The 72,089-nt window shown below is 34.6% G+C and overlaps 7 protein-coding genes and 1 pseudogene across 9 annotated transcripts in view; 2 read left to right on the top strand and 6 right to left on the bottom strand.

The window, feature by feature from the left end:
• LOC147408207 (uncharacterized) overlaps window positions 1-536 on the top strand; it is a 1,281-nt gene extending 745 nt beyond the window's left edge. The window contains exon 1 of the mRNA XM_086437093.1: window positions 1-536. This exon is cut by the window's left edge and continues 745 nt beyond it. Coding sequence (XP_086293219.1) covers window positions 1-315 — 315 coding nt within the window. The 3' untranslated portion in view covers window positions 316-536.
• A 17,643-nt stretch (window positions 537-18,179) lies between these two features.
• On the bottom strand, window positions 18,180-21,893 carry LOC147408206 (putative purine permease 11 pseudogene; annotated as a pseudogene). Its single transcript, XR_015175726.1, has 2 exons — window positions 21,692-21,893; window positions 18,180-19,341 (listed from the first exon to the last, which is right to left on the bottom strand). The product of XR_015175726.1 is annotated as a putative purine permease 11 pseudogene (transcript).
• A 2,440-nt stretch (window positions 21,894-24,333) lies between these two features.
• On the bottom strand, window positions 24,334-31,145 carry LOC147408205 (ras-related protein RABH1b-like). Of its 2 annotated transcripts, none has more exons than XM_086437092.1 (6): window positions 30,789-31,145; window positions 29,105-29,175; window positions 26,958-27,046; window positions 26,521-26,632; window positions 25,396-25,486; window positions 24,334-24,800 (listed from the first exon to the last, which is right to left on the bottom strand). In XM_086437092.1, exons 1-6 carry the CDS (start codon window positions 30,903-30,905, stop codon window positions 24,735-24,737), a joined length of 546 nt encoding a protein of 181 aa, XP_086293218.1. In that variant the 5' UTR covers window positions 30,906-31,145; the 3' UTR covers window positions 24,334-24,734. The 2 variants fall into 2 exon arrangements, with proteins under 2 accessions (XP_086293218.1, XP_086293217.1); XM_086437091.1 differs by having other exon boundaries at window positions 24,334-24,811; window positions 30,789-31,141.
• A 2,821-nt stretch (window positions 31,146-33,966) lies between these two features.
• Window positions 33,967-45,886, bottom strand: LOC147408204 (SH2 domain-containing protein B-like). The gene is made up of 12 exons (XM_086437090.1): window positions 45,462-45,886; window positions 42,845-43,036; window positions 41,992-42,198; window positions 41,802-41,891; window positions 39,072-39,149; window positions 38,817-38,981; window positions 37,584-37,979; window positions 37,205-37,467; window positions 36,146-36,308; window positions 35,290-35,633; window positions 34,327-34,398; window positions 33,967-34,204 (listed from the first exon to the last, which is right to left on the bottom strand). Exons 1-12 carry the CDS (start codon window positions 45,612-45,614, stop codon window positions 34,162-34,164), a joined length of 2,166 nt encoding a protein of 721 aa, XP_086293216.1. The 5' UTR covers window positions 45,615-45,886; the 3' UTR covers window positions 33,967-34,161.
• Window positions 45,887-52,366: 6,480 nt separating this feature from the next.
• MTACP-1 (mitochondrial acyl carrier protein 1) lies at window positions 52,367-56,163 on the top strand. The gene is made up of 2 exons (XM_086437088.1): window positions 52,367-52,618; window positions 55,721-56,163. Exons 1-2 carry the CDS (start codon window positions 52,415-52,417, stop codon window positions 55,895-55,897), a joined length of 381 nt encoding a protein of 126 aa, XP_086293214.1. The 5' UTR covers window positions 52,367-52,414; the 3' UTR covers window positions 55,898-56,163.
• Window positions 56,164-57,650: 1,487 nt separating this feature from the next.
• On the bottom strand, window positions 57,651-58,482 carry LOC147408202 (uncharacterized). Its single transcript, XM_086437087.1, has one exon. It carries the CDS (start codon window positions 58,463-58,465, stop codon window positions 57,782-57,784), a length of 684 nt encoding a protein of 227 aa, XP_086293213.1. The 5' UTR covers window positions 58,466-58,482; the 3' UTR covers window positions 57,651-57,781.
• A 4,226-nt stretch (window positions 58,483-62,708) lies between these two features.
• LOC147408201 (agmatine hydroxycinnamoyltransferase 1-like) lies at window positions 62,709-63,406 on the bottom strand. Its single transcript, XM_086432673.1, has 2 exons — window positions 63,352-63,406; window positions 62,709-63,205 (listed from the first exon to the last, which is right to left on the bottom strand). Exons 1-2 carry the CDS (start codon window positions 63,404-63,406, stop codon window positions 62,709-62,711), a joined length of 552 nt encoding a protein of 183 aa, XP_086288799.1.
• A 4,375-nt stretch (window positions 63,407-67,781) lies between these two features.
• Window positions 67,782-72,089, bottom strand: part of LOC147408200 (GroES-like family protein) — a 5,394-nt gene continuing 1,086 nt past the window's right edge. Inside the window, exons 4-7 of the mRNA XM_086437086.1 lie at window positions 69,213-69,278; window positions 69,047-69,094; window positions 68,865-68,894; window positions 67,782-68,030 (exon numbers count right to left, since the gene is read on the bottom strand). Of these exons, the coding sequence (XP_086293212.1) occupies window positions 67,962-68,030; window positions 68,865-68,894; window positions 69,047-69,094; window positions 69,213-69,278 (213 nt within the window). The 3' untranslated portion in view covers window positions 67,782-67,961. The remainder of the gene's footprint in view (window positions 68,031-68,864; window positions 68,895-69,046; window positions 69,095-69,212; window positions 69,279-72,089) is intronic.

The raw sequence follows: 72,089 nt of genomic DNA, 5'->3' as shown, positions 1-72,089 counted from the left end.
GACAGATCGACACCGGTGACTGGATATATGTCGGAATCTTCTCCGGGATGGAAGAAATCCGGCACAACACCTCGCCGGAGAGGATCGCAGCACAGCCGGAATCCTTCGGGATTGACGTTTTGTTTGAGTCCGTTGGTGAGAGCGAGTCCTAACAGACAGTGGAATCAGAAGGAGACGACGCCACCGACGATGGTGTTTCCCGGTGAGATTGGGAGGTGTTCGAAGAAGCCGCACTTGTCGACAGCGGCCTCATTCTGTGCGAATAGATCGAGAAAGCTTGCGGATTTCGGGAGGTACAATAGCTTCAACACTTGATGATGATGATGAAGATGAAGATGATGAAGACGATGGGTGATATTTTTTTATGACGGTTTTACCCTTGTATTTTTTCATGAAATTACTAGATTGGGTCTTTGTACAGATAAGCTGGTGAACAGATGAATTGAATGAAAGAACAAGTTGGTTGGGGAGAGAAATAATTCAAATATTTTAAAGTCATTAAATTTAATAACAAATACATTTTTTTTTGGAGTTTATATTTAATGAAAATTATATTTGAAATGACTAAACTGCCCTTTCTCTGTTTTCCTCAATTATTCCTTGTATTGTGTGAAAAATGAAGAGTCAGTGCTGGAGTTTCCTCAAGCTGGAACCTCATAGAGCACTTGTCGATAGCCATGATAGATGCTTTTTAACTTGTATCTCGATGAAAGGAATTGCGGGTTCCCCATGCACTTGAAGAATCACTGAGAAAGATACTCTCCCTAAATTTGTTTGAAAACGAGATGACTCGGGCATTTTGGTATTGCTTGTGAACGAGATGAGATGCTATTGATGTCTGATTTACGGATCAAAGAAGAAAAATTGCAATCTCAATGGTAGTCATGGGGGGCATTTAGGAAAAATTGCAATCTCATCTGATGACATAATTGAGATGGCTCATTGAGTCATCTCAGTATTGTTCATGAACGAAACGAGCCGATTCAACGAATGAGTAATGATCATCGTGATTTGGGCCTCCCTCCAAGAATGTCTCCTTGGTGGGACCATGCCGACAAGCAATATATTATTAACAGGAGCGGTTTAGTGTAGCTTTCTGGAGCTACCGTACAGGAGAGTTTGATGCGAACATCTCTCTTCTCTTCTCGCTGGAAGTACCAAATTCCAAATTAAACTATAGATAAAAAAAATATGTTTGATGTTACTGAATAAAATATCACTTTTGACTGTTAAATTAATTTAATAGATTTAATTATTTTACATGGTTGGTACTTGGTTCTTAGACAATGCTTCACTCATTTATATATATATATATATATATATATATATATATCAATCTAATAGAATGGACAACTGGACAAGTGCTCTGCTGCCATGGGAAAGATTCCTAAAATCGTGTGTGCTCGTGCAGATTGTGTTAATTGATGACAGAATTTAAAAAAAAATAAAATTATTGATTTATTTTGTTGATAAAATATTTCAAATTCCTTGATGAAAAAAACATAAAATTATTATTTTATTTTATAAATTAAATATATAAAATTCATTAATAAATCTAAAAATGTAAAGTAAAACATCCTACCTGAATAGGATAAGTAGTGGACAAGTCTCGATTTATAGAGACATATTATTGCAATAAATGATAAATGAAGAATAACATTACATTCTTGTTTTGTCAATTTATTTGTATTAATTCAAGTGTTTTTTTTTCCCATTATAATATATAAAATTGAGTACCTCGAAAAGATTTATCCAGAGTCGTTGAAAATTTTCAATCATCAAGAATTAGTTTTGCATCGTCAAGACCAACTTTTAAAGAGTTGATTTCGACTATTCAAAGTCTTCGGCTTAATATAAGAAAGATATTCTTGAAATGTCCAAAATGCATATGTTATAATGGTGAAATAATTACATTTGCCTTCACGCATATTAGGACGATTTTAACCTCGTATTTTTAAGGGGAAATTACTATATTAGATAGTGAATGGATAAGGATGAATTGAATAAAGAATTAGGTTGATTGATAAAGACAAATAATTCAATATTTAGAATCATTAAATTTAATAAATAAACGGAAAAATGCCTAATAATTCAATTCCCCCCTCTTATTTCCTCGATTCTTACTAACAACCTATTTATTTTTGTAATCAAGACATCTAATGTGTTGAACAAGAGTAATAGATTTGATAGAGATCCTCATCCTCATAGGATCACTCCTCTCATTAACATACTTGATATGAAAATCTTACAAGATCACCCTCAATAGATTTGATATGGAAATCTTCCATAAGTTATTTGATACAACTATCATTAGCATGTTGTATATTCTAGGAATCTTTGCTAACAAATTGTATATTCCTTAAAATCAAATCCATTGATTTCGTTGTTGCGTTTATTTATATAAAACAGAGACAAATGTATTCCCAGTAAAAATCTTCTTCAATGATCTATCTTCTTATATTATTTCATGTTAGAGAATAAGATGTACCATATTATGATATACGACAAACATTGAATCATTATCAATGTATCTCATCATAAAAGGAAGGTTGTGATGGAGAATAATATATTTAGGAGTATCAATTAGGATTTTATGGGTCATGTTCAGCACCCTATACTTTACCCTATGTGTGTTTGTCCTACACGGGTTATAAGTTTTGGAATGGGCTGATTTTTGGTGAGGATGATCTCTTTGAAAAGATCATCCTCACTAAAAATCAGCCCATTCCAAAACTTCTAACCCCATCAAAATTGATTTACAAAAAATGGATGGTCCACGATTTTTAAACTTGTAAACATGGGGTTAGAAATTTCGGAATATGTTGATTTTTGGTGAGGAGGATCTTCTAACCGTAGAGATCATCCTCACCAAAAATCAACCCATTCCAAAACTTCTAACTCATGTAAGACAAAACACGTAGGGTAAAGTGTAGGGTACCAAACATTTCCCGGATTTTATATTTTAAGAATTATAGATATTTAATATCTTTATGTTAGGATACTTTCTATATCTTGGTTGATGTAATAGTTATAAATACCCTATTAGGATTTCACGTGATAATCATCTAAGCATTCACCAATAACATTTATTCTTCTAAATGGTAACAGAACTGTCATCGTTGAATCTAATTTTTTTTTCTCTCTTCTTTATAATTAGTTTAGTTTTTTTCAATAAAGATCACACATTGTTTTTTATATCCATACAAATCTCCTTATTTCACACATTATGCTTTATGATCTTCATTTTCATTCATTTAAAATATATTTAATGAGAGAGTAATTTTCAAACTGCATAATCATAATACATATGCTTTTGGAAAAGAATTATGACGGACTTAATCCAGTGAACCATCAATTCCAATAGACTTAGTAATATAATAAGCAGGAGATGTGACAATAATAGATTTCCCAGAAGTAAAGATAAGATTTTTTTTACTTTTTAAAAATAATTTTCTAAAATAAATCTAACCAAATCTTTTGATTTTTTATCTTTCAAAAATAAAGTGTAATGATTTTCTAATTCCCCCTCCCCGTCCGACACATGGCCCCATCATAGAATCATACATCATTTTCTCGAGATATGTATAATTATATATATATTTTTTATATATCCTGAGACAAATGATCTACGATTCTATCATGGGGTCGTAGAGAGGAGTGTGTGAGATTGAAATGTCATATTATCACGACTCAAAAGTAAAATCCAAAAGAGCTCTGGGTATAAACGATTCTGTAGGTTATGATAAGTGTAAAGAGTAATTTTGATTTTTTAACGATTTTATGCAAAGTGCAAACACCGACCCCACTCTTGTAGTATTTTTTTTTTATGTACGGTTCTGATCTTTCAAGGGCTTGATCTTTGACCTCAAGAATGTCTTCTTTGTGGGACCCATAGAGCGGTGTTTCCCAATCCTATATTGAAAAGCAATACAACTAACAAACAAACAAGTGAAGTTCAATGGAACTACCGTACAGGAGAGTTTGATGCGAACATCTCGTGTGAAGCGCCCAATGCGAACATTGTATTTTAATATATTTTTTATTTTTCGAATCTAATGTAATATAAGGAACAACTGGACATTTATGCTGCCATGGAAAAGATTCCTAAAAAGTCCCTGTTGCCGTTTAGGTCTTTTTTTATAGAATATTTTAAAGTATAAGAATTATTATTTTATCTAAAATTACAAAGAATTACTTTAGAACAAAAAGTAAATCTTAAATAAAGAGTTTTATTTTTATTTTTTAATTTTAATTGAATTCTACTTCTGATCATAGAAGAATTAGTATACTCTATAATCTAAACCAAATGTAATATTGAGTCTAGAATTAATAATTGACTAAAATGGAATTTTAGTTGAAGGCAAACCCTCATAAATAAAGATTTTCATGACATTAAGTATTCATACTAAACTTTGAGGGGGTGGATCAATGGTAATTTTAGATCCAATAATTTCGATGTCCAATATGAGTACTGTGAGGACGCACTCTCACTCACCCAGTATGAGGGTTGTATGTGCCTAGGGAAGGACCCATATGTCTTGGCTTCGGCCCCCCTAGTTGGACATAAGTTAAGATACCCTTATCATTAAAAAAAAATTCATGCTAAATTCAAGTTTTTATAATAAAAAACAATTTGCTTTTATACTACATTGGATAGTAGGAAGGGGAAATAAAAATAGAAAAATAGCTTTCTATTGTTGTCAAAATTATTGAATCAATAATTTTTTTAATATGTAATAAAATAGAAAAGAGTCATATACCCTATTTCATAATTTTCTATATAACCATTTTTGTAATAAAATCATTTATATGATGATTTTTTTAATAAATATAAAAATAACATGATTAGTTTAATGATTTTTACAAAATGGTATAACAAAGCCCTATAGAACTATAGACGATCATTTTCGTGAAAAAATTAAAAGAAAAATTCAATAGAAACAAGGCCGTTTTGGTAAAGCTCCCTGATGTAGATTTGGGTGATTGATATGAAACTACATTCCCAAAAGGTTCGCCACTGCATGGAACAGTCAACTCTATAGGTGATGAGCCCTCATGATTGATCCTTATTGGTAATGGTGATTGAATGGACGGCACACTTTATTAAAGATCAAATTAATGGTCCATCGTAAGTGATTAGTACTACTTAATATTCAACTGGTCCCACCAAAAAGATCTTCCAAGTCAACAATGAGAATGAACGGTTGAAAAGACTACAACCATAAAGGTATATATTCATACTTTATGAAATAAAATATCCTTTTTCGGTGGGACCCATCAAATGATAGGCCACTATGAGTAGTATGCGTGTCACTTTGCTTGTAGATTGTCGTTTCGATCTATAATTATTGGGAAGATTATAAGTCAGGTTTGTGAAATGGATTATGCAAGTTTTGTATACCTAACCTCCAATCAAACATTTCTAGTTGATTGATAACAACAAAGAAGATCATTGAAAGGCTGGGCCACCTCCCGTGTCAAGGAAAGAAAAACAAAAAATTAGTATGGCCCATGGTGGCCAACCATCATTATCATATCATGTGGGTGTGGGTGTGGGTGTGGGGGTGAGGGTTTCAAATCCTTGAGATATGTATTGAAAAGTTCGAGAACTTGCCTATCTCCTCTAATTGTCTCAGAAACATTGGAAAGATGCATGCAAATAACACTCCCAAGATAATTTTCTTTTCTTTAAAGAATATTGATTTGGGATTAGAGAATTGCGTATTTGCAATTTTTACCATTCTCCGTTATATATATATATGTTGAGATGAGCGAATATTCAACTTTCATTGTCGTTCCTACTACTATTTCTAACTACCTATCATTTGTCCCTTCAAATCCTGTCTCTATCGACGGTGCCTTCACATGGGGTGTTGTAGTAATTTTTCTTTGCTCCTATATAGGGGTGTCGAGTTCTCCCTAACCCAAATCTCTCTCGTGGGAGTTGGTGTTACTCAAAGTTTAGGGAGTTCTCCAGATAATTAAGATGCTCTAGTGTCACTATGTTTCTCAACATGTTGACAAGTTAGAGATGCCACACTTATGATAAAGATTTTTTATGCTTTTATAATTGTTTTTATGGATATAATTTCCTTCTCACCTCCCAAGCACTAGATTCGAGGTCCTTCTCACCTCCCAAACACCAAATCCTCTACCTAGTGTTTCTTCCTCAATCTCCTATCTTATGAATATTGTGATTACACTCCAACAATCAAGTTTTATTTTAATTTTGAAAAAACTAAGGGGTTTAACAGAGAAAATTGTATATATTTGTCTATATAATTATAAAATAGTATTTGTTCCTACTTCTATCATGTTTTGTCATGCTAAAATAAAACTTCTATTTGGAATCATGTCATTAGATCTCTTCTCACAAAATTTAACCATATTAAGGCATTCTGATGCAAACCTTAATACACAACAACATACATCAATGGCATCTCTCGCTTGTCAGACTTCTCAAGCATGCATTGGCATCTTACTTCCTAAGTGGTAGGGTTTGGTGTTGGGAATCTCCAACTAACATTTTGAGGAAAGACCAAGAGTTATTCTATCTAAATGATATAACAGTAGTATCCTGGGAGAATCCTATGGTACGACTTCTTAACAAAATGATCATGATCGTAGAATCTGATCGAATTGATAGAATTTATAAGAATTTGAGCAAAAATCAGTCTATATGAAAAAGATGGAGTGTCTTTTGAGGGTAAGACTCTTAATTATACAGGCAGAGTGACATTTTTTTATAATTTCAATAATGGGAGGTATTTCAATGATCTTAAAATATTTAAAATTCACCGTTATTATATTGCGAATCAACGATGATAAAACCAAGGGATAATGATCTAATCTTGAATTTGACTAGGCGTAAAAAATAGTTTAAACAATTTCACTAGGGAATATTAATAAAAAAACCTATTATATTAATAATATGGGGGGACATACCCATATTTTAACTTGGAATACAACCTGACATAATAGCACTTTGGATTCAAAGTAAGCCTCTCAAGCTTGATATGGAATTAAATTGAGTGCCTTAAAGTTTAGATTGAGTTTGGATTAAACTTCAAGTTGGTTTACCTAATCCATCAATTACCTTTTTTTTTTTTTTTTTGAAACATGGTATCCCTGTTGGTAGAGGACCAAGACTCAATCCGTTAAGCATTCCATAGGACCGACCCAACCCAGGTTTCCCAGCCATACCTGACAAGACTAATCCATGACTACATGCACCGACCCACATGACACATGTGTCATTTTAATCAAGAAATGGTCTTTAGTTTCAAACTTACAACCTAGATGAACAAACTTTAGTTGTTGGTCTTACCATTAAGGCACACCTTTGGTGGGTATTCAATTACCCTTGTTTATAAGGTATTAAGAGGACTTAATACTGGCCCATATTTCGTGAATCATAGAGAAGGGATTGCATGTTAGAGAATGATTAAGAAGGAAGGAAGCCTATAAATAGGGAGAGGATCTCTAAAAAAATGACTTTTGGCTCGATGTTTTATCCTTAAGAAAAAAAAATGATTTAGATACAAACTTTGGTGTTGGAGGATCTCTGACAAGTACCACATCGGTGCCCTAGTTTGGAGGGAGAATGAAGTACCACCATTGAAGGAAACCATCTTATTATATCATTCGTAGGGTTATATGTGATACCACAACATAAATAAAGTCAAGATTCAAATGCCTAATAAAAATGTCTTTATATCTTGTAAAAATATAGTTGTGGGGTAGGTGGGATATTTAATGTACAAAATAAATGTAGGGTAATTTTAAGAGCACCCCACAAATTAATAAGGGCAACCCACACCATAGACAATTTTTTTTATATTAATTTTTGGTGAGGACGATCTTTATGGTCTGGAAATCATCATCACAAAAATTGTTTCCATGTTTTATTTCAACAAGAAATTGCAACAAAACTTTTCACAACAAATATCAACCAATCCTAAAAAAAGGATTCAAAAGAGATTCCCCAATGGTTACCAATAAATAGTAAAGAATCGTGATAATCTGACTACCCCACGTAGCATACTCAATCGACTATCCTGACATGACAAGTTGGGGAACCATAGATTTATATGCCTTGGGATGCAAAATTGCACTTTTCCCATAAAAAGTGTATCCCAACAATTCCCGAACTTGTCAGGTTAGGAGAGTCGATTGAGTGTGCCACATGGTGTAAGCAGATTATCACTACTCAATAGTAAATCGTTCATGGCAATCCATTTGCAAATGTAAATGATTTGTAACGTACCAAGCAGTGTCTAAATGTACAAGTAAGTGAAACTCTACAAGAATACACATTGTAACGAATCTTTGAGTGTGTTCATTAGGGCCATTAAGATGGATGTTATATACACATTAATGTTTATCCATCTATCGGTGGACCTATGCCTCAAAAACAAAATCATTCTGATTAGTGATTTCTAGCCATTCGATCAGAGTGTTGATGCCTAAAAGATGCTAATTAAAACACCAGTTTAAAAAATGTTGCAACAACAACAGTTCTCAAAGACTTCACTCAACAACATTGCACACCAATTTTACCTAGTTCAATTTTGCTAATCATTGGATCAGGTCCAATCCAATTTATACACCGCGTTTGTTTTTCTCGATCGAGACGTGAACTTGTTAAATGTGATCGATCGAGTTGACCAATGTGTTTGGTACATCACGCTTGATGTTGATTGTCAATGATGCTAAAGTTGTGGAAGTTCTATATTGTTGTTGTTGCTTTTAAGACCACTAATGCTTTAACAGCTAGACCTTTACACACCACACTTTCCAACGCATCTTGATGAGATCATCATATATATATTTTAAGATTAGATCTAAGGGTTGATCTTTCACGTAAAAAAAAGTCTCCTCCTATGGGACCCACGTAGCTGTGGTCCCTAATCCTATGCAGTGACAAGCAATATAACAAAAATGTTTCATATTATACAAATAAATTAATAAACAATAAGTTTTGACCGATAATTTGTTTTAATTGGATTTGATTATATATTTTACAAGGTTGTCTCCTAGCCGTTGTTTTAATGATTTTTTATTTTTCAAATCTAATACAAGGGACAGCTGGACAAGTGCTATGCTGTCATGGAAAAGATTCCTAAAGCCTATGAGCTTTAATTTCTTTACAAGATTTTGTTACTAGGTACAAATAATTTTGAAAGGTAAAATTATTATTTTATTTTGTAAATAGAACATTTCCAATGCAAATGTGCTGCAAATTTTGTTACTTGTTGCAAGAAATTTATTGTTTATTGTAAGATAAAATATTTTAAAATGTAATTTAGTAATTTCCTTGAAAATTTTATCATATTAGGTTTATATATTATATATAAAATTTTGATTCAGTAAATTAATTTTGTGAAGGACATTTTTGGTTAAAAACCAAAAATCACCTTTAGATCATCAGCAAACAATAATTTTGACTTTCAATCAAGAGGGTAAATCTAATCTTGCATTTTCATCTATAATACTTGGGTGGATTATATCCTTTTTGTTCTTCTTACCAACTTCCAATCAAATATCTCTAATTGAAAACGAACAAAGAAGATCATTCAAGGATTGGGCTGAATTACATTACGAGGGACGAAAAAATGAAAAAAATTAGTATGGCCTATCATACCCCACCCAATGTCATTATCTGAGTGTATGCACGCGCGCGTGTGTGTGTGTGTTGAGGGGATGGAAATCTTTCTAAAATTTGAAATCTTTTATGTCTCCTCTAATCTAATCACCTTTGAAACTCTAGAAGGATGCATGCAAATTACGATCCCAAACTAGTTTTCTTTTTTTGGCAAAATATTGGTTTGGAGTCCGGAGAATTGCGGATCTACAATTTTTACTATTTGGCCTTTTTATATGCGATGAGATGGGCGAGTAGTCAACTTTCTTTGTTGTTCCTTGTGTTTTTTTACCCATAGCCTCTGTCTATTCAAATAATGCCCCAATTGGCCGTGTCTATAAACATTGGTTAGGTGTTGTACCCATGTGGGGATTGTGGTGGTGTCAACATCTCCCTTGTCCAATTCTTTCTTGGGAGTTACCATTGCTCAAAGTTTGGGGGGCGAAAATCCTTCCAAGATTATAAGATCCTCTGTGTCTCCACGATTAAGGCATGTAAATCGCATTTCAAAATTTTGTGTCTCCACTCTTAAGATTCTAGTTTCTTACAATTAATTTATCCTTTCTATATGCGATGAAATAAGCGAATAGTCAACTTTTATTATTGTTCTTTTTTTTTAATTTTTTATTACTCTACATACCCATATCCTCTGTCCAATCAAAAATCATGCACCTTCGGACGACCTACGAATTATTTAGGTAGCTATGTGAGTGTTTCAAGATCTCCTTTTTCCTAATCTTTTTCTTTTGGAGCTTGTAATGCAAAAGTTTAGGAAGCTCTCAAAGTAAATGCTCTCTTGTCATTGTGATATTTATCACACTAAAGCTTTCGAATGCCATGGATATTATAGATATTTTATACACATTTTATACCTATACAATCATCACTGTGAGTGTAATTTTCTTTTCACCTCCCAAACATCAGATCTTTCAAATCCACTCGATACTTCTTTATCAAACTTCTTTTCCATGAACCATGAGATAACACTTCAACAATCAAGTTAGTGTCAATTTTATTGAAATAAGGGGGTGGACCCCCTAGTGGTGGTGGAGCCTTGATTGTATTGTGTTTGTGATGTTGGAGGAACACTTGTCCATCGAATCACAATCATCATTTGATGCTATCAGGGTTCTCCAATCCACGGCTTTACATGTTTTAACATATGTAAGTGGTGTATCTCCCTCATTAGACATAAGCATGTGTCACCATTAACAATAGGTTTTTGAAGTATGTGTAACCGTCTTTTTTTGGTTTCTTGGTCTTTAGATGGAATGCCTAGAAAAATATCAAGTTCGTTGCAAGGGTTTAGTGGTAAGAATTTCCCAACAGTTGTCTATCTCGGGGAAAAATTCAAAACTCATTCTACTCTGGAAAACTAGAAATCATACCCTAGGAGAACTTGAGACTTCTATTGGCTTGATAATCGTCATTATCAACATAAAATGTGAGATCAATCAACACAATAAATCTAATAATTAACTTACAACATTATAATTAACAAGTTACGCATCAAAATATCTTCTCTAACACACGATTTTGCCCCGTTGGATCAAGAAGTTATTTATTGTCTAATATTAAAAGCATAATAAGCGATTGATTAGATGACTTTGGTGTGTAGGGATTAAATAACACTAAAGAAACAAAAGAACAACAACCAACTTATGACTTTGATGGTGGTTGCAATAGTTCAACTGTTCAACAAAAACAAAAGAAGAACTATTTAGAAATAAACTACAACCTATCAATAAAAATAATTCATCACAATCTAAATATCAATAGAAACCATACAAATAGTTATAGTGGCATTTTTGTAATTTCCATCACGAGGAGCATTTGGTATTTTGAGGAAAAAAAAAAATCTAAATCACTCTTATTTAATCACCAATCAACAACTCTAAGAACAAGGATGAAGATCTAATTTTACATTTATTTGACTAGGGATAAATCTAGTTTTGATGTTAGGAGGGTATATTACTAAAATACCCACAATATCTATATAAATAAAATGCATTAAATATACCTTGAAAATAAGCATGGTAGGACATTTTTGGTAGGAATATAAAGTTTGAAAGTGTATTTAATGCATCTTAACGTGTGCCCGTGACCTCAGGGCACATGTTTACAAAACCCATATGATAAAACACAATAGTAGTCTTTCCCCAATATTTATCTCTCATAGAGAGTAGTTCATATTCAATCTTGCATGCATCTCGAGAAACAATTTTAACTTCATTCCATTCTCTTTTGAACAATACTCCTTTCTCTTCTATTCTTTTTCATTAATACCCCTATAGTTTTATTCTATTTTTTCTTCTACCCCTTTAATCACTAATGGCCTTCCAACTTTATTATCTTTCCTTTTGTACCCCTTTAATCCCAAAGAGGATGGCACACAGGCAAACTCGAGTTAATAATGACATATCCATATATATAGTTAAACTGCAAGCCGGCTAGAATCACTCGAGCTGACCTTGGATTGAATTGTAAATACTTTGGGTTGGACTTGAACCGGGCATCTAAACCCGATAAAGAATGAGGTTGGGTGCTTTAAAGTTTGGATTCACTTTGGGTTAAACATCGACCCAACCCACCCCACCAAAATACCCCTATTTCCAAAGTGTGACCCACTCTTTTAAAGCTACTTCAATCCCAAAGGACACCTAATAGACTGGGGACCAAAGCAGTAGGTGTACACTGAAGGAAACCGTCACCTTATACTCTTATAGTATTCCCATGGGTTAGATGTAATCTACCCCAGACAAGATCAAGTCAAAATTCAAATGTCTAATAAAAATGTCTTAAGAGTATGGTTGTGGGGGTGGGTGGGATATTAATTGTACAAAATAAATGTAAATGAAAATTAAAAAGTGACACCGGTGACTAAGTCAACTTAACATCGAAGTCATAATCATAATTTAAAAGGAAACATTCCTCAAAATCTTAGAAGATAATTTGAGCATCATTGTTCCTTATTTCGAACCTAATTGACGGATAAGATTTATTGTTGGTGATTGATGATGATTTCTTTAGATAAGTGATGAAGTAGACTCAAAATAAACCAGCAAATGCCGACATGAGTGAAGTACAAAATGGCCTTATCTTGTGGAGCATATCTTGCCACATTTTAAGCAACGAAGGATGGACATTTGATTGGACCATTTTGATGACACTATATAAACCCTAAAATTTCAAATTTGGGAATATTGAATAAATATTTCATCATTAAACCACTCATATTCATAGTGGGAAGACCACTGAGTTTTAAAAGCACATGGTCATGAATGGAGTCTCTAGTGGTTTTGGTAAGCTCTTTGTCTTTTCAATGATATATTGTTGCATAGTCAAAATATCTTTAATGTTTGTGTATGAGATACTATCTTTTATAAGGAAATTAACAAATTCATTTTGAATGTGAAAATGTTCTTGTATTGGATTTGTGATGTGTTGACTATAGATTTGGGTGATAAAAAGTGAACCTCTTATCTGTATTTCTTTATGGATAATTGTTGGTGAGTTTGTTTGAAAGAAGGCATGGTTCAAGAAAGTATTTGTAGTCATAATTGCTTTTAAAACAATATTGGCCGTCCCTTTATTGTTATAAAATGTGCCATAATGCAATGCTGGTTTACTTTTAAAAAAAACCCCTTATTGTTTTTACAATCTCAATTAGAAGAAATAATCAAATTAGAAGTTTCAAAACAATGAAGAAAGATCCAAAAGAATGTGTAATTAACCGCAAAGGGGTGGTGAGATTGCCAAGATCATGTCGAGATCTTGAGTTCAAATCCCACCTTAGGGTTCACCTGAGGATTGGTCCTCGATTCTCCAAAAAAAAATGTGGATGGAGATCATGAAAGGAAATATAGTCAATGATTTCAATAATAGAAGACATGACTCTAGACATCGTGAAATAGAGTATCGTAATTTGTTTTAGCTGACTCCAAAATCTTTGGGATAAGGGTTTGAAGGTGAAAACAATGATGATTTTAATGTAATGTAATGTAACATGAATTATGGGCCTCATTGTTATCTTATTAGTTGTTTCCACCTTAAACCAATTGGGTAGGAAATATGTATCACATTTCACCATTTAATTCTACCATGACATGACAAGCTCTTTCATCTGTTTTCTTGCTACATCTCTGATCCATGTTATATTTGATGTTCCTCTTACCACTTTAGAGTCCTCAACTTTATACAAGCGTTTTTTTTTTCTTCTCATTGTAGCTGTTATTAACCAAATTAATATTCTTAGAATTGATGATCAATGGATCAAATGTGATTCCAATATATTAATTAATAGCCCTACACTGCATGCATATTAGCACATATAGACAAACCCTCGACCTAAACATTACAAGGCGAATAATCTGGTCCATCTGGTACAAATTCACCGATGATCAAGACCAGCCCGACTGCAAATATTTGGGCTTATTTATGGGCCAGACTAGGTTAGCCCAATTTTTTTTATGTACACTTTAGCTATATAATATATAATATAATATAAAAGAATTAAAATTTATCAGTCCAGGGCCGTCCAGCATGGTTTTAGCTCTCAAAACCCATACCTAGACCTCTATTGGGCCAAGCCCTGCTCAACCCATGATTACCCAAACTGGTTCATCATGACCACCCACATGAGCTTGCAAAACACCAATTGTCCCCCACGGGGCCATTCAGTACTGGGTCATCAAAAATTTGATGAACATCAGAATCGATGTACATTTCAATGATACCGACTTACAAGCATCTGCTGTCCACCTTTAAAAAAAAAAAAAACGATTTTTTATATGAATGCTGATGGCTTTGCTGTAAAGGTTAAGCCAATGTTTGGAGTCCAGACAAGGACTTCGTATAGAGACATATACATAAGGTAGCGTTTGGAACACTACTTTCTCGAATCCCTTTATTGTAGAAGCGACAAGCTGAAAATGGAAGAAGCCAGAAGTAGTGGGTTATACTTAATTATCTTTTCTCACCTCTTTCCTCTTTTTCACTCATCATTTCCCTGGAGTGAGAATCCACGTCATAAACATGATCTAATGTCACGGGATTATAAAGGAAAAATTCTAGGAACTTCAAAAAAAAAAAAAAATAATAATAATAATTTTCACAGTTGAATTTTAATTTTAAATTGAGAGTTTGGTTGCCATCCATTTTTAACACCAGCGACAAAGCTTAAAAAGATTTTTTAATTTGAATATTTTTTATTGAATCTGAGTTTTTACATGAAATCTAGAAGAATGTTGGATTGTTAATTTGATAATTCATGTGGGCCTAACAACCCTTACTGAGATTCGAAATCTTACTAATTTAGTCATGCTAGCATGATTTAAAGTAAGGTTTGCTCAAGTAACCCAACTTGATAAAGTAACGGAGTTTTTGTAATAAAATTACTACAGATAGGTCTGCCCATAAATTTCTCCTCATTTTATATGAAAAGATACCAAAATTATTATTCTTAGTGGACTGTCGATTATTTACCAAATTGTTAACCACTCTTCCTTTTTTGTCCATCGTTCTTGTGAAAATACCGAAATATTTCTTCTCCTTCATCCCGGTTATTCTCATCTACTCCCATTTTTGCCCCTTATTTTCTTGAAAATTCCAAAATTATTTTCACATTAGTTTTATTCTGAACCTCTTCCCATCCCTTCCTCTCTCATGTAATGACAGTCCCATCTCTGCCAATTTTTCTTAGGGACATTAATGTCATTCATATATATGTATATATACAGGGGTCAAAATCCGTATACAAATATATCTACTCATATATCTAAAACATGTTTTGTCCTATGTGGGCTAAAAGTTTCAGATTGAGCTGATTTTTTGGTGAGGATGATCTCTATGACGAGAATATCATCCTCACAAAAAATCAGCTAATTCTAAAACTTATAACCCCATATTTATGAGTTGAAGAATTGTGGACAGTCCATTTTTTGTAAATCACTTTTGACAAAGTTAAAAGTTTAGAGATCATCCTCACCAAAAATCAGTTCAATCCGAAACCTTTAGCCACATAGAACAAAACACTTTGTTGATATATGAGTAGATATATGTGTACACGGATCTAATCCTATATATATATGTTATTGGAATGATTGATCTCAACAACTTGAATAGTCAATCACAAGGCTAAGGGGCAAGGGAGCATAAGAAAGGAAGATTTTACTAATTGGGTTGTTAAGAAATTGTTCAAAAGCTCAGGGTGCATTTAGAAAGATGTCCCTACTACAAGGTCTATTAAGTACTTTTCTCTTGATTTTACCTGTCTTTTACATGACCGAGGTGACCAATTCAACTTTGTTCGTCTGTTTTTCATTATGAGGAGGTGAAAATTTCATTTATAACTATCCCCCAAAAACCTACTTGAAGATCCTATCAGATATCATAGTGACAAAATTCTCCAATTATTTTGAAAAAGTTGTGATTAATTACGATTCTATCAATCAAATGATTTAATCCCGACTTATTCATAAAGTTATGAAAAATAAATTTTAAAAGGGTTATTATTACCACACCAAGTTTTACTAATGCCTTACCAATTTTTGTTATAAATCATCAAAGAATTGCATACAGTTGGTGTGGTAATAGCAACTCTCTATTAAATTATGCTTAATATGAAATTTTGTTTAATACTTCTTATCATATGAAATTTTGTGATTTTGATTTTATGTTACGTTTAATTAGAGTTTGGTATCCTCTTTGGGGTTAAAGTGGGTAAAAGGGGAAAGATAATAAAATTTAAAGGATATTAATGAAAGGAGGGTGAGAGAGTAAAAACAATAAAGTTGAAAGATGAAAAAAAGAAAAACAATAAAGTGAGATTGTGTGGATCTCACTCATTTGCCTCAATCTTTATACCTACAAAACTAGAGTAGAGTGGGTTATTATATATAGATATATGATACATTTCAATATTGTCCACAAGTAATAATATATATTTTTGTTTTTTCCAAAATTTTCTCAGCTTTTTCACTTTCTTGGGACAACTTTCCTTGAAGAATTATTCTCAAATCCCAACTTTATCACTATGTCTAATATGATGCGAAACTAGAAAATCTTACAGTAGAGGTGTTGAGCGTTTAGACAAGAAAATTTTCCAATTTAGGATTCTAAGCAAGCAGTCAAATAACCAACGGCCAGAGAGAGGATTTTAAGATTGGGAGGACAACAGAGAAAGTCTCGTTTATGTTGAGGAATGGGTGAAAATCTTAGGTGCTTTGAGCCGTGAGGCACAAGTCGGTTAAAAATGGCTACTCTTCAATGTTTAGTAATAGTACTCTAAGAAGTGTATTTTGGGGAGTTCAAAAGCACTTTCATATATTTCACAAAAAGCTGCTTTTGGATTCTAAATTCCGTTGAGAATCGTGGTTTTAATGTCCAATTCCTGGGAGAGATGTGTTTGTTGAAGTATAGCTAAAAAATAATTAGGCTCAGTTCAAGTGTGTTGAAGTAGTGTACTTTGTGATGCTTTTAAAAGGGGGTTTGTTTTCTTTTGTTGAGAGGTTTGAAAAGATTGAGATCTAAAAAAGAAAGTGAAGCTTAGTAATAGAGGTGATTCGTTGTATTGATTTGCCTCTTTTCTTTATAATGAAATCGAACTCCAACACTCACATCTCTGTGGACGTAACCTTCGGGTGAACCGCATAAATCATTGTCTTGTGGATATTGTGTTGTTGTGGGTGTGGGGAGCCCTCAACATAACTTGTATCCATCCGTGCAACCAAAAGCATCCTACCAGGTACGCATAAGGCTTGTGCTAGCTGGGCCGTGACAAGTGCACCACAAGGCTGTTGAAACCTACATATAGAAGCGGGGCAAACCCATATCGCTAATTTTACAGCTGAACCGACCCCTTGTGTGTGATCGATGATGGATGGGTTCGTAAGGATGAATGGTCCCTCCCTATTCTAGAGTTTACCCTAACCAAAAATAAATAAATTACTCAACTAAAAACTGGAACCTTAATACTTTGTAACATACTTTAAAAACAGAACCTGAGGATGAAGTTGTGTTTGTGTTTCTCCATGTAGTTTTTATACTATCTCAAACCCTTTAGAGTCCTCAACTTGAATCAAGCATTTTTTTCTCATTGTTGCTGTTATTATCCACATTAATATTCTTAGAATTGATGATCAATGGGTCAAGGAAATATCCAAGGCAATGATCACTCTACTCAATTTAATAATTAATGCCCCTACACTGCATGCATATTAGTGCAGATGCAAACCCTCGGAGATGTCCACATATGAGAATTAGGAGATGTCCACTATTGTATAAGAATGATTACAGCCCTTATACATCATCATTGACAAAAAAAAAAAAAAAAATTTGATAGGTAAACCTGTTTTTTTAATGAGATCGATAACTTAGTACGAATGCAAGTTTATGATATCATCACCCATAGACATAACCAACTAAGCTACCTTGCACCTGCAAAACTATCATCATCATCATGTCTATGTAGTAAAAAAATTGACCCAAAGCGATCATGTCCCATGAATACAACGAAGACTAAAATGAAAATATCAAGTCCCTTGAAAGTCCCCAAAATTTCATTTATATCAAGAAGTAGAACGAATAGAATTCTCAAATCTCATTTACATTTGTTGTGACATTCTTTTTTTTCTTAGAATCATCCAAAAAAAGTTGATAGACATAAGAAACAAACCCCCAAATAGCCAACAACATAGCCACCACCTTCAATCCATCCATTTTATCATGGAAGATGATCACAGCCAAAACCGGGATAACAGGCAAAGCCACTGCACTGATTACATTGCAAAAGAGAGAAGATGCTTCAAATATCAAACCCAATGAACCAAAAACAAATAGTTGCCAAGTCAATGCAGTCCAAACCAAAGTCATTACATAGGACACCTTCCCATACTCAAACCCCTCCATCTCTCCCTTCAATCCCTTCCATTCTCCACTCACGAAAAGCCCAACCACACAAACACACGTCGTGACCATCGCTGGATACATTTGCATTTCCAAGATAACCAAAAATGTTTCCCTTTTAAGAACTTTTTCGAAGCAAAATTGAGTAAGTGAAAGCAATAGTGAGAACAAGGCAGATGCACCCACGGTGCAGAGGAACCCGATAATGTATTTTTCATTAGATTTATTACTTGAAGGGCCAGCGGAGGAGTCCGTATGGAATGCAAGGATTGATGCAGAGATGCTGACGAGTACTAATGAATTTACTATAAAAGGAGTGAATTTTTGTGAATTGAGGTAGAAGGAGGTGAGCGCGTTAAAGGCTAATTGGGTTGCACAGAGGAGTGAATAGGTAGAGACTGGGAGGTATAAGAGCCCATAAGAATACATCAAGTTGTCGCCCGAGGAAACTAGGCCAAAGGAAACATAGATAAGTGTAAGGGTAGGGATTGAAGGAAAGGTTCTATTGGTATTGTTGGAGGGAGTGGATGAGGAGAGGTAGAGGAAGAAAGGGATGATAATTGGAAATCCTGCGGATTGAACGAATGTTGCCATCCATTTGCTATTGCCACCATTGTTGAAGTAGAATCTTCCTAGAAGAGTGGCTGTGGATTGCCCGATGATCATGAAAAGGGTGTAAAGTGTCACCAAGAGCCACCATTTATAGGATCTGCCTTGAAGGAGTCGTAGGTTGGTGACGGGTCCTTCTTCGGGTAAACAAGTTGCATTGGTGGGTGAAATTTGTTCTTGGGCATCTTGAAGTACAAAGAACACACACGTGTGCGCGCACACACAAGCAACACAAATAGAAAAAATATTTAAAGAAGAAGAAGAAAAGATCAGTGTTAGTAAGATGGGGGGACAATAATTATAACATCAAAAGGAATTCCTGCATTGTACCTCTAACTTGATGCAAGCATAGATATGGTATAGTTCAAAATTACAAACATAGAAATGTTTGTAAGACAGATCAAGAGTCAAACAACTATATAAGATCTAGCATTAAATAGGATCCTGGTGACACTCTATGGTTTAGCCTTAATAAGATTTTGCAAATGTTAAAAGATCATACAAAACACACAAAAATTTACATGGTTCAGTAATGTGAGTTCCAATGTTTCATGTAGACGTTAGAATTTTTATAATTTTAATTTTTCAAAAATATTTATTTTATTTTGATTTAGTGTAAAAAATAAGGATATTTTGTTATTTATACAATGATATTTTTGAAAATATTTAATAGTATATTTTTAAAGGATTTATTACATTTGTTACATTAAGTGCTTATTATAATAATATTTTTGTAAAACTTTTATTGCATAAGAACCAAAGAACTGCTCTTTTTCTGCACTAGACATCCGTTAGTCCATGATAGTTATGGCATACTGAAGTGTCAATCTAACAGTCCAAATTTTATTGAGAAAGAGATGGAAAAGAAAAAAGAAGCCAAGGAGAGTCGTAAGGACTGGTTTCTTCCATCTTTTAAGAAATAATTCTATAATAACTCCTTCAACATGTTACATCAACACGAATTTCATGCCATTCAATTTTTTTTATGCATATGGATCTGTTATCCGTAGAATCATGGAATGAATTCATAAGTTCACAAACAATACCGAAGATGTAAATATGAAATTCAAATCTGACTTTATCTTAGAGATACGTAATTTTGGAATAGTCTTTTATCACGATGGTTGGATTTCACATTTATACTATAGAGATTATATGTATACGTTATACATAGGAGTTTCTTTTCCATGGGTCTACGGATCCCTATCATATATGCTGTTGGATCTAGCAAAATAGACGACATCCAAACACTGTAATAAATGTTGTAACAAATAGTTGTCCCTTGATCCCTACCATGTATGCACATGCATCCTCTTTGGGAAAGGGGGTAAAAGTAGGAAAAAAAATTAAGTTGGGGAGTATTATTAATTTTTTTAGGTTAAAGGGTAAAGGATGAAAGACAAGAGTTAAAAGAGGATATATAGTAAAGTTAGAGGGAGTGAAGAGGAAAAGTAATAAAGTAGATCTCACAAAAACTGTAGTGTCTTGGGATGTTTATCTTTAATTGTATGAAGTGTCCTCATAAAATAACTAGCCAGGTGGCATACTCAATCGACTCACTGACATGGACAAGTTTGGAAACCGTAGATCTGTATGTCTCAGGATACATGGCTCCCTCAGGATACACTTTTTTTTTTATGGGGAAGTACAATCATGTATCCCGAACTTGTCTACTTCAGGCTACACCTTTTTATTTATTTATGCAGATCTACGGTTTTTGAACTTGTCCACTTCAGTGAGTCGATTGAGTATGCCACTTGACGAGTCATTTTATCACGACTCTTGTATGAAAGTTTGTCCCCAACAAAAGTGGGCCCTTCAGTTGTGTTTTATTATATAAATATATGGAACGGGATCCGTTGATTCATGGACGATGAACTTACATGTTCACTTACAATCCTGACCATGTAAGTTTATGTGAAATCCAATGGCTAGGATAAAACAATTATCCAGAGATTACATCATGAATCTCTATGATAAATACTGATAATTGGATTTTGCATTTACATGGCTAGAATTGTAAGTGAACATACATGTTCATCGTCCATATGAGTGTGTGCGTGTATATATATAAACAAATTACCTCTAATTTCCATGTAATTCGGAGGACACCCTCTGACCTCCTAATTTGGTTATAATTTATTGTTCATATCTATATATCACGAGAGATTTAACTTAGAAAAAACTTATTGATGACCACTATTTTAATTCAATTACTCTTCAAGCTGCAAGTTTTCCCTCAGTGAACAGAAGACTTACAGTACTAATTAATGACTCATCTAAATATAGCTAATTTGGACATACAACACTAAAATCTTTTCCAACTAATCTAAGCTACTATCAGCTAAAGATATTTTGTTTAGTGTTGCATATATAGTGGACAAAAATTAGGTGGAGACTTTGGGTTCAAAAGGAAGAAAACTTGTTTTTTGAGTTTTGAAAATTTGCAATCCAGTACAATTTGAAAAAAAAATTGATCCAAAATACTGTATTTAGTGAGAGAAAATGAATTAAAGCTGATGAGAGGGTACTTACCTCTGATATGGAGTTGCAGTTCTTGTACTTTAACTTCCCCCATTATGATGAAGAAGATAATGATGAATGAGTGACAGAAGAAGAAGTTTTTAAGATCAGAACCATGTAAGATTAGATGAGATGAGTAGGCCCCACCCCACATAAAGTAAAAAAAAAGCATCTTTAAATTCTTAGTATCTGCACATCCTGTTTGATATAACATCTACCTCTTGGATGATGGGCTAAAATACAAACAAAACAAACTAACAAACAAAAAAAACGCCCTTTTTTGTATGAATATTGATAGCTTTTCGTAAAGGTTAGGCCAATGTTTGGGAGTTTAAAAAAGGACTAGATATATTAAGTAGCGTTTGAAACACTACTACTTTCTCCAATTCCGTTTCTTATTAGAAGCAAGAAGTAGGGGTTCATACTTGCTCGTCATGTTTGTAGGCAATGGTGCCGTCGGTAAAATGTGAATTGAATTTTGTCTTTTATCCCTTTTTTTTTTTTTTTTTTTGCAGTGCTCATTGTCTGATTAGAAAGTCTTCACTTGGTACTCGGCTGACATGGCATCGACATGGAATCATAGATTTTTTTTTTCGAGATATACAATTGGGCCTTTTTATGAAGATGTGTAGTTGTGTATCTTGAGAAAAAAGATCTATGGTTCCATGCCCATGCCACATCAGCCGAGTATTGATTGAGTGAAGTCTTTTTACTTAGAAAATCATTATTCTTTTGTTTATGAAAAGAGTCGTGATATTCTAACTAAAATTTTTTCCCTCGGTCCAAGTGGTAAGTGCACTCAACCATAAATCTTTTTCTTTGAGATTCTACGATTCGGTGCACTTGCCATGTCAATCGAGTACAGCTTGGGTGAAACTTTTCGAGTCAGCTTATCGTTTTTCTAATGAAAATATCAAAATTATCCTTCATCCATTATTATTCTCACCTGTGTATTTCCATTTTAGTCCTTATTTTTATGAAAATCCTAAAATTAATTATTTGGGTTAAATACGATATCTTTGCTTTTTTGTGGATAAAACTCTCCTTTCCTTATTATGGAGAGATATTTATAGACTCAATTTTCGTGCACTTTTCTCAGTATCGGGATTAATCTTAGAGATACATAACATATTTCGGGATACATCTTTTATCCCAACTATTGGATACCTCATATATACGTTTCGGATTATGTGTGAACATATGAGTTCACTTTGCATGAATCTACCAATCCCGACTGTTTCTAATACACCTGAGTTATTTGAATGGTTGATATTGACAATTTGTCGATCTCATCGTATTGGGGCAAGGGGTCATTAAGAAAAGAAGATTTTACTAATTGGGTTGTTAAGATATCATCCAAAACTCAGGGTGCATTTAGAAAGATATCGCTACTATAGGATCTATTAAGTACTTTTTTTTTTCCTTGGTTGTACCTATCTTTGCAGGACTGAGGTGGCAAACCATTCAACTTTGTTCATCTGTTTTCTTAATTAGTTAATTTTATGTTATTGTGAGTAGGTGAAAATTTCATTTATAACTGTCCCCAGAAAAAAAAAAAAAAAAATAGCTTTTCCACACAATACAACTACAACTTTTTTGAAGATCTTATCTGATATCAGCGACAAAATTCTCCAATTTTTTGAAAAAAGTTGTGGTTAATTGTGATTCTATCAATCAAATGATTTAATCCCGATTTATTTGCAAATTTTTGAAAAATACATTTTTAAATTATGCTTAATATGAAATTTTGTTTAGTATTTTTATTTTTATGTTTTGCAAAATATTGGAGATACCCCGCTAGGTTTTGAAAATGATGACATGCATCCCTTGACCTCATTTTCATCTTGATTTTCTACATTGACTAAGATGAAAAGACTTGAACACCCTCATTTTCAACCTTTATTCAAAATCCTGGATTTTTCTTTTAAAAACCAATCTTCAACCTATTGGATAAAGATTTGAATTCTCATAAACTATCTTAAGATGTTATCCACTTCAGGTCTCCAACCTTAAAATCTCAAGGCAGGATAGAATTTTTTAGAAAGTATAAAATGATGAAATTTTGGAATGAAAAATCTAGATTGGTTGAATAGATTAAAGTTATCTTAGAAGTTGTAAAGCTTGAAGATGACTTGCTTTGGGAAGAAAAAACAAATAAAATTTTGGGAAAATTGAAAATGATGGGATTTTGGATAGAAAAATCTAGGGTTTTATGTAAAAGGTTAGTTCTAAATAGAAAACGATGAATTGAAGATTAATTATTTAGTAGATATATTATGGAGTTTGGAGAACTTGAAAATGACTTGGTTATAAGAAGAAAAATCCAGATGAGAGCATTTGAGTCTTTTCTTCTTGGTCTATTTACAAGACTAAGGTCAAGGGATGAATGTCGTCAATTTCAAAAAATACGGGATATTTATAATATCCAGCAAAACACAGAGGTGCATGTCTAAATCACCCCGAATTATTCCCAAAACCCAACTTTGTCACTATGTCTCATAGCCAATGACCACAAAATTAGTGCTAAAATCATGCAGATTCTGTGAGCACGCAATGGAGAGTCTATGAGCACTGTGAGAAAAAAAAAAATCTCCAGGATATTGTGATTCAATTATGATATTCCAAGTTGAAACTTTAAAGTGTCAATCAAAAAGTTGAAACTGATACCACATTTGCATTGGTCTTGAGCATCAGAAAATCTAAAAATCACTTCGCATTGTAAATAACAAGAGGATGTGAATGAATCTATCAAAGGTTCTTGACAAATCTTTACTATAGAACACACATTAGGACCAATTAGAATCCCCACCAAATACCAGCTTTTTCTTTTTCATTGCAAAGGAAGGCTCGTTGAGCGACAAGTTAAAGGTACCAAAGCCAAGTATGTCAAATGGGGCAAAAAATATGAAGACATTACAGCCAATGGGAGAAGATGACACAACCCAATCAAGCAGGAAAAATGATGGAGAAATGGGAATTTCGATCTGGCATTGTGCGTCAACAGGAACAACCTCCAGTTTGTGGCTGTGTCTGGCTGTCTGGTTTCAGATTCACGTCAACCATGTCCTCTTGCTTTTTTGTAGAAAACGTTTCCATTCCCGGCAATGCAGATGTGATTTTCCTGAAGAGTGCCTGTTTATTTATTTATTTAAAATAAATAATAGAGAGGTTCAGGAATCAATTGAAAAGGAATAGAAAAGGATGGGATATTGCTCTACCGGGTCACTCATAGGATGGACCGATGGACTCATGAGTAACTCACACCATCTGGGCTTATGAGCTGATGGTGTTGAACTCAACACAATTTATATCACACCACAAAAGGAAAATTGAAGAAGTTTAAGGAAATGCTTAAACACACGCATGTGCACACACACACACACACACACACAGCCTAGAAGAATCTCCTGGGATAGAAACCATATGGTGAGATGAGACAAATTATCTGAACTATCTAGTCTTCTTCAGGACAATTTGCCAAAATTTTCTGTCCATAAGAATGTGAGAGCCCAGATGATTCAGATCATCAATTGGACCAGTAATTAGCCTAAGATATATTAGTTGGAAAGCAATCTAATGCTGCAACCCCCACCTGTGCACCTGCATATATGCACTAGTGTCTTGTTGCTAGACAGTTCTAATGGTTCACCTAACATTTTCAAACATTTCATGAAAGAAATACAAGGAGAAAGTGAAAATTGATGCCCAGTGCCCACCTTTATATTGAAGCCAGCTTTGGCACTGGTCTCGATAAACATGACATTAAGGTCACGAGCTTTGGCTTCTCCTTCCTCAATTGAGACTTGCCTGTTGCACCATGTGAGGTTTCAGGTTAGACCAGAATGGCATTGAATATCAAATACAAACCTTGGTCCACCCTCGTGAATTTCAAATATCACGAAAGGATGCATAATGTATTTAACTTTAAACATGCGTATTAGCCTTGGAAATTGTGTAAAGTGTTGGATGGAAGAAAACTGCTTCAAATTTATAATTTAATACGCATGCACTCATTGTTACGGTCATTTTAAAGTCCTCTATAAGACTATGCCCTTAGTTGGCCCCAACAAGGTCAAGACAGCTATTCAATGGTGGGCCTACAATGATGGGAGTTGCATGCTAGGTGAGGCAGTGTCAACTAAGTGCATTTTTCGGAGCTTACATTGACAAGAATCCCAACACAATAGATGGCTCATCAATCAGAGTTATGTGAAGAAATAAAGCCTAGAATGATTGGCCTCAACTCCACGTCTTCCCCATGGCCACCAACACCAAAGCCCCCACATGGGTATTCCATGGGTCAACCCAGGGCCAGCTCAGAACGATCCTGAAGGGGGTTGTCCTGTGTTTCTGTGGGCATGATGCCTGGCACACTCACCTGCTATGCCACCAACATAGGTGCAAAGCTCTACCTTCTCTTGGATGGTTCCTATGGGGGGATTTGGTTGTATCCCAAACCTCATGGACGGTGTTCTTTGCTACGGGCTGCTTGATGTGCATAGGCCAAGTAATTCCTTAACACGCGGAGCAATAGCATAGTATGGGGTGACACTATGTGTAAAAACACTAAAGATGGATACACTATGGCATCCTGACTTCATTAGGTCCCCGATATGCATCATGTGACCCCTGAGTCATCCACTATATAAAAGATAGGCTAAATGGAACGGCAACCCAATATCAGACAAAATAAGCTATAACTAAACATTACTTGTAAACATCAATGTTGAACCCATTTATCTATAGTGCCAACCAAAAGGCCATTTCTCCTTAAAAGATCAAAGCAATGCAAGAGTAGATGATATCAGAGAGAAAGCTATAGCAAGAAAGTCAAACCTTACCTTTTGTCCACAAGGTCTGTCTTGTTCCCAACAAGGACAATAATAACATCACTACCACATTCAGTGCGAACCTCCTCAATCCAGTGCGGAGTATTTAGGAAAGATTGTTGATCTAAACCATAAAAAATAAAAAATAAAGTAATCAGCACATATTCCTTAGGAATGACAGCATAAAACTAAATAGTATTGTTTTTCTGATTGGTAACACTGACTTTACAGCACAATAACAAGGATACAGCAAGGAAGAAATTTCCTTCTACAACAAAACTACGAGTTTAGAATTCTAAGAAATGTTGTTATAATACAGGTAACATTGGACAGTAAGTTTAAATTTTGACAAAAAGCATACAACACCAAATTCTTTGGAAGTTAAATGAGGGTAAAAAAATTATACAGGCTACTTCCAAAATGCAAAAGAAAATACAAAATTGACATACTTGCAATATCATACACAACGACAGCAACTGACGAATCCCTAATGTAGCTGGGAATGAGACTCCTGAACCTTTCCTGCCCAGCCGTATCCCTGTAACCAATAAAGTAACATATAAGATAAACTTCCAAAGATAACACATTTCCCAAGATGATAATATGAACCAACATGTGAATAAGAAACTATACAAGGGAACAAGTTTTAGTTATGAAACTTATACATGGACATGTTCGTGCCAAACATGGACACTGTCCCCAACAAAACGAGGAAGCTGGCACATCCACAGTTTACCCCATATAGACATATAGTGAGTTTTATAATAATTTAGACCATAAGTGTTCAATATATATGTGTTCTAAATATGCTAATTGCTGAGAATCATAAATGCAGCATTTGAATAATAAATGAAGTAAAATATTTGATAATTAAGATTTGTTTGGATAAGACTGCCAGTGTTATCCAACATGTGAGTGGGACAGTAGGATGCCCACATCTAGCACAATCAAATTTTCATAAAAGTGGCCTGGTTGAATAGCCATAGATTATTGGCATGCCAAGTTTTAAATATCTCAATTGGGAAATCATATATTGGATACGCAAGCAGACAAAACTGCAAATGCATAGGCCTTTTATCACCATCATATTTGATACAGCTGTAACTAAGTTCATGTTGTATGTGCATAGATTTCTGTTTAGGTTTTGAAGGGTGTTACAGCTTTAAGGACAGAGGAAACTATCAAATTTTCCAAGGGTATTTCATTAAGGGACTAGTACACTGATGTTAAGCATTACTTTTGGCATAGAAATTAAGTCTGGGATAGAGAAAATAAAGAATGATCAGTTGGTACTAAAGGATGTATAAAAGACACTCTTCTTGGAAATTGGAAGACTTTTTTTTTCTATGTTTTGGTAGAAAATATTGTTTGAATTTTTTCTTCCAAGAGAACTCAATTGATGCAGGACGATGAGGGGAGATGAGAAAATAAAATTTGATTTAGGAAAAATGGGGAATTTAGGAAAATTTGGTTGGAGATTGGGTTAGGATAAGAAAATGGAATTTGATTTAGGCAAAAGTAGGGGATTTAGAGAAATCTGATGGGGATTGGGTTAAAATTTGAGTTAAGATAGGGTAAACCCAAAAGGTAAGATGAAAATTTTATTTCAATTATTGTAGGATAGAGAAAAAGGGTTAAAGAATGGTTAAAGGTTAAGAGAAAAGATAAAGGATTCAAGAATCAAGAATCAAGAAAATCAAGAATAAGGAACTAAAAGAAAATCAAGAAAAATAAAAGAATAAAAAAAAATAAATAAATAAAGATTAGAAGAAAATAATGTTATATGGACTCACTCCAAAATGGCCCCACACCACACCATTAACGAGAATATCAAAGCTTCATTATCAATTTTATTCATCATTTAAAAAAATTACAGCAAGAAGCAAGTATTTATAATGTTCTCTAAACCCTAAATCTAATATCAACTATCCAACTAAAATAAGGAGATCCAATGGTTGTAAATAAATTTAAAACAACTTAAATAAAACAAAAGCAGAAATACCATCTATGTCCCAATCCCATAACTTTATTTCCCTTGAATTTTCAGCCTATGCAAATTCATTAAAAAATCAATATAAAGTTATCAAATTGCCCCTAAACACCTATACTAACATCATAAGCTAATAAAACATCAAAAAAACTAAAAAAAAACATAAAATTAAAGTCCTAAAATAAAAAATTAAATCTACTCTTCAATATTTGATGTCTCCATCAATTCTCCTCAATTGGGAAGATTTCTCTATTGGTGAAATAAAATTGTAGTAATTGTCATCTTTAGTTGCGTTCCGAATTATCAATCCAATCATTCTTGGACTGATTTGATACTTATTGTAATGTTCATCTTCCTTTTACCATATCATTGGCACTTCTATGTTTAGGAATGATCAAGCTCAGATAAGTCTACTTTAATAAGATTAATAACTTGGTAACCAAATCGAAGGAAAGATCTTCCACTGATAGATAATTGAGAGAGAGAGATTACACGCATAAATGCTACATCAGGCATGACAAATAGAGAATCCATGAGAAATTAAATAAAGCATTGGAATTAGTTTTATTCGGAGGGGTTTATACATCACCAAGTATATAATCTTACCAGAGCTGCAATCGAATAGTTCGATCTTCAAGATACATTGTCTTTGACAGAAAATCGATCCCAATTGTAGCCTGGTCATCAATGTAAAGATATATAAGCTTGGATATATATTTAAAAAAAAAAAAAATACAAAAAATCCACTACATGAAGATAAATATATATCTTAAAAGCAAAATATGAGCCCCTTATTGTACTAGTGTAATGGTATTCAAGAGCCTGAAAAAGAAAAGAGAGTATAAGGCAAATGAAAACCCAATAACCAAGACAATTGGTACATAAACTAGGGTCCTAAAACCTCCATACACTTGCTCTAGAAAAAAAAAATTCAATGTTGATTGATTAATTTGCAAGGGGACAAGAACTGTGACAATTTTCAGATATACATTACTTCTTTGATGAATATTTGCTAGAGCTTCTCAAAGAAATTCCCTCTCCATCGTTTCTCAAAGAAATTCTCATATATAAATGTATGAATGTTGTACTAAAATGTGATGCTGGAACTTCTCAAAGAATTGCTCTCAATTGGTTATAATCTAAAGAACTCCTTTGTTATCTGGAAAAAGCAGTTCTTATACATAAAAGAAGAAAGGGTTTTACTTGATCTGGCAAAAGAACCTTAGTTGATCATGAACATTGTAGATTGTATGATCTGCATCAAAAACTAAACCCTCAAACATTAGGATGTCTCTACTACATGAATTCTATACAAATAGGATAATGCTGAAGTAACATTAAAATGTGCATCGATTGTGATGAAAATCACCTATGGTTATTTGTGCACCACCACATCAGAATGTCAGAATCGATGTACATTTCAATGTTACTCCAGCACAACCCATACAAATATCAATGAACATTAGGACTTGAAAAAACTGCTTACCCTGGTAAATCTCATAGGGCACTCAAAAGTTCTTTTTTTTCCTCTGTGGGCAAGAATAATTCAAGGTTATTTCTTGCTAGTCGATAATCAAAAAATGCATCGGCCCCACACTAATCCAAACACAACACAACATAGGTCGATCCTTCTAAACGGCAAATGAGAATCAACTTGTGCTTCTCCACAATCAGTTATGCTTAAGACCATAACTTTGGTCATAGAAAAACTTCTTCTACATGAAAATAATGATAATTGTGCACCTTATTATGGTGATTCGTTCAGAAAATGTCCCAATTCTCTTGTCTAGAAAATTTTAGCAAAATATTTTCATCTTGCTTCCCAACCTCCACTCCTAACTGGGGATTTCAAATAACTTTTAAAGTGATAAATGAAGGAACCTTAGGTTTACTAGATAGTATCAGCAAACATAGATCAGAAAAGCAGACCCCATCATGGTGTGGAATGCAATATAAATTAAGGAAAAAAAAAAACATTCTGTAACTTAATAGAAATTTAGAACAAGAATCAAACTAATTTAACAGAAAAGGAAATTATGAAGAGACCTAAAGCTCACAATTAGATACAATTAGATCCAAATTAATAAGAAGAAGACCGATCAAATTCTTTCCAGGATTCTAAATTAATTGTCTCATCGCCAAATACATGGAGACTTAAAAAACAAATTCCAGAGCTCTCTACCAACCAATTCTAAACCAAACAGATCCACCGCAATGAACAAAATCTCAATCCGATCAAGACCAAAACTGATAGATAATATAACCAATTCTCAATTTTTATTTTTAATACCTGATACGTATTGTCGAATTTATCGTACATGAATCGAGTGATAATGCTTGTCTTCCCAACAGATTGATCTCCCACGAACACAAGCTTGTGTTTCGAGAGAGCAGAAACTGGAGCCATTTGTGAGATCTACAAGAACAAGATCACTCAAACACAGAATCGAAATCTTCGACGCTGATTCAAATTTTGTTAGAAAATATTGAGAGATGTTAGTCGAAGAACACGAGGAGTTTCTGTTCCTTTCGGATTTCTCTTGAATCTGTTACCTCCCCCTTTTAAATGCATGCATTTCCGCGCCTCTCTCTCTCTCTCTCTCTCTATAGAGAGGAAGAGAGATGAACAGAAAGCACATGACTTGTCACTTTGCTTAAGCGCGTTAACTTTGAAGAGATTTGGTCGAAAGTTCTTCCTTCGTGGTCCGTATTTCCGTTACAGTAAACATTCTTTATGTATGTCCGTTTGATTTACGTTAGGGGATCCGTTAGTGGGATACGTGGTATTTTATTGTATAAGCGTTCTAAGTTTCAAACTCAACTTCCGGGAGTAGTGGATTAGGATTCTTGAATGAAGAAGTTTTACTTTACATTCTAAAACGGTCTTTTTTGGTCGCTTTTTCAGTTATAAACCGCGTAAGACGACGTGAAAAGGGAACCGGGATTTCCCGTTAATAAACAGAGTAATGGCGCGCTATATACACCCAATTTCTGCTCCTTACACCCAATTAATATACTTTAAATGTCAATAATGTGCAAGTACATAAATACCCTTTTGATTTTTGTTATGATTTTACTGCTTACACCCACCCAATATTAAACGAATGGACACGACCATTGCTTTCTACCGATACATAAAGTTTAAAATCTACTGAAAATTTTCACTGAAAATACTTTCAAGAAGATTAGTTTTTGATCGATTTATAGTGGCCATTACTCATCTTATACAATATTTGTCATTGTTTGATACAAATTAAGCTTTTTGATATATGGAGGTGAGTTTTTATAAGTTTTTATCATCTTTTGTTTTAGGAGTTGTTTATTATCGTTTTGCAAACATTTACAAAAAATCAATTTATCGTTATCATTTAAACTATATTATTATTTTTTTCAAATTTTCGAGAACCTTCGGTAATCCAATACTGAAATTATAGTACGATTTCAATGTGTATTCACTGACTATTGCATCATATATTTGGTATGTTTATACTGAACAATTTTTTACATAGGTTCCCCATTTATAGACATGTTCGGTATGCACTTACTGTATAAGGGTGCTAATTTTCGATATGTATTTACCAAAGTAAGTTGTTTTCTTCAGTACAAGTGTACTGAACAGTGCATACATGAAATGTTTTGTAATGCACTATTTGGTATGTCTGAATTGAATGGTTTTGTATTTATCGTTATGTGTTTACTAAGTGTCAATGTAAAATTCAATAGACCCGCTCAACAGTACTGAAATTTTTTAGTTTTGATTATTTTTCTTGTTTAATAATTTTCCTTCCAATGTTCATGTAGGGACTACCATTTGTTGATAATTTACCTGCGGATGTCTCACATGTTTTCATTACAGATGAGGTATATAATTTTTTAATTGATCGATAGATCACTTCATAATAATTTTTAATTTATTTCATAAAATAATCATGATATTATATTTATCTCTTAGGTATTTCAAACCCGAGAAGACTTGTGGAAATGGGTTCGAGACACAGGCAGGCCAAATTTTATTTAAAAGGAAAAAGACACCAAAATTATTTTTTGGATGTGGGAGGGGTGGGAATTATAGTGGATTTGATTTGGTGATCCTTAGACAAAGTGACACTAAGAAGTGTGGCTGCCCTTTCTCTTTGAAAGATGTGAAAATGCCGGAAGGTGACCAATGGAAGGTTAAGGTGGTATGTAGTACTCACAACCAACTTTTGAAGGCTTTTCAAGGTTTTTCTTATGCATCGAGGTTACAAAAGATGAAAATGAATTTTTTAAAAGTATGTATCAATCAAGTGTCAAACTGAAACAAATACTTCAAGAAATTAAGAAACAAAATGCGAACAGTGGCTCCTCTATAAAGGCAATTTATAATGTGAAGACCCTTATAAGAGAAAGACAATCACACGAGGAAGCGAAAGACTAAAGATAACATCACTGGAGGAGCCAATACTGGAAATTTCTATTAGGGGTGGTAGACCGAAGCATTCCGAGTGTAAAATTTGATGCGTCAACTATATAGGATCCTCTAGATTTTGAAAATGAAGTTTCAATTGACGATAATTTATCACAAATGCAATTTTCAAAAACTGATGAGATGGTTGAGATGCGTCCGAAACAAAAACCTAAGCTATTTGTTCATTGCACTCGCAATGGGGCCACTGGGGAATTCATCCCTAACATCTTGTACACGTGAGGGTCCAACATCTTCACTGCCACCGTCTAGAATTATGGGTTGTGTACTTGTAGAAGTAACACGACGCCTCTTACATGAGGTTGTCTGTCTTTGACGTGATGACATGGCTAAAAAAAGTTATAAAAGTGAATAAGAAACTTAGCATGTATCATTACATGTAGAGATGGGTAAAATATCTCTTATAGGCATTTTATCGAACATGTGACATATTCTCCGAGTGTATAACAATAAACTAACAAATTTAGATTTTAACTTTAATAAACAATATTAAAAAATGAATAATTAATTGAATGAAACCTATTTTATAATTTACATCTAAAATGTAAAAGTGAATGAAAAACTTACATCCATCATTACATGTAGAAATTAATAAAATACCCTAAATTTTTTTTTATCAAACATGTAAGATGTAAAGGGAATGATAAACTTAGATCCTCACAGCTGAACCATTCGACTGAAATATGATATTTGCAATTATCAAGTTTCATAAGAATGCAGTAATACTCAAAACAGGAAAATGGTAAACTTTTTTTCTATTTCAAGAACTATGTACATCGAGCATGTCTTATAAATATGCCGTCAGGTTCAAGATAATATTCGATACAGACTTATACTATTAGCATTCCAAATATCATGACATGACTACAAATATACAAGAATTAAGACTCCCCGTTCTTACTCCCTATTTGTACTCAAGCTTGTAGAGCCCACATGGATACTGTGCCAAAAAATCAATCCATCCCAGTATTACTCCCTTTTTTCTTTTTCTTTTTTTTTTTAAATATTTGAGATGGTTTTTCACGATGTTGGCTACTCATTGTATGGTTGGATAATCCAATATGTTATACATAGGGGGGTACGCAAGCGGATTTATAAATAGGGAATAACTATAGACTAACTAAATATTTGAAAACGGTGAAACAAGAAGGTGAAAGAATAAAAATACAATCATCTTCAGTCTTCACCAAGTGAGGATTTAGGCTTCTGCTGCATCAAACTTGCTGACATCTCTTATGACCCTGTTTTATTTCAACATTCTAAGGTTAAAAAGCATCAATGTAGCTGAATTCTACAACCGTTGAAAAAGAAAAGAGAATTAAAAAAAAAAAAAAAAAAAGTAAAAAAGTTCAATTGAAGTTACCTTCCCAATCGAGTGAGATGGGGTTCTGCCAGTAACAAGTCTTGCAATGGTTTTTGATTCATTTGCCCATTACTACAGCAGAGAAAGAAAGAAAAGTTAACATCATGTGTTAGTTGACTCTTACGTGTTCCTCAAAGCACTCATGAATTGGTAAGGATGTTCCCATTTTTTGATAGATATAAAATAAAATTACTGAGAAGGGAAGTTGAGGAGACCACCAGAAACTAAGAGGAAAAAAACAAGAGGGGCAAAAGCAAATCCCACCACTCTCTAACCTTACACACCAGATCCCATCTAAAGAGGAAATCTTCAAAGAAAATCCCCTACATATTGCACCAATAAAATAAGAGAGCTGCTATTGGCACCCCAATTAAAGATTAAAACACACTTCAAACATTACAAAGGTTTGGCTCAAGTAATAGGCTCAAACATTACAAAACATTATAATACTCATTCAAACAACTTCAATAGTTGTTTACAATTATGATTAGGCTCATATAAAATCATCAACCTGAAAATTAGGAATCTAGTAAAAAAATGAGAGAGCTTCTATTGGCACACCCAATTTTTACTTATTCTCAGTCATTCAATTATTTCTTCATTTTTAATTGGGGTGTAAGAAGTAAAAGTTGGGGTGCCAATAGCAGCTCTATGAAAAAAATACCAAGAACCCCTTAAATCTTTGAATGATTTTCTCCCTCCCTCAATAAGTGTAGAGATAGGAAGGTCATCCCTTCCAGTACCATACAAGCAGCACAAAATATGATCAACATTTGTATCAGCAATTAGAGATAGATTGGTGGCCATGGAAATCTCTTAGTTTCCATCGAAAGGTGGGTTGCCACCATCATTAATATATTTCGCATTTACAGCACAGACAAGCAGGAATATTTCATCCCATCCTTAATATGTGGAATATTCTTAATTTATAGAGAAAATGGAATGAGGAAATTACGAACACACCTATGATCAAGAGAGAGCATCCTACGATGAAGACTGTAATCCTTGCCAACATAAGTAACAATCAAGCAACCAGCATCAGGGTGGGGCCAACTCCGTGAAGTAGGAAACCTTAGTATGAAAGTCCCGGGTTCTTGGAATCCCCTCGGACCCCTAAGCGAAGATTCTGCTTCTTCCCTTGTAATCAATCCTTCTATCCACTTGGGTGACATACACCCCCACATTGAATTTATACAATCTCTTGATAATGTAAAAGCTACCGGGTATAGCCATTGCCACAGCTTGTTGAAGCTTTCTCGAGTCAAATAGTCTCGACACCCTGAAATTCTTCGCAAAAGCTCAAAATCCTGAAATATTTGAGAGATCAAAATAAAAAAATAAAAAATCTTCTAGGCTATGTTGTTCATAAATAGAAGAGCTTAGTTTAAGTAACCAGCTTGCTAAGTTGGTCAGAGTCTATAAGTATTGATACCTTGACCTTGGTTCAAAACCTGCCTTCACCTACCAATTATTGATCACTAATCTCTCTTTAAAACAAAAATAGAAGAATTCAGTTAGAACTCAGCAAAATGGTTTGACTGCCATGAAAAGCAATTTTTCAGGTTTTCTAAGTCAAATTATGAAGACTCGGCGTGTCTTAAAAAATATTATTTTTCGACTAAAACTTGACGAAGTATGAATTTTTTGTCATAAAAAATTATTTTCCATTTTAGCTAAAAAATTTAAACACCGGAGACTCATCCACTGGATCCTCTCATTGAGTCATAGTTTCCGAAGGCAGAAATTCAATTCCGACTCGTGAGTTCTCTAGACTTATAATGAGCAAAGAGCAGTAATTCTGAGCGAACAAAGGAGTAACCTTTTCCATCAGAATCCTAGTAGTGCAGCAAGAGATCTTCATGAATCGCTCTCCAAGCTCAGTAACTGCCTTTTCCCAAAGAACTTGATGGTTGTTTTGTGAGATAGAATCCCAAGCATCAGTCCCCTCTTGCAACAATCTCTTTGTAATTGATACTTGGTACCTGAAGAAACAATTGTTGCTCAGCGGAAATCTGAACAAGGATCATTGCAAAAGCATACCAGAGCATCTGGTACAAAGTAGGTATGCAACTCGGTTTGGCTCGATTTGGGGCCAAATTGGAACCAAACCAACATAGGTTGATTCCACTAAATAAGAACCAGAACCAAACCAAAATGTCAATAGAACCAAACCAACCCAACCAAACTAAGGTCGGTTTGGTCTGATTTGGTTTGGTTCTATGTGTTGCCATTTTCTATATAAACTTTCTTGAAAGTAGCATATTTTAGCAAGAAAAAAACAAAGCAAATATATAATAATTCATATAATAAATCATTAACCTATCCATAAAAAGTCATCAATTAATCCATAAAAAATAAGTCATTAATCTATGCTGTAACTCCAAAATAATTCATAATAAATTAATATATTTATTTATTTATTACATCAGAGTTCGGATCCCGGTTTGGTTCGGTTCTATACAAGCCATGAACTGAGAACTGAACCAAATTGATCGGTTTTCTGTTTTCTTAACCCAAAACCGAACTGCAACTTGTTCCAGACAGACCCCAACTCCAGCCCAAAGCTATAGGTTTGGTCCGGTTCTCCATTTGAACCGGACCAAGTTGCACCCCTAGTACACAGGCAAAAGGGTTAGACCAACTACCTGATATGTCTCAGTTAGAGGCTCCTACACCTAAGCTCAGTCTATTTGGCTTATTAGACCAAGTTTAGCTTTAGGGAGCTCTCCTACTTGAGACCAGTTGAATGGGGTATCCCTGCTTGTGAGAGAGGTGTACTGATGCACTTTCGATCTTATGTTCTACCCAACATATACGTATCATCATTCAAAAGGGAAACAACTTGTATAGTATAAATTAGCTTAACTATGAAATTTACCGGTGGTGAGAACATCCTGTGTATAGGGAAACCTGTTGTGCAAAGGTTATCATCTCTTGGTCAGTAGCGGAGGTTATGACCTCCTTGAGCAGTAGAGATTGCTCATTTATGCCTCCTAGGCAGTATTTAAAAATGGTCAAATCTGAGATTGGATTTCCAGTACTTGCCCCCTCCTTGAAAGCTGAGTCTCTAGCTTGAACACTTTCAGAGTCGGATGGAGTATTGTCCGTTCCTTCGAGGTTTTCAATTTTCCCCTCCACGTTCTATGTCAATATCATGCACCACCATGTTAGTTCTTAGAAAATTTACAGTATACTTGACCACCCCATAAGTATCTCAGTAGGAAATAATGATGGAAAATGAATGGCACAGTGAATACCTGATTAGTTTTCAAGGCCTCAGAGTTGCATATATCATCGGGCCGGTCCAAAGTGGGGTCAGCCTGAACCCTCACAGATGATTTTTCGCCACCCAATTTAATACGTTTTGGAGGTAGACTGGGTCTTGGTTCTCGGGTAGTCAATATTGGAAAGTGCCCATCACCATTATTTTGTTGAGCTTCTGAGGATCCATCATCCACACTGAGTGACTGAGGTCCATCGAGTGGATTGGCTGTGGTAGTCGATTTCTTCCAGGGAAGTGAGGATACCCGGGTATTACGGCTCCTAGAGATACAACGAATTGGACGGGAGTATGCCTCAAAAAAAGGGTATCTTCCAGTTTTTGGCGAGTCAAACCGAACACGGAACAACCTATTGTCACATTTAGAAGAAAGCTGAAAAGGCAAAAGGGGAAAAGAAGTCATCAACAAATTTAGGTCGACATGGCAACAAAACCACATTGTAAATATGTGAAATTATATGTAATATCTGCCAAATACAGCAAGGAAGATTGCAAAGAGTACTAAGATTTCTTCTCCAGGAAAAATACATATATGTCTACATGTATAAGGTGGTTTACCTCTCAAATGCATGGCATAAGGAACATCACATGAATGTAGCATCCAAATGTTATGTTTGTAATGACATCAATAATACAAGGATACCTGAAAGATATTCCAGACCAGGAAGGGATTCCGACAAATAAACATGATCGGCTGGGTCATTTAGAATTCGGTCATCTTGGTTTCAGCAAAATCCAGGATATTTATCCCGAGTCAACCAGAAATTGAACTAGTCGATCAAGATGACTCACTGAGTTAAAAACATGTTTTTAAAAGTTAACAATTTTATCATCTAAAATAAATCATCTACGTAAAAACCATTTTTGACCCATCTGAGACTCCAAACCACCAGGCATGGTGACCTGATCCAAGTCCATATGCCCTTCTTTGTCTTCAAATCATTAAATATGGGGGGAAATGGTGAATGGTCTAAGAGAAACTCCATAAAATGGATGGTAACGATCATCAGATCAGTTTTTTTTTTTTTTCCTTTTCGGTGAGGGATCTCCCTAGTGGGAAACTATGAATCATGAATACCATCCTCTTGCATGAGCACATGTGTACCACCATAGAACATCTTGCATACATAAGCATCTGAGAGACCACAAGCCATGTTTTTTTCATTAAGTACAAGAGATACCAAAAGAATGATTTTTCTCATATGAGCACCTGAGATATTTTGAGCTTAAATGATGCCCGACCATGAAGCAATTTGCTCGGCCTTAGAGAAGAAGAAAATTCAATTCCATCGTAGCTTGTCAATAAGGGAGCTTCTGCATCATTTGGCTTCTCAACAGGAACTCCATTATCAGCATATAGGAGAGAAGCAACAACCTAAAAAAACAACCACCAATAGAATAATGTAAAACTAATTGGTAAAAAATGTTAGTAATTTGTAAGACACAAAAGTTAAGAGTACAAAACCTCCATTTCCTTGTTTACAGGATGACCAAAGGCATCTAATAAAACAACATCCAAGGTAAAATTCCTGCGACAAGATGCCTGTGATGACACACTAGGTTATTAATACAGGGAAATGAAAGGAAAAAAAAAAACTAGATTAAAATAGCCAAGATAAATACTTTTCAGAACTAAAATGTGGGTGGTGGCATAGCTTTTTTAATAGGTTGCAAAGACAATAGAAAGGAATCACAGGCAAAAACTATTTGGTGTAAAGAAGTAAGATTTTCAACAATATTTCATTAATCGGAATTATTAGGTAATTACATCCCTGGGCCAACACATCGAAACAATCTGACCCGTTCAATCAATGCAGCACAATCAATTATAATCAATAGATGCACGTGCGAACAATATGGCCTATTCAATCAATGCCCCTCTTGCATGGACCATACTTGTGAGATTCTGAATTGTTTGCATTGCTTACTCAACTTGTTTAACTGCAACCTTTAAATGCCTTTCTTTTAGCCATATGATCTCTTGCTGCGAGTCTACTCCTCCCTCATCTTCTCAATGATTCCAACAGCTTTTCTATAGAGGCCAAGGATTGAAACTTTAATGGAAATTTAATGATTTGAAGCACACCTAGGGGTTTTATGTTCTGGAGGGATGAAAGATGAAGTGTATGGTGATCACATATATATTTTTTTCATAAGTATAAAATTTATTAATGAAGAAAAAACTAGAGGCCGAGGTGACCCCTATACAAGAAGAGCAAAGAAACAAAGAAGAAAAAAGGAGGAAAATACAAAAGCCACTCAAGAAAACACCCAGCCCACAAGAAAAAATACAGTGATCACATATTTTCAATACTAACCATCATCTCCTTCTCTCTTTTCTTTTTTGATTTAATAAAAAATTTACACTTCAAAAAATCTATTAACCATCATCATAAGGGGAAAATAGAGTCTACACCGAAATGTGTACTACCACTGTAGTACAACATAAATCCTCTAAAATTAGTAGTCAGTCAATTTCATGTAATGCTAAAAAAATTCTCTTTCTAGTAAGGAAACATCTGAAGATGCCTGTAAAAAAATGTACAGATTTACAGTAGATCAATCCAATAATTATTTGCATCCATGGTGCAAACCCATTGTAAATGGAGACTCCCTCATCTCACCCTTTTCCTCCTCCAGCAATTAATTCTATAGGGTCATATTTTTATTTTAATTCAATAAAAACTATTAAGTAAATTCTTCTCCTCTCGAAAATAGTAATTTTCTGAGTAAGAAGATGGCCTCGATAGTTGACCTTCCTGTGATTAAGCTAATCCGATATTGTTGTTTCTTGTCTTAGCCTTATTTCCATCACTTTCTTCTACAATTCCATAGTGTGATTGATCAGTTTCGTGCCATGATATTTAGTGCAATTTTGCACTTTGCCCTTGTTTCTGAACCATAGGTATTGAGTTGTTGGTCTATTTTAAGTACATGGATGGCCTATTGACTTTGGTAGGAAATGATTCAACTTGGAAATTTTCAAACAAAGGGCAATTTAGTGGACAAAGCAGTCTAATTTTATGATGAAATATAAGGTACTTATTTATAGACACTAAGGGCAATCTAAAAAATAATATGATCTTACATACCCATCAAAAAAATAAAAAATGATGTTACATGCATGAGTTGGGAGCATGGTTTAAAATATCGGAATGTATCAGTCAATATGTATTGGAATTGGCCAAGAACGATACAAGACATTGACCCTGAAACATTCAATGTTTAGGGCCAAAAGATGTAAGATACATAACTAAAGACATTATGTTATAAGGACTAATATATATGGGTACTACAATGAACAAAGAGAAAAATAGACAACCACATTCACATAAGGTGTATACAGTATACTATAGTAATAAATAGGCATGGGCCTCCTAAAGCATGAGTTTTATGAACAACTCTTTGAACATAAGCATTTGGATAAGCACCTTGTGCCGAATGAGTTGCGTGGTATTCTTCAAGATGATCTATCTTGTAATTACATCCGAGTTTGATGTTCTTTATTTTTGTAAAGGATGGGGTCCCTTCAACCCCAGCTAATCAATAAAAAAAATAAGGCATGCGCCATTGAAGGAAAATTATATTTCCTTAAAGCCTCAAGGTCCTTATTGTGAGTCTCACCCTGAGGCAAATCTCAAGGTGTAAGCCTCCAAGATGATGATAATGAATGAGTCTCTGCAGCTGGAAACTTTTGTTCCTCTTTGCCCTTGGCAACAATACTGCTAGGGTTGTTGATGGGTCATAAATTGGATTTGAGCGAAGGTCATTTCCATGGGATTTATGGTCAATTGAAACAATTTCATGGCCTTTGTTAGAAGCCCATTGCCAATTGCATCATATAGTTATTATGGTAATATTAGAAGATATATTATGAAATACATTTTGTATTAGCAAATGATATATATAATTAAAAAAATTTTTTGATCGATAAAGATAATTTATTGATAAAAAGAGGGGGTTGAGAGGACAACCCAAAACAAAGCGAAACTACAAGACATATATATATATATATAATTAAATTCATTCGAGCTATATACAAATGAATCTAGATAAATAGTTGACACTAGAAATATATAAATTTTCCATAAAATAGTAACAAAAAATATAGAATCTAACAAAATCCATCTCTAGCTTGGGAAATGAAGATAGAAGAATAAGAAACAAGTATATAGATAGAACAAAGGTCCCCAACCTTTCCACCAACGATGCTCCAAACACCATCTCCACCTTCTTCTATCTCAGATATGCAAGAATTATCAATGGATAATTCTACTGGGGGGTTCTGCCATCGATCAAAAATGTTTCTTAAGTATGATTGAAATTTACCTTCTAGGTTAATGAGAAAATTTAGAAGAAAGGTAGACAAGGTTCTTACTATGCACCTTAACAAAATGATCATTAATAGAGGATGCCAAAGGCAAGATTCGAACATAATGGACATAACTATCTGGTCTCCCATTTTCTTCATCAGTACCGGCCAAAGTTATTCTCAAATTTTCCGGATTAGTGTCTGTCTTCAAGGTGGAAGATAAAGGCTTTTCTCCCACCACCACCCCATCTATGTGAAGACGTATTAAATTTGAGGATACCTAGAATAAAGACAGTTACCACAAAACAACACATCAATTAATAAAAGTTGAAAGTGCATTTTTTTCTTGATAATGTTTAGCATATTGGTAAGCTGAAAACCGAGACATACCAACAAATAAGATGATAAATAAATACTAAAAAGTAGGACCTTTGTGCACTGAATACAGACTTTTACTCTTAAGATATATTAAACTGAACTAGGCTTAATGCTTAGATTAGCTAAACATACAACATACTTAGTACAACCTTTCATGACACCTTTAATATAAAAACTAACTTAATTAAGGGTAAATCAATTTTCTGTATCGATACTGCTCATGTTGTCCCATACTCCAATGTATCATACTAGACTAGCATCGATGTGAAAAATAGATGCAGGGTGTTATACAATTCAATTCTTTAAAGTTTAAACTCTGGTGTCTCACCTGAAGGGAAAAAAAAAGTATACCTAAAAAAGGACTGTGAACACACCAACATATAAAAGTGATCATCCATTTTCATGAAAATTACAATAAGGAAAAACTAGCCCAAGTGGGTCATCTAGAGGTGTTGGGAAAATTATTTCTTTTAAAATGAGGAAGCACATAAAACTAGTCAAATTTCTCATTCAGATGACCAACAAACTTCACTATGATGAAAACAAACCTCGCATCCAACATGGACCCATTTTTCGAAAGGACACTCGATCTTTGATGATGCACATGGAACTTCAGTCCATGAAGCAGAATCGTCAGGAAGGGGAGCTTCTTCATGTAGGAGCAATAATGGGAAGAGTGCCATTTTCTTCTCCTTGTTCAAAACAAGGAAAGGAGCATCACCTTCAACCCCAGTCCGCAGCTGTGTAAGAAAAAATGTAGAAATATATCAATATTTCCATTCTAAACAGAAAATGAGAGGAAAAAAGCTGATGTATATAGATGCATATGGTACAATTCAACAAAAAGAGATGGCGGTATTCCGTCCTCAATGTTGGATGCATCCAGTCTCATACAAAACATGAAGTCATCCCTCATCATTCTTCCCAAAGTACGTGGAGAAAGTAAATTCAGGGAAAAAAAAAAAAAGAGTATTATGGTTAATTATGAAAGATTCGTACATACAGTCCTGATTCAGGTAGCTTATCCATTTTCAGTTAAAAGATAGTAAAAACTGTGGATTTTGGGACCAAAGTTAAGGTGTGTGATCAAGTTATAACTCCCTCTAATAAGAACTTAACTTCAATAATATTTTACTTGTTAGAATGAAATTTTCGGTCATACTTTCAAGAAGTGTTTTGTGTAATCATGATTGAGCTAAACTTTCAATTTTGAAATAAATTTAGATACCCTGTGAAAACAAATTTCCCCATTTATAAATTACTAAACGTTGGTGATTTGGGAATTGCTAGTTGCATTTGGGAAAAAAAAAATGAGTAGAAAGATTGAGAGAATGAGAAGTGGGCTCCAGCATTAAAATGCATTTGTTTATGGAGAAATATGAACCAATTTGTTTAAAAAATGTGGAAAGAAAATGAAATCATAATGAATACAACCGTAGAAACATTATTGTGAAAAATGGAAAGCGATATTGCTTCTTCAGTTGAAAAAAACAGTACATTTTTTAAAATATAGAAAGCCTACTGCAATCACCTTAAAAATGCATTTGGGTACCCCAGAGATGAGTGAATTTCACCATGACCCCACAAATAATCCCCCAAAAACAATGAACAAGCAGCATACAAATGCCACAGGTGATGAATAAAATCTTGCAAAACAAGATAAAAAGAGCAAACACCTTCAAAATGCATTTGGGTAGAAAAACCATCAATTTTTCGATGAACCCATGATTAACCGTCAATGGAAAAAAGTGGGAAAATAAAAGGTGCAGAGATTGCAAGTGATCAATAAAATCTTACTAGAACATTAGCAAAATGAAAAACAGGAAATGGTCACTCGACCCCCCTCATTTTTCTTATCAATAAATTTATCTTTACAGATCAAAAAAAAAAAAAAAACAGGAAATGGTAATGCTTCTTCTGGTAAAGCCATGGCCTTTTAGTACTCAATAATCCAAGAAATGTAAATTTTTCCATGTATCCACAATTATTCACCCAAAAAAATTGAACAAATGACATACAAATATCCAAGGTGATGAACCAAATCTTAGAAAAACGTCACAACCTTGAAAACAAGGAAATGGGTATTTCTTCTTCTGGTCAAAATTGATCTATAACTCTAATTGACTTTGGGTAATCCAAGAAACAATGAATTTGTTCATGTCCCCACAATTAATTACCAAAAAATATATATATATATGAAATATGGCAGGTGGTGAACAAAATCTTACAAAAACTTAAAACAAGAAATGGGTTGGTATTGCTTCTTCCGGTGAAGCAATGGCCTTTAAGTACAAGATAATCCAAGAAACATAACATTTTCCAAGTACCCATAACCATTCACCCAAAAATTTTGAACAAATGACATATAAATATCCAAGGTGATGAACCAAATCTTACAAGAACATCACAACCTTGAAAAGTTTGAAACGTCTGATCGCGAAAGTGCAGATGGGACTATTACCTCTTCCGTTGTACACGACCTTCCATGTCATTCTTTTTGTACGGTGTCGATTTAATGAGTGATCAGATATCTTGTTGCAAGAAATGGGTCTTTCTTCTTCTAGTGAAACATTGATCTAGATTTCTATTTGTATTTGGGTAGTCCAAGGAACCATAAATTTGGCCATGTCCCCACAATTAATCACAAAATAATAAAAAAGAAAGAAAAAAAAGAACAAAGCACATGAAGTATGGCAGATGGTGAACAAAATCTTACAAAAACATTTAAAATAATAAATGGGTTCGTAATGCTTCTTCTGGTAAAGCAACAGCCTTTAAGTACTCGATAATCCAAGAAAAATAAAATTTTCCATGTACCCACAATTATTCACCCCAAAAAAATTGAACAAATGACATACAGATATCCAAGTTGATGAACAAAATCTTACAAGAACATCACAACCTTGAAAAGCAGGAAATGGGTTTTTCCTCTTCTGGTGAAACATTGATATATTACTATATTTATATTTTGGTAATCCAAGATACAATGAATTTGGCCAAATCCCCGCAATTAATCACCAAAAAAAACACTAAAAAACATGAAGTATGGCAGGTGGAGAACAAAATCTTATAAAAACAATAAATGGGTATTATAATTATTATAAATAAATAAAAAAAGTATAAATACATGGAGAGATGTATAGAACAAGGCAGTAAAAGAGAGACCTGTCGAAGGATTGTAACAGGAAAGCTCGTGGAGTTCAAAATGTAAATCCAAAAGCATAAAGAAAATGTGGGTTCTTCTCTTCTGATTTCTAAATTAAGATCTTTCAGTAAAGAATAATCGTCTTCGTGCACAACTGGTGCTTGAGCAGCCATGGCTGTGGTGGTTATAAAGAGTCCAGATGAGGGGAGAACTTCTTAACCTACGCCTCTTTGGGGAAATCTACGCACCCTTGACCAACCCAGATGTTCTTCTGCGTTCTGATTGAAGTTTTAGGAGGAAAAAAAATGGAAAATCGAAAATAATCTGAGTTTTGAGTAGGTTTTGGTGTCCAAGTCGTCTCTTCTTCTCCTCTTTTTGACGGTCGTTAAATTACGGTTGGTGCTGTCTTCCTCTGTGGTCCGTTTGATGCTCCTGGTTGAGTGCATGAAATCTAGGGCTGTACTTTTTAGAGTGGGCCAATGCCCAATGGGTACGTGGGCCTTCTCAGGCCCATCATATTTATTTTTGAGAGTTGCTATTTGCACCCCCAATTTCTTAAATTGTCTGTCACTACCATTCAAACATTTTAAAGGTTTGGCTCAAATTATAATCTCGACATTTCAAACCATTATAACTCTCGGTCAAACAATTTCAGTAGTTATTGTCAATTATGATTAGGCTTACACAAAATTCTAATTCCTAAACCCAACAAATAGAAATCTAGTTAAAAAATGAGAGAGTTTCTATTGACACCCCAACATTTACTCATTCTCAACCATCACTTCTTACGAGAATTTTCTCAAAACGTGTGCAACTTATAAAATTTCTGATTCTGGTATATTGTTCACTTTAGTTCCCAAAACATGTTTTCTTGCTAGTAAATATTTTAATTTAAAGTGACTATCTCGCTAATAAAAAAAATGATAAACTCGTTGAAAAATTTAAAGAACAAATACCCTTGATTTCAAAGTGAGAATCTCATTGATAAAAAGGTGACGATTTCAACAAATATTATCTTTATTTTTTAACGGTGATGTCACTGGTAATTATCAGCGTTTTTGTCATTTTTTTATCAACGAGATTGTCACTTAAAATTAGAATACCTACTGGTGAACTTTCTCGAAAATATGTTTTAGGATTTAAAATGAAAAGCGTACCGGACTCTGAATTTCTCATATTTTGCACACAAAATGATAATTTGCCCTTCACTTATTTTTCTTTATTTTTAATTGGGGTCCAATTGTCAAAGTTTGGGTGCCAATAGCAACGATCTTTTTTCTAGCCTACTCCATTTTCTTGGATTTTCTTTTTGAATTTTAATAGAAAAACTAGAACTTGGTAGCACACAAATTTACAACTTAGAAAATTAAATTCTAAGAAAATCATTGCTTGCATAGAAAAAATAAAATTAGGAAAATCCAATTGAAATGCATCGGGCATGTACTCAATCTAGACAAACGTGCAAATAGAATTAGTGATTTAATTCAAGCAAAACTTTCCATAAATAATGCCACTGATGCGAAGTAATTTTTTCGCTATCACTAACACCTCAAGATCACCAATATCTTGCTTTCCAAGTTAGACATCTTTTTTCCCCTCTCCTTCTATTGGACAATGTGGTATCAAAGAACCTCTGATGTTTAAGTTAAATTTTGATTAGGATAACAAAATTTATAGATTTACATTCCTTAAAACCTAGTTTAGTAATTTCCTACGATTACATGTATCTGCCTAAACAATTTTAGTTAGGAGTTGTTTTAGTTGTGACACATGTGATCTATACTACGATGGTGGCTCCACATAGGGGATCAGGTATGGGAGGATGTTCGGGTTTCTCTTAGGCAGCTCCTATGACCTAAAATGAATGAAGCAATTAGAATCGTGGGTTTAGTTGTATTTAGTTATTGAGTTAACCATAGTCATATATTTTATTGTTAAATCAGTTAAGAAGTCATTAAGTATTGCATGATTTAAGTTATTTAAGATAAGAGGTTGTGTAGAAGTTAGTCTTTCAAATTCCTTCATCTTTAAAGAGAAACATGAGATGCTTCCCTTTTAAGTGAAACAACTTGCTTCTTTTCCTTATTTTTAATATAATCATAAGTAGGAGAAAGATCATTTGGTATTAGAGCTGACACCACATCTCTAGTTAGGATAAATAGGTTTCTATTTTAGCCACATGCCCTACAACCAACGTCCACGATGACACATTTTGTAGTGATTTTCACTTTGGTACTCTCTTTTCGGGCTCTAAGTAGTCCTTTCCCAATTCACTCCTCCCAAAGTTTGAACCTAGCTAAGACATAACATTGATACCAAATTATATGTGCCTAGTTCTCCCGCTAATAACTACATAGAAAACAAGTAAAAGAGGTAAGTTGCTTCGCTTCGAGGGGAACATAAGTCAATCCATGACTCTTAAGCTTAATAACTGAATACAGCTCGACCTATAATTCTTATTGACTCAATAAGTAAAGCAACTCTTAACTAATATTATTTGAAGTGCAAAACATTAAGTTTATCACACTATCTATACCACAATCTTAAAGATCCATGACTATTTATTTATAGATTCACATTGTTCCTTATGTTTATAGATCATTGACATGACTAAGAAGTTAGAATTTCTTGAAGGGTGGTCTTGAGTACATCCTGTAAAGGATCTTGATTCTTATCTCTGGGTACCACTTTTTCTCATTTTTTATCTTATTCCCGTGCACGAGAATACATCCCACCCCGTTCAATGAATATCTTAAGGTGACATGTGTTCAATCTTGATCTACCATATATTTGTACACATGCATTAGTGGTTTAAATGACAAATCCTAGATATAATAAAAGTAATTAAGGAAAAATTATAAAAAGACGATTAAATATTTTAATATTTATTAAAAAAAATCTATTTTTCAAAAAATAACCAAAAATGATTTAAGTCAATAGATAGTTTGGCGTTTTAATAACTTGATGGACTGTACTCCATAACTCGCTAGACTGTCCAACATTTTAATGTGTTTATTACTCCCATGGATGAAAATGCCAAAGAGGTACACATTAAAACGTTGGACAGTTTGACATTTGGAGGGTATTTTTGGTAAAGTATGTATAAAACACATTAAAATGCTAGACAGTCCAATTGTTTTTGATAATTTTTTAAAGGAATAGATTATTTTTTGTAAATATTAAATATATTTAATTCTCTTTATATAATTTTACCTAAAAGTAACTAACCAAATCATTGGGGAGGGGGGGGGGTGGGGTAGTGGATCGATCCTCTATAATGCCTTTTCTCTGCAGTGGTTTGTGGTAGATTTTAACGATTGAGGGAGCGCTATGCTACATGAATAAAGAAATGAGTCGTGATTTTCTAGCGCCCCCTAACATGGCATGGGCTAGAACCATAGAAAATCAAGATACACTTGTACATCTCCATAAATATGTGCAAATATGTATCCCGATGAAATGGTCTATGGTCACGTTAGGGGTGTATGTAAAAATTGCAGGCATGCGTAAAAAATTAAACTCTGAAAACTTAGTAAAATGCAATCATGTGTGCACTTAAATTATGACAAATAACATAAGAAGGCATCCCATGTTAGTCTTTTGCAAGTGATTACAATCTAATCCTCACTAAATCTATCAATCCATGGCTAATATGTCCTTTATCAAAATTTAGTGTAGATACGTGGATTTCGTCATTACGATGATCACATCTACGATGGTTTGGAGTCGCCACCATTCATGTTGTAAGTGGGTGTGAATGGTCACCCGATGTGCATTTTCCAAAAAAAGTGACATTTTAGCTCGTAGTGACTCGCGATGGATAGGAACTAATCAAACCTAGGGATTCGGGGTAAGCGGCTCGGTTGGAGAAAAGGAAAGGTGTTAGGCACCCTTTTCTCCCCGTCAAGTGGCGGTAACCTTAAAGAATTCGGTTATTTTGATTTTTTAAAAAGTGAAAAATAAAGTGCCACGTGTGTGTATTTGTACCCTAAGTAGGGATTTACTTTCAGCTCAATCATAGGATCATCTCATTGAAAGAGATGATCTTAATGGATTATTTGCTTCGAGGTCCATTCATCCCAAGTCCATTTAAAACATAGTGAAGAGGATAGGGGATGATAGAAGATGGAGGAGGAGAGGGTAGAGAGAGAGATGGGGGTTATTTTTGTTGCACCCACCTTGAAGCTTCAAGGTTTTCTTTTCATTTCTCTCATTCCTTCTTCTTCTTCTATGTCTTATTGAGTTGAATCATTGGTGAGTTATGAGAATATAACTCTTTTGAGGTTAGTGTGAGAGAGTAGTGAAGAGATGAGTAGAGAGTTGAGAGTGGAGAGTAGAGTGATTTTTGTGAGACTTTGTAAAAGATTGTTTGTAGTGGGAGTTGGGAACCATTTTTGAGAAGAGAATGAGGGTATTTATAGATGTTGAGGGGTTATTTTAGGGATATAATAGGGTAAAGTGGGGGAGAGTAGAGAATGACATATGTTTTTAAAGGTGAGGGATATGAAATTAGGAGTTGGAAAAAGGGTAAATATGTAATGAGGGTAAATGAGTTGTGTTTTGATCCAAATGATTTGGATCTTACCCAAACTATTTGGGTGGAGTGTTTAGTGAGATGAGATGATAGGTGTTTAAGAGGGTGGTTGATTGATTGAGTGGTGTTTGATTTAAGAGAATAGAGGGTGTAAGAAGATAGATGAGAAGGTGAAAGAGATGGTGACATGTGACAAGATGTGTGGAGGTTAGGGGTTTAGATTTAATTGATGGGAGATGTTGAGTGTTTAATTTGAAAGAATGGGTGTAGGTTTATGTTGTAGATATGGATTTATAGGAAATGATGATGGTAGATTAGGGAGATGTATGATGATGGTAGGTTAGAAGGGTGTGGGGTTAGAGGTGTTTGATTTGAGAGAATAAGGGTTAGGGAGTTATGAGGGTAAGTTAGGGGAAGGTATGGGTTAATGTGTTTGATTTGAGAGAATGAAGGTTTATAGGGAGTAATGAGGGTAGGTTAGGGGAGGGTGTGGGTTGATGTAATTTTTTTAGAGAAAAAGTGATGTGGGTAGTTAATGTTTTAGAAAAAGGTGATGGGGTGGTTGGTTTGATGAGGGAGGTGAGAGAGAGTGATGACATGTGTCATCTTTTGATGATAAAAGAGTGATTGGTTGATGTGGGTTGTGATTTATGGGTTAGGGTTGTGGGTTAGATAAGAATTGGATATGGGTTTGTGTTTGTGGGTTTTGGGCTTAGGTTATGAAATGGTTTTGGATTTTAGGAATTGGTTAGGGGTTATTTTGGAATGGGTTTTGAGGATGGGTAGGTCATAGGGTTTTAGTTGACATGAGATTGAATTTTACGTTAGGGGGGCGAGAGATTGATTTTGGAGAGTTGAGGGCTTATGGGCTTTAGGTGGGCTTAAGGTCTTTTTGGATTTGGAAGTGGAGAGGTGGAGGGTATAGGAGATGGTTGACATCCCAAGTCTCTTTTTTTAATTTTATTTATTTTTTTTGAGGTTTTTGAAATCATTGATTTGATCAAAATGCCATGTGTTGGCAAATTGGACTTTTTAGGGTCCATTGGTAAATTTTATTGAGAATTCGTCATTTTCGATTTTAGGAATGACGTGGCGAATATTGGGAAAGCGTAGGGTAGGCCGAGTCCTTTTGATGGGCCCCCAAGACCATTAAGAGGTCTTAGGGGGATCAGTTCGATCAAAAAGTCACTTTTTAGTGATTTGGGCCTTTAAGGTCCTTTGACGAATCCTATTGAAAAATCAGTATTTTTGGACTTTTTGGAGTGTGGGCCCGTTCAAATTGGGGTGTTTACACTTAAGAAAGATCAAATGAACCATTCACTCATTGAATGGATTCCAAGTGTCCCCTAAGGACAAGTCTAGACATGCATCCATTACATATATACCCTCTATATGAGCATAAGGGAATTTCTCTCATAGCACATGCAAGGAAAGAGCTATCCTTTCGATCTTAAATTGTGGTTATCATCGTAGATGTGGTGGAGGTCACTATCTTTGAAGTTGTTTTAGGCTCTTGTCCTCTCAAGCCTTTGAACCTTCACATAAGAGGCCACATGCCTCATGCTTAAATCATTGGATCATTATAAACCTAACTCATAAACCCCAGAATGTTGTGTTTTAGGCCTTATGCTTTCATAGAACCGATTAACTTGGGTTTTAGAGCTTGTAGTATTGGCCTAGCTTGCAAGCCATACCAAGTGTCAATGGGGAACATGTGCCCCTCCTCAAATAAACATTCATCATTATGATTAGATAATACAATGAATCAATAGAGAGTATTAAAGCCGCAATGGCCACAAAATTCCAACAGTATGGGGGCGTGTGTCAATATGGGGGGGGGGGGGATTAAAAAATTGAAGTTTAGGGATTGTTCATTTTCAAATCTATTGATCAAGCCTAAAAAGACATTTTTTTTTTTTAAAGCTGATCTTCACCTTGATCCTTACACGTTTGAAGTGTTAGTTTTTATTTTCAACATGTCAATCTTAACTATTTAAAACCCATTAAAAGAAACTACAGGAAAATAAAAAATAACTATAAAGGATCCCCTCCCATCATGGGGAGAGCAAACAACGATCTTAATCAAGGGGTTGAAGATGGGAATAATTCACAAAATTTCCTATGAGTCTCTCACAGAAGACCATTTTCAAGGGGCATGCCATTAATTTGAAAACAAAGGGGCTATCTCAAATTTTTTTCCAAACCCCTTGAGTCACCTGAAATTATACGTAAAAACGACCGACTAGATTAGTGATATCTGCCCCTAGTATTAGATTTTTAAGAACAGGCCCATCTGTGAAGCCCAAGCCGGCAATGTTGCAAGTATTTCGTATACCGAAACTACCCTCACTCATTCTAATTTACTGACAACATTATCCCATTGTAGTCTTCAGTGTAATAGGGGAGACTGGGGGAGAGAGAGAGAGAGAGAGTTCTGCAATGGCGCTGAGAACTGCGATCCTCCGGCACATTAGAATCCCTGCTCAAACCCTAAACCTAAATGGATCGAAATTGCAGGTATGGAGTCTCTGCAACTCGAATCGATCAATGTCTTCGCATGGAGACGATCACCTCGACAAAGAAGAGGTGATCGATAGAGTTCTCTCCGTCGTCAAGAGCTTCCCCAAAGTCGATCCTTCCAAGGTCAGTTTAATTCATCACAAACCCTAACCCTAGTTTTTCGGATGGATTGATTGTTTCTTAGCTTCTTCGTTGGAAACCCTAGTTTTACTCGATTCTTCTGAAAAACTCATTGCATCTACGTCGTCTGATCTGTTTCTTTGTTTTTGTATCTTTAATTGTTTCTTCTGTATTTTGATTTTGCTTGGTATCATTTACTTAAAAACTTAGGGCCTGTTTGGATTTCCAATTCTGTGCCATAAGAAGAGCTTTTGTAGAGAAAAAAAATATTTTTTTGGGCAAAAAGACTGTCCAAACTTGCCTTTGAAAACAAACCTTGGAACACCTTATGAAGCTTAGACCATAGAAGCTTGTAGGCTACAATGTTGAGAATGATCTTATGCAAGGGATCCACATGTCGAAGACCCTCTTGTTAAACTTTTCAAAAACCCAAACAAACTACAAATGGTTACACTCTTCGCATAATCCTACTTCAAGAAGAAAAGGTTGGACTTTTTCAGTTTTGGAAAATAGAAAGTAAACTGTGGTGGAAGATCCAGTGAACACCAACTAGGTTGAAAAATGGGTCCATAATCTGATGCTAACACGGAGTGAATGAGGAGGTGATTACTGATTTCTCTTCTAGTTTGGCATCTTAAGTAGAAATAAACTAAGGTGATCAATTATCAAAATCTTATCCAAAGCAGCACACCAAGCAAAAAAGAAATGCCACTTTAAAAGGGAATTTTAGAACCCCAAATGATGGAAGTTGAAAGGTTTGAGTCCCATGAATATTGTAACATGTAATAGAAGGATGCAACTGAGAAATTGCCATCACAGTCCTCTAACTTCTCTTCCACACTCGTGTGTGTCCTTGTCTCTGGGGAATATCAGAAATGAGACTGGAAAGAAAAAAAATTTATGCATACTATTGTAACAAATACTATTTGGCGATACTAATTTATTTGTATCAATTGACAATTCAATATTCCTTCCTTGTATAAGAAAGAAAGAGAGACATTTTAGAGGTGACATTGAGGTGGGGCCGGTGGTTGCTAATGATAGTGTCACCACAATGTTGAGGGGGTAGTGATGATGTTAGTTGCTGCAGTGAGCAAGAGAGGGATGAGTCGATGTTTTTTCATGAGTTTTTTTTTTTTTTTTTGTTCAAATTATTTTATACATCCACCATTTGGAAGTCAACCATAAATGAAAGCTTCTCGGTTTAATCATTCTGTTGGCCAGTATCATCATCGGATATGATGTGGGATATCACTAATTATAGTTTTCCAATTAAAGATCTTTCGAAACTTTGCATCCCTTCAAAAGTTGCTTTTTTTTTTTCATTATCTGGATGGCTATGTGTGATGGCATTTGATGGTTAACCTCAGAAGCAGAGTTGAAGCCCTTATAGTTGCAAATTTTGATTTGTTAGTGAAGAAATGGTAGATTACTTTATGCTTCAGTTCCTCATCTTGAGAAAGATTTAGGAAACCTTCTTCTTGTCCTTTGGGAATAGTTGGCTAATGCCTAAGGTGTTCTTGCCCTGATTGAAGATTGGCAATCAGGGCATTTTCCTCCCATATTGGTAGCCTTTGATTGAGATTATTTCCGTGTACAATATATTGGATTATTTGGAAAGAGCACCAAGAGTGTATTTTTGTAGAGGCATCATCCTATACTTGTAACATTATTGTGAGATGAAGGCCACTATATATATTTGGACGTCTAACAATTGTGAAGCAAGAGGCATTCGATTAGAAGATCTTGTCTTTAGTGGGAGACAGACAATATCTTATAATTTTTTTTGGCTTTTATTCGAGGTTGTTTTCCTTTTATTAGCATGATGCCTCATGTAAGGTTCTCTCTCATTGTTACATTGTTATTAGCATTATCTTTATTTTTATTAATTAAATTCTTTTTCTACCGATAAAAATGGTGAACTAGCTTGTCTAGTTAATGATGTAGATACATGTCAAAGGGGGAAGCTTCAGCACATCAAAATATTTAGGCGTTTACTAATTTGATCATTTCACTGAGGAGGTGAAGCAAATGAAACCAAAAGAAAGAACAAAACGTCAATCTTTGTGCTCTTGTAATCCTTTTTGTTTTTCTTTTTGATGAGAGGTAAACTGACTAGAATGCACAAATGTTCTTGTAATCTTGTTAATGAGGGACAGAGTAACGAAGAGACAAGAAGGGACAATAAAGGGCTACTACAACATGAAGCAAAGTCAAAAAACATAGGGTCATATATTTTATTATGCAGTAGGGATTATATGTGTAGGCCGCTGTATTCTTTAGGGACTTATTTGGGCATGTACAATGAGACCAGTATGGACTTTCCAAAAAAGATGATCAATGATGGCACCTATAGGAAAAAAGCACTTTAAATGCAGTTTGAAAGCTCTGAAAGAGTGGAGCCTTATTCCGTTTGTGATTTGCTGGGAAATTTGGAAGGAAAGGGACCGTAGGACTTTTGAGGGGAAGGAATCCTCAGTTCAAGGGATTATTCTTTCTATCTTGGGGTCTGTATTTTTATGGAGCAAAGGGGGCCTTCTTTGAAGACTTTGTAACCAAGTGGGATTGTGTGTGTAGTCTGCTTAGGTTTTCCTTTCTTTTCTAGTACTTTGGTTCAGTCAGCTCGACCATGCTATTAATAAAGGTCTTTGACTTATCCAAAAAAAGAAAAAGTGAGAGAAGGCTGAAATGATGTAGGCTTGAGATAGTAAGGAAAAAAATTGATATCACACACCTCAATAAAGGCTATTGCTATGGATGGAACCAAAAGACTAAACAGGTTTCAGTTGTGGTTGATGATGATAACCCATTGCAAGGGGAATCTCCTTGGAACTACTGACTAATTGCATCCTAAGATGGCTGGTGTGCAGTCTTCTTATGGAACCGAGATAATGTCGGAAACTTAGTTTTCATCATTTTGATCAATCTTTTCTTAGTTGACCCCAAATCTTTGGTTAAGGCTTTGTTGTTCTTGTTAGTTTTTTTGTAGCTCAAAATTTTCTCATCATTTAGAACAAACATATACTATACCTGCAACCATCTTCTTCGAATGTAGTGCGGTGCAACTTGAATTCCATTAACAGCACCTTCTTCTATTATCTACAGGTTACGCCAAACGTCCATTTCCAGAAAGATTTGGGCTTGGATAGCTTGGACACTGTTGAGATTGTAATGGCTCTTGAAGAAGAATTCAAGTTGGAAATTCCAGATAAAGAGGCAGATAAGATTGATTCTTGTGACTTGGCCATTGAATACATCTCTAACCATCCGATGGCTGGTTAATTCAATCAAGACTTATCTTATTTCGTTGAGTTGTATTAGTCTTATGATTTGATCTCAGATTTGAAACTTGATGGTTGCATAATTGTAGAAATCAGCTCTTTGTATCAGATGGAAAATAATCTGAATCTGCTCAATAAGAGCAGTTTTTTGCAAAACTCATTTGTCAGAGTCATGGGTCAAAGACCATCTTCAGCATGTTTTTAAATTGTCGGATTCAAACATTGTGACAATTTGGTTTGCTTTCTATCAAATTTTCATTTCTTACCTGAATGGTTGCATATATTTATGATACTTGATTTTCTATCATATTTCTTTTGAAATTTACACCCTTCTCTAGTCATTATGATGAAGTTTTATTGCTTGATTTCCCTGATGACCTTGTTGGGACTGTACAAGTCCGACCCAGCTAGGTTTCCTCCCCCATAGCACAACTCGATGCCCTAGGGTCCCACCCATTTCATTTCATGCTTTTACTGTTATGTTCCAATCAATGATCAAGTCAGATTAAAATCTAATAAAGTCATGAGGTTCAGGAGAGAGCCTCCCTTTTACTTCTAACATCTTGTGGGAATTATTACTCTCCTCTTCTCTTCTCAACAGGTCTAGTTGCCTCATCTCATCTTCTTGGGATTTAGGCATCTCGTCGAAGCTGTCCGAACTCCCTGAAGCATGTATTGGCATGCATACAGATCTACTATTCTCGAACTTGTCCACATCATGGAGTCATTTGAGTATGCCACCTGATGAGTCATATTATCACGACTCTTATTGAAACTAGGGGTTTTTGGTAAAAAAAAATTCAGGAGATTAGGCTTATTAAGAGGAGGGCCACATTTGAGAGTAACATAATAGGCTGAAACGTAGACAACTGATGTGGCATGGGCACAAAATCGTAGATCTTTTTATTTGGGTCACACTAGGAAAAAGATGCCCTTGACACATCAACCGTGTATGCGTCAACGTTTTATCATAGTCATAACAAATAGGATTGATTGCTACAGTAACCAATGTTTTGGCACAAAAATACCCTTGTGGATATTTGCTCTCTCTCTCTCTCTCTCTCTCTCTCTAATTTGGGGACTATCTCTTTCTATCCCTCTCCAACTATCTAACAAAGGTTCGGTCCAAGGTATAAAACCCATGTCTTTCGGATCTAATAGAAACCCTTTCTCTTTTACCTTGTCTCAGCATCGAGATCATTTAAGTTAGTGAAGACACTTGTTATGTGTTTGGATAGAGTTTCTTGACGACTTCTGCTCCTATGGGGAGTTAATAAATGTTTGGATAGATTTTTGCTCTTGTAGGAAGAGGTTTTTTGCTCTTTGTTGAGAAGTTCTAAGAACCTACTTTTCCACGGAGAGGATTTTTATTCTTGTAGGGAAAGATTGAGCTTTTGCTCTTGCGCAGAGAGGTGTATCAACGCAGGACCTTGATTTCCATCTCTATTATCATCTCTTTAGGTAAGTTGTTAAGGTAAATTTATTTGTTTAACTATTTTCAGCCATGAAAGATCATTAAATGTGGAGATCAACTATATGGAACAAAGAATGGTTCGCTCTAAGGTAAACAGACCTCATCCATTGAATGACAATACAAATTGGCTGATCTCAACCTTATAGCTCTTTATTGCCTTTTGTTTGACAAAGAATATTGCCTATCAGCGAAATCCTACACTTGCATGGGTTGAGATCAACAATCGTCAAGATCAGTGATTAAATGATCGGATGTAACCATCTTGATGACGTGGTTATTTTTTTCAAGTACGCCCATGTATATTATTATTCTAACATTTTGTGCTTAATACACGAAGGATTGTCATGAGATCATGATACAGCAGATCACACACAACAAAGAGAAGAATTTTGTGGAAATGGGATCCACCAATCAATCAAAAAGGGATCCCACAAGGTGGGACTCACATTGAGTGATTGGAGGTACAAGATTGAAAACAGCAAACATTGGTGTACCATCCGTCACTGAAGTCAAGGAGAAAGAAGGACGTAGTTGACTCGGTAATTCAACCACTCCAAACCCCTCATTCATCAACTCGGTCAAGCAATCACTTGTACATGACCGAATCTCACAAGCACACCAAACCCTCGTTCCCAACCCGCACACCATTCTCAAAGTCTTACCCAATTCTGCCATCTGTAAAGCATCATAGAACACATCCGACATCAGCACCAAATCCACTTCCCCACTCACCCACAACTCGTCCGATCCCCAAACCAACTCTCGCACCTCGATTCGGTCTCCCAAACCATTAGCCTCTACATTCCTCTGCAACCCGGGAACGAGTAACGAAACATCCGTAAGAATGACCCGACCCGCACCCAATAGAGCGGCTGTTAAACCCGGAATTCCCATTCCAGCACCTAATTCAAGCACCGTCTTGCCTTGGAAGTCGAATTCAACTCGACCTTGACAAATCACCCACTCGGATAAGAAAACAGACGAGTCCCAAACCCATGACCCGGTGAGGGTTCGGCCCGTTACCGGGTCGCAGAGGTCGTCGAGCTCGTGAATGGTTAGTTTATGGCCTGCAATTTCCACTTCTTTCATGCCCATCTCTCTCTCTCTCTCTCTCACACACACACACATTTGTGTTTGATTTTAATTTCATTTTTTAAAATTATTTTAATTCGGGAAGTGGAAAAGTGGATGACGAATTGATGCCAAGTGAAATAAGATTTGAAAACCATTTTTGTTCTGGAAATCTGTAATGGTTTACAGAATCAGATACTATTCGGTTGTAAAATGGACAATCAAGAATTCAAGATACGACGAAAAAAGGGGGAGACTATTTAGAAAGAAACCCCTCCCATGTCCCACAGTCCCACTCCCACTCCCACACAATTTATTTTTTTACCTAAATAAAACATCCTTTTAACACTAAGAGTCCCGCACAGTAACAAAAGTAGCATCAATACTATTAATCATAGATTCAATTTTAAAACATTGACTATTATGAGTCATATTCTAATGTAAAGAGGAGTCCCAAATCCCAATCCTAGCTCGTATTAGTGAGAATCATAAATTTAAATTTAGATTTTGTATAGAAGAAGAGATCTGCAATCTAGAGTTACGGTTTCAAATCTTGAAGTTTCAATCTCTCACTCTCTCTATTCTCCATCTTTCTCTTTCTATTAGAATAGAATTTAATTTCTAATAATAATAAACAAGAATGTCAATGGGTGATTGGTCCAATCTTCTCAAAGATTTATTGGTGGAGATATCTAAGCAATTTATAATCAATGATGATTATGATGTACTGTTTTATGCGTCTGTCATCAGTGGCTATAATACTAACAATGATGATAATGATAATGATAATGAAATCACGGGAAGACAACATCGTGACTTCTTAAGTCCATCTGACAATAATAAGTATGGCTAGAGCTCACTTATAAAAATTATGGCAAAGGTTGTCGGTGATCTTCAGAAGGATTGTTGGCTTTCATGAATCAAATTTGACAATTTTCTTTGATGAATTTTTTGAGGATTTCATTTATAGGACAAGATTTACTTCTTTTATTTTTTATTTTTATGGCAAGGGTTTTTGGATTCGTAAGCCCATCTAACAGGAACGAGGAAATTGGCTGCTTAGAGCACCATATCTCACCCAAATCCTTAGGTACATACAACGCCCCCACAAACCACACATGCTAAGTAAGGCGGGATAAATCCTTGTCTGTGTGTGACCAATGAAGGGTCATATATGTCCTAAGAATAAAAAATAAGAGTATTCTTAATGATTAAATCTTTATAATACATATATTTAACATTATCTTTTTATGAAAATAATGAAAAATATTTGGAAAAGTAAATATTTGAAAGTGAAATTCAAAGTTTTTGTAAAGAGTCATGTGCAGTGAGATTGACCTCAATTCACAATTTGCTTACGTAGAGGTGTGCACACAACCATAGATGATTTTCACTCGTACCTCGATGAAAAGTGTAGATGCAAAAAACTTGCACTACCTCGAGATTTTCACTAAATGAGTGATTCCGTCTTCCGTTGTCTTGACACTTCTTGGAAATAATTAATTACTTAATGACATACACACTTCGAATTCAATGGGGAGGGATAAAGTCAATTTTTGAATATTTTTCAAGAATATTGACTTCATCTTTGTCCTCTTTACTTGATCTTTGATGTTCTTTATCTTCAACATACTTGGCGAGGTTGTCAACTATCTCACATTTATTCTTTCTTCATTTTTTTTAAGAAATTCTTCGATTAAGAGATAAAATTTCTTCAAAATATCACGCATAAACTCGCAAAACTCCTTGAATTCATCATTCATCTACTTAATTTTCATGTGAGGATTGTCACTCTGATACCAATTGTTATGTACCTACTTAGATAGAAGTATAAGAATAATATTAAAAAAAATAAGAAAAAGATTGAGAATGATAGAAAATTTGATTTTATTCGAGGGAGATCGGACCTCCAAGTAACCAATTTAAGATGATTAGTATCAAACTCTCAAAAGAAATTTTAATAATAATTCTCTGTATATTTCATTAAGTTTTCAAGTAATTTAAATATAAAATAAAATAAAACTACTCAACCACTCATTACACCATTTTCCTACAATCATTATTTCTTTAAACTACCCACTTTCCACTCTTAAAGATCTACCTAGGTACAACTCTTTATCCTATAATTACAAGACTGTGATATGGTACTTCTCAAGCATCTCAAGTTACACTACTCTCTTCCCAACATATAGGCACATAACAACTCCCGTGTTTTAAAATTGATGAAATGCCTTCCTTGACCTCAGTCTTTGTTGATAGACTAATAAAAATGACTAAAATGCTTTTACGCTACAACCTCTAGTGAAAAATCCTTAGCTTCTCTTCCCAAAACCAATAATCATTAAGCTCTTCAACCTTTATAATAAATTATTTTCAATGTATTAAGCCTTTTTTTCAATGCGTCATTTTCAACCCAACTTCAACCCGTCTTAGAAAACCCTATTTTATTTATTTATTTATTTAAAATTCCATTATTTTCGATTTTCCCAAATGTTTTATTCTCAAACTAGTCATTTGCAATATCTTCAACATCAATGGTAAATTAATTTTAATCATTCAATCTTATCTTCAATTCATCATTTTCAACCTTATTTTTTAGTCCTTCGTTAAAAACCCTAGATTTTTTTATCCAAATTTCATCATTTTTAAGTTCTCTAAAGATCCTATCCTGCCTTTAAGTTTAAGGTTGAAGTAGATAGAAAATCAAGGTTGAAAATAATAAAGGATAATAACCCAAGGGTTGAGATGAATGATTTGAGAATAAAAACCAAGATTTTTTTGTTAGGGGTTTAAGACAAAGGCACTTGAGTCATTTTCAACTAACCTATTTCTGAAATTGGGGTTAGGGTAGGCTTGGATCATCAGTTGGTTTGACACATAGCAAAACAACTTTGAGGTCATGGGTTTAAGTCTGGCTTACCCATCCAAAGAAAGAAAGAACGAAAGAAAGAAAAAAAAAAAAAAAAAAGATTGGGGTCAAGGTAGCCATTAGTGTCATCAATTTGAAAATACAAGAGTATCTCAAATATCATCAAAACACATAGGTGTACTTCTAAATCACCCTAAATGTTAGAATATTTGATATACCATTTGCTTTCAAAATGTTGATATATGTATCCTTTTAATCCCCCAAAAATCCTAGATGTTACATCCCAAAACCTTTTGGATAGAATTTTAGTTCAACCTTAATATCAATTTAGTTCAACCATCCAATCTCAAGAATAAGATGATTTCTAAAGAAGTAGAACACAATGGAATTTTTTATGAAAAAATCAAGGGTTTTCTATCCTTAAGTGAAAGTTGGGATAGATGGATTAAAGATACGGTTCAATAATTTACCATAGAGGCTCAAGAGCTTAAAGATGATAGATTTTGAGAATTATCTAACACCCCAACTTTTACTCACTACACTTCAATTTCTTTAAATTATTTAGCGTAAATTTCCATTTTGTGAGTTGAATTTACAATTCTGGCTAACACTTCATTTTAATTATCAAAACATGAACATGTGAAATCGGAGGTTTTTCAAGTGATGAGATCGCAGGTTTAAAGTGACAAACTCATTACAAATTACCATTTGTAAATATAATTAAGTGACAAAAACAGAACGGAAAGTCCAAATTTTCATTCCAAACCTTCTAAAGTTACTTCTACATTAGTTTTGATCACTCTAAGGAGAAAATAATTTCTTTGAAGGAAGCTAAGTGTTGTTCAAACAAATAAATGTACGCATCTATGCTTCCATCACCAGTTAAGGAAGGGATCAAATATATCAAACCCTCCATAGGATAGAAAGAGGGCATGAATATCTAAGGCTTTCCTCCACCAAAATCAACGTCGCTAAACGAAACTGTAGCCAGTTCTCCACTTGCAAATTAGGGTACAAAATTGTTGGTATCCTATGGACTACTTCCAGTAGACCCTCCTCATCTACCTTGTTGGTTGCAAAATCAATATAAGATTTGAAGTAATCATCGTTCACCCTATCCACTGCTTTGTCTATGAGCTTTGCTGCATAACATAAAGGCTCATGTAACAGATCCTTCACTTGTGCCGTAGGGAATGCCCAAAGCACCACGTTACCAAATTACTCGTTAGGCACGCGAGGGTTCAACCTTGCACGCCCATTCACTGAGATCTTAATATTGCTTGTCTCGGACTCATTTAGCCCACGAGCCCTTGTCATGGCTCGCCATAGATGAGCAAGCAAGCTCTCAAATGTTGTATAAGGCTTGTCAACATCACAAGCAAATAATGAAGCCTTCTTCTAAACCTCTAGTACAAATTCTGATGTGAAGTGGACTAGATGCAATACAACATTGTTTCTCGACATAGGACTAGATTCCTTGTCGAGGTTGTTTGTGAACTCAACACCTCTATGTTCAAACTCATACCTTGGTGGGTCTAGAGGAACAAAGATGGTTCGTTCATGAAAAGGACATGAGCTCATCTCAACTCCTCGACAAGCTTGACCCCAAGAAATCATGAACTGGCTCACAGAGTGACCATCAGCCACCTTGTGGTTCGATGAGAACCTTATCACTAGAGACCCACAAGTGAACCTTGTGAGTTTAACTAGAGCCAATTCTTTTACATCTTTGGAGCTCGGAGCAAGGCTCAGCAATGTCGATGGCGTAAATGGCACGACCTGAGCGAGAGTGCAATCAGCCAATGCCTCGTCAAATCGTATACCTTCATCGTTAAGTAGAATTATACGGTGACCTTTCTCATCTGTATCAAACCAACCAGCAAACTCTCTATACTCTGATAAAGCATGTTGGAGACCTTTTTGTAGCAATGCATTTGATGGGTTTGGGGGCTTGTAGGCATAGATTACGGATTCGTATGATCATAAGTAAATCTATCAAACACAGTTAGAGGGATGCGCTTGGTGTTTGAGGGTGGATCACCTTTGTAAATTGGCTTTACAAGCCTGGAACTCTCTTTTATAATTATCACATCCATGGCTTTGGTTCAGAATCGGAGAACTTACGCAAGAGGATCTCAGTTACGACAGTGCTGATAATTTGACCTACTATCGACGTACGCAACGGACATACGCTCAAGGGTAGCACATAATAACTTATTTAAAAGAAAAAAATTCTGTGTCCACATACGTGAAAAGGGCGATTAGGCCGACATTTATCATCGCATTAACAATCAAACAACACAACATTAACAATCCAACGACACAACAATCTAGATTCCATTAAATATTTATATTAAAATAATAAAAACAATTATTTTACGAATTTGATTTAGGTGTTTAAAATGGATGACTACCAAAGATTCAAATTTTAAAATAAAATTCAACTATAAAAAATAATTATTTTATTTTATTTTATTTTTAAATTTATATAATTTTTTTCTCTACGACCCCAGTTCATCGAATTATGATTTTAAATGTTACAAGGTGATCAGATCTGAAAGTTTCCTTTATTCATTATGGGTAGGAAAGAGAAATTTTATTTTATTCTTTTTTTTATTTTTTTTAAATTATGTGCTTTCACGTCAACGTGCTTGCACCAAAAGTCCTTCAAGTTATTAGTACTTTATTTACAGTCAATCTGATCTGTCCACCCAAAATTAGATGATTTCTATGTTACTAATTTTCTAAGTGATTCAATCAAAGAATGTAGACAAATCATTACAAAGAAGTATAGGAAATAAGTGCAAGAGAAGATCTACTCTCAATTTTTTGATTAGTGATGAATGCACGTGAGTTTGATACACGTTTGATGTGTCAAGGACACATAATCATATATCTTTTTCATTGGGATACATAGAAAAAGATTGGTTCTGTGCTCCTATCACATCAGTCGTATACCAAAATCGCATGCATTCATCATAATTCAAATTTTTTGTACTAACTAAATGAACTAATGGCATGAGTGCTGAAAAAGTAAGTAAAATCAAAACACTCAAATTTTATAGAAATTTTCTTTCTTCTAATTAATCAATGAGTTGTGATAATTTAACTTAGGCATGTGGCATATTCAATCGACACCTCAGACGTTTCAAGTTCGAATATCATAGATCTACTTTCCTCAAAATACAAAATTACACTTTTTTTTAATGAAAAATCATAATTCTGATCCCAAGAAAAGTAAATCTACAATTCCCAAGCCTGTCACGTCAGGGGTGCGATTGAGTATGTCATGTACTTGAATCAAATTATCATGATTCTCAATCAATAGTTCTATTTCAATGCACACAACGTCTTGTCATTGATTCATTAGCTTGGGATAGAAATATTTTAGAAAATATAAAATCATGTCGTAGTGAACACAAAATTGACCTTATCTCTGATTTTTTTTTCTAGTGTGACACACTAAATCAAAGATGCTTTTCACCAGAATCTTTGATGAAAAGAATCTATGATTCTAATACATTTCAAATGCGAATTGAAGTCACGTGAGCATTATTTAATTTTTTAATAGCAAATTTTTATTCGGGATAATCGAGATGGATACTCCAATAAACACCACTAGATTCTTACGTGGTAGGATTGGACGAAAAAAACTTTGACAGGGAACAACAAATGAGGTCACCTGTATCTTTGATGAAAAGAATCTGATTCTATTACATTTCAAATGTTAAATGAGGTGACTTCAGCATTATTTAATTTTTTAATAGCAAATTTCTGATCGGGATAATCGAGATGGACACTCAGATTCTTACGCGGTAGGATTGGACGAAATCAACTTTGAAAGGGACAGTCACTTCAAAATTTTCAAGAAATCCTTTCATTGGATTACATTGAAACATGTGCCATTTTCAAGGAGGTGTTTCAAATTTTTGCAAAAATGTAAGGGCACGAAATAAATTCAAAAAACCACCTGTCTTATAACAAAGAGGGTTCCTTCACTATTTGAAGCGGGCTGCCCGCTTCAAAGTCGGACTCGGACTGGACAAGCAAAGCGTGATTGGACTTATTTTAACATAAATATTTCAATAATTAAAAAATTATATATTACAAATTTAACGAAAATAAAATAATCATCAATCTTAATGAATCCCAAGGTCATTGAACCACCCAACAACTTTCATGAATAATTTTCTTCCATGAATTTTTTTGAGGATTTCATATATAGGATAAGATTTTTATTTTTATTTTTATTTTAATGATAAGGGTATTCGAATTTGTAGGCTCGTCTAGCAGGAACAATGCAATTGACCTCTTAGAATACCATATCTCACTCAAATCACTGGGTACATGCAATGCCCTCAAAAAAGACGTATGACAAGTAAGTGGGGAGGAGGATAAATACCTATGTGTGTGGTTATCACGAGGGCTTGTATATGTCTTAGGAATATAAAATAAGAGTATTCTTAATGGTTAAATCTTAGTGATACCTATATTTAATATATTTTTTTTTTTATGAAAATGAGAAAAAATATTTGAAAAAGTAAATATTTAAAAGTGAAATTCAAAGTTTTTGTAAAGAGTTATGTGGGAGTGACCTCGAGATTGACCTTAATTCACAATATGTCGATGTGGAGGTGTGCACACAACCATAGATGTTTTTCACTCATACCTTGATGAAAATCATATATATGATTTAGTACACACCTCCATGTCAGCAAAATGTGAATTGAAGTCAACCTTGAAGTCACTCTAGCATTATTCTTTTGGGAAAAGAGTATTAGTTTTATTGTTTGTTATCTAAAACATGATAATTATGTTTTAGACCCCACTCCTCGGGATGTCTGGTGTTCTTGATCGGAATTAATTGACTTTGATTTGTCGATTATTTTGCTCCAGTAAATGTCTCTTCAATTTTGCTCTTTTATTCCAAGAAATAAGATTAAATCCGAACTTCCAATGATAAAAATAAAGAAGGACGAGATCCCAGTGTGATACTTGTCAATGATTCTCCAATAATTAAGTTAGATTAAAATGATACTGAAAGATACAATTGAATTTAGATTGATTAGAGAAAATGAATAGTGAATTCAAATGAGTGATTGTGTTAAGCTTTGATTTGCTTTTCAAAATCCCAACCCCTTGCCTTTCTATGAGTGGGGGTTTTATAGTCCCGTGTTTGGACATATGTCACAATATAACTTACCCAAGTGTACAAGTCGAGTGGCTAATGAGCTAGCTGCGCTATTCGATTTTGTCCTCACACCTCATTAATATTTGCGTTTGAATTTGGTATGAGGTGTCTTAGTGCATTAATTACTGAACATATTTGAACTCACTGTTTTGAGTTGGTGAGTTAGAGGATGTACTTGTCAACTCTGTCTTTATAAGTATCAGTGGATATCGTATTAAATGCGTAAATATCTTTTTGATTTTCAATTTTTGACTACCTTGAATTCTTTGTCGTATCGACTTTGAAGTAAAAGTTCAGGTGTTACAGTTTTTCTTTTTCCGTAGATTCTTAGGTCGGGTATCGTAATGTCTCGATACTTTCTAGGACACATGTCATATCTTTGTGCTGTGACTAAAGAAAAGGGTTCCACAATAATTTTTTAAGAATTATTAAAAAAGATTTAAAACATTAGACCATCCAATGTTTTTTAAAATCGTTGGATTGTCCAAATTCACAATCCAGGACCATTGACTTCTAAATTTCATGGTAAAGCTTAGATCGATAAAAATAAAAATAAAATAAAATAAATCTTTTTTTTTGAGTTTGATCTAAGATCTAAAAACTGGATGGTTATTGAACTCACTTCGAATGACCAAATCTTTTTATTTTTTATTTTTAAATTTTATAGAATTTTGTCCTCTACATTCTTGTGGCATTGGATCATGTTTTTGGATGTCATTAAATGACACGACTTCGAGTAAGCATTGAAATCATACTAAGTAAGCTTAGACTTACCTAAATAAAACAGTGGGTATCTTAAAAATTGAGGGATTTTGTTAACGTGTGCCATAACGGCAAACATGAAAGGGCTGTAAATACACTTCGGAAATTGGAATCCAAGAGTATTTTACTAAAAAATAAAATTCAAAGTCATTTTCGATACAAAATCCAATTTTCAAAATATGTTTATTGACGTACCTTAACAAGACCTAAAAAGGAGAGATTAAGCCAAAAAAGAAAGAAAGAAATAGAAGATAAGTTAAAACGTTGGAGAGTCCAACGATTTTGGAAAAGAGAAAATTATAAATAAATAAAAAACTAATAAAATAATTATTTCATAAAAAGAATTCGAATTTATTGAAAATTTGCAGTTCTCTTGTTGTATATTTAACGATTTTTAAAATTTCTAAATTATGGGACAGTAAGGATGGCCATGTCAGCCCTGGCAAGAAACCACCATGCAGTGAAGAGTCCTATTGTGCACCTCCAGAAAAACATCTAGCAATAACAATGCAAAACCATCAAACTGAAACATAAATCACATAAACAAGTTTCAATGCAGGTTCTACGGTTCAGAGATGGTTTATGATGCATGACCTCTTAAATCAAAAATAGGGTTTACTAAAAACCTTCCTCAAATCCTCAACTCTTTCTTTAGTAAATAGGTAAAAAGGACTAATACGATGGTGCTGAAATCGCTCCTACTCGACTACAGCTAAGAGGTCACTTGCTCGACAAAAGCAGTGCTTTGCATCCGTTCCCAAATCCACCTGCATATCACAATGGGTGCCAAAAAAATTCATAAATAAAATCTGTACAGAACATAGTCCAGGAAGAGACAAAAGAATATTAATCAATCATAGTTAAAATCTTTCCAGAGAGCTTATATTGCCACACCAACTTCTTTTTAAAAGACACTAAACAATAAATTAAATATGGTCTCTAGGGTGTGGGGTGCAAATAAGAATTTTATTTTTTCAATGAAACTTCTTTGATTTGATTTGGGCTGCTGGAGTGGGCCGAGCGAGACAGTAATCAAGGAAGAAATCTAACGATGTTTGCTGACACTGCTGTAGCGCTGCTTCCTCTTCATTTTGTTTGTTCTGGTGTGTCGATGATCTATATCCTTATTTGATGTGCTATTCATAATTTCATTAATTGGTGTGTTAAAAAAAAAAAAATTAGTTCAGCAATATTAGCTCTAGATACGTCTCCTTTTCTAAACTAAATTGAATATTTTTTATAATGAAAGTGTATAATGTTGAACAGCTAGCAAGGTGCATACCCTAATTGATAAATTACCTTTATGTATCTAGCCCACAAGTGCCACATGTAGAGCTGAACCACATTTTATTGAACACAAATATGATCTCTTACACATAGTTCGAAGTTTTGTGCATTTTAGAATATCTTGGTGGAACATTCTGATTTCGACAAAACATTGAACGTTTTGACTTGTCCCGAAATGTTATAGAATGATTTGGTTGAGAACGTTTCAATTTTTTTCTTGACCAAAACGTTGCCTTGGAACGAGATTTTAAACCTTGTTCCCAAACTCTTCAGTGCCTCATGGTACTTTTTCAATTGACAGTGGTAGAATTTACCTCATATGCATTGATGTCCGAGAAAAGAACCTGTAGAAGAGGAACATTATCTGTGTCAACATGGTACAATTGACATAAAACCATGGAATATAAATACGTAAAAAGGCCCCAAGGCAACACGAAAATATAATATAAAGAGGAAAAACATATGCCCTATTTGTTCAAAAGAGCTGATTTGTTACCTTCTTTCCAGCATCCACTTCCTTGACTTCGGCACCGATGGACAAAATCTGTAAGAGAAATGCGAAATGTAGATTAAATATCATCCTCATCTATGTGACTTTCTGTCATTGTGATGCATGCAGACATGTGAACGTTTATGCACATGTTTGTATTTTACTTGCTCACCTCTCCCATTAGGTATCTCTCGAACTTAACAGCTGATTTGGGTAACAACACTCCACCGGAAGATTTCTGTACCACACAACATTTCCCCAGTTAGCAATTAGCATGGCAGCTTACAGCAAGGAAAGCAGAGAGAAGCTCTTAAAGATTACATGTGAGTTTTAAATGGAGCATATTGGGCTTGAACCCATGCATAGTGTGTTCCATCTCCATGCGTGAAGATTTGCTTTATATCTTGTCCTTTCTTTTTTCTTCTATTTTGCTTATTTATAAGTAGCATTTTTTTTAAACCAAAAACTAAATAAGAAATATAAGTAAAGTACCCCCGATCATATATAAGAAAGCCTTTTTTTTTTATAAGTATAAAGATTTTATAAATAAAAGAAGGAAAGTACGAAGGGGACTGGGAGAGCCTCCGAGAATGAAAGCAAAATCAGGAAAGACAAAAACAAGAGCTTGCTAGTTACATAAGCTATCCCATCTAAAAAAGCCTTTAATAGCTGTTGAGTGGGTAACAAGATCTGCTTCCTGAACAACATGTCTGATATGAAGTTCTAGGATGACCCAAAGAAAAAAAAATTGTTTCCACAACCCAGACTCCCTACTGATGTCTCCACTTGATGATGCAGGTGATTTTGCTTCTATTACAATGCTCAGGTTAACCAACCAACGACTCCAAAAGACCAATCTGTTGGAGAGGGAGAGAACCATGAATATAATAGGGGTCACGGGGCTTAACTGGGGTATGACACACCCGAGAGTGGAGGAAAATACACACTCAACACCCCACCCCACCCCATAAGGGTGGAAAGAATCAAACCTGTGACCTATACGAACCTAACGCTTTGATACCATTTTAACCAACCAACTACTCAAAAACCTATCTGTTGGAGAGGGGGAACTATGAATGCAAGAGGGTCATGGGGCTTAACTGGAGTATGACACACCCGAGAGTGTAGGAAAATATACACTCAACAGCTCATTACCACAATACTAAAATGCCAGATTTGCTCACAACTTTGAGAGAGAACTACGACACTGAAAATTCTACTTGCTGCTGTGTCTACTTTGGTGAACATAGTTTATTTTAAATTGATTTAATTAGACTCATCACATGCAGGAGGCTGACACTGGATAACATACAATTTTTAACACACACTCCACCCCATAGCTTTTCCTTCTATCTCTAATAAATAACAGCAATTCCATAAAAATTTGAAGGGAGAGAGAAGTTTAGGTTCTATACTCAGTAGCCAGAGAGAGCGCATCAAAGGGAGCTAAACGAGTTGTGTTCAAGGTTAAGAAGCATTAAAGGATCACAGGAAAAAGAGGAAGACCATGAAGAGATGTTTATATGAGCCAAACAATCAAGGGGAGAAGCAAGGACCCTTTTGTTGGAGCTGGAACATGTGGGCCATACTTATGAAATGAGGCAACATCCACATATGATATCCAATAATATTTGCAGTACAGCTAGATTTGTTATCAGGGAAGACTTTTGAGACCAGAAACAACGCTGATTGGGAAGAATAACACTAATAACTCATGATATAGCCATGCCAGTCTTCTATATGCTTCTATGTTGTCTGTTATTCTATCATCAATTTAAGAAACTTAGAAGAAAAAATTATGGCCAAAAAAGAATAAACTTTTAAAAACATTTTTGGGAATTTTTTTCTTTTTGGGGCAGAAATGATTGATATATAAAAGATTTATTGATAATTGAATTATGAATTACAATAACCTAACAAGGATTTATATAGAAAGAAGGAAAAAAAAAAAAGAAATCCTATACAAAAAGGATTCCATTTTGTGAACTGAAAATTTAACATTTCCCTCATAAGAATTACAAAACCTTATGGAACTCAATATTCTTGCAAATTATACAATTGGAAAATTAAGAATAGAGTATCATTTCAAAAGGCAATGAAAAAGGCTACCACCCTAAATGATTTGATAACCACTATTGAATCAAATCCTAATCTTTAACTGATTGATCCAATTCTAAAATATGATTTGGTGTACCACTATATGGATTATTATATAACATCATAATCTAATACTCTATTATCCACCCTCAAACTCATAGGGTTCAAAGATCAAAACAAGTTTGATAAAATCTGAAACCTTTATCAATTGCCTCCACTGTTGAAGAACGTGACCAATGAGATTAAGAATTGGATAGTAACTATCTTCCCAGAAAGATGACGGTTGATATGCTCGAACGTGTAGAAGAAAAGGAGAAGCAATAAGTTCAACTTAGATGGGCCTCGATTGGGTTAACAATCAACTTTGGCTAAACCAATACAGTGGATTTTAGTTTTTTTGTTTTTTATTTAAACAATCATATAATCAAAGTGGTCTCTAATGACCAACAGACAAGCACAATGTTGACTCTATTGTTGGCTTGATCATTAACCAGGGTCTTTATTGAGCCTCTATGAACTAAGATGAGCTTAGTCACTATATATTCAGAGGCTTTTTGTGCCATGGGGAGCTTGATCCCTAGAAATTTAGATGCTTTGGATCATATGAGTAAACTAAACTTATGAAACATGCTTTATAATTAGAGTCGTGATAATCTGAGCCCCCCCCCCCCCCCCCCCCGACGTTCGCCCCCATCACAGAACAGTAGATAATTTGCCTCGGGATACACAAGAAAAATGTATGGTTTTGTGTATCCCGATGGAAATGATGTATGGTTTTGTGATGGGAGCGTATTTCAGATGGGGGGGGGGGGGGGGGGGGGGGCGTAAGAAAATCATTAGTCTTATAATTACTCAGGCAATGGTGACAAACAAGAAGAGCCACTTAGCTAAGTGGTAAGATGTGGGGAAAGTTGTTCCACATCCTAGGTTCAAACCCCCTTGAACCCCCATA

Source organism: Akebia trifoliata, chromosome 3, assembly GCF_017979445.1.
Source record: "Akebia trifoliata isolate Shusen 1 chromosome 3, ASM1797944v1, whole genome shotgun sequence".
Taxonomy (NCBI): domain Eukaryota; kingdom Viridiplantae; phylum Streptophyta; class Magnoliopsida; order Ranunculales; family Lardizabalaceae; genus Akebia; species Akebia trifoliata.
The sequence above is the reverse complement of the archived record's forward strand: the minus strand, read 5'-3'. Positions and strand labels throughout refer to the sequence as shown.

What these genes read in the sequence shown, in the direction of transcription:
- LOC147408205 (XM_086437091.1), bottom strand. Translation starts at nt 30,905, where the DNA reads ATGGCTCCAGTTTCTGCTCTCTCGAAACACAAGCTTGTGTTCGTGGGA. An exon ending in AATTCGACAATACGTATCAG is followed by an intron (nt 29,176 to 30,788) that starts GTATTAAAAATA and finishes ATTGATGACCAG; the next exon opens with GCTACAATTGGGATCGATTT. An exon ending in ACTATTCGATTGCAGCTCTG is followed by an intron (nt 27,047 to 29,104) that starts GTAAGATTATAT and finishes TATTGGTTACAG; the next exon opens with GGATACGGCTGGGCAGGAAA.
- LOC147408204 (XM_086437090.1), bottom strand. Translation starts at nt 45,614, where the DNA reads ATGGCTGCTCAAGCACCAGTTGTGCACGAAGACGATTATTCTTTACTG. An exon ending in GGGTCCATGTTGGATGCGAG is followed by an intron (nt 42,199 to 42,844) that starts GTTTGTTTTCAT and finishes TCTTTATTCTAG; the next exon opens with GTATCCTCAAATTTAATACG. An exon ending in AGGCCTTGAAAACTAATCAG is followed by an intron (nt 37,468 to 37,583) that starts GTATTCACTGTG and finishes ATATTGACATAG; the next exon opens with AACGTGGAGGGGAAAATTGA.
- MTACP-1 (XM_086437088.1), top strand. Translation starts at nt 52,415, where the DNA reads ATGGCGCTGAGAACTGCGATCCTCCGGCACATTAGAATCCCTGCTCAA. An exon ending in CCAAAGTCGATCCTTCCAAG is followed by an intron (nt 52,619 to 55,720) that starts GTCAGTTTAATT and finishes TATTATCTACAG; the next exon opens with GTTACGCCAAACGTCCATTT.
- LOC147408202 (XM_086437087.1), bottom strand. Translation starts at nt 58,465, where the DNA reads ATGGGCATGAAAGAAGTGGAAATTGCAGGCCATAAACTAACCATTCAC.
- LOC147408201 (XM_086432673.1), bottom strand. Translation starts at nt 63,406, where the DNA reads ATGGATGTGATAATTATAAAAGAGAGTTCCAGGCTTGTAAAGCCAATT. An exon ending in TGTAAAGCCAATTTACAAAG is followed by an intron (nt 63,206 to 63,351) that starts GTGATCCACCCT and finishes ATGCTTTATCAG; the next exon opens with AGTATAGAGAGTTTGCTGGT.